At 44.1% G+C, this 72,089-nt stretch overlaps 1 pseudogene; it reads left to right on the top strand.

Annotated features, from left to right (window-relative positions):
- The first annotated feature begins 43,974 nt into the window (after positions 1-43,974).
- On the top strand, positions 43,975-47,318 carry LOC138820429 (transcriptional regulator protein Pur-beta-like; annotated as a pseudogene).
- Positions 47,319-72,089: the final 24,771 nt, after the last annotated feature.

Below are 72,089 nucleotides of genomic sequence, written 5' to 3' on the forward strand. Positions count from 1 at the left end.
GATGCTGTAAAAAGGAAGTCACATAAACAAGTGAATAATCTTAACATTACTGTTGCACTTTTGACTTTCTCTATTACTTCTTGGAGCTTTAGACCTTTATTTAAAGCAGAGCCTTATACTAAGAGGTGCTCTCCTGTAACATCTCTGTGTTCTGACTTTTATCACGTATAAACTACATCCTGATTTTACAAGACGGAGACCTCTGAGTAAAGAAGCTGAGGAGGAGCAGAAGCTGCTTTCTGTGGTGTCAAGGTGACTGGTCACTATTGTTCTTTGCATACATGGGATTCAGTACAGCTAGCCTGAGTCATGAGAGGGATAAAGTAATGGCTACTATTATGAGGACACGATAAGGAGTAGATGTAGAAGATTATGAAGACCGTAGCTAGATTCAAAAGTCCCTTCTCTGGAAGTGGCATTATAGCTCAATTGGTAGAGTGCTAGCCTTGAGTTGAAGAGCTGAGGGACAGTGCTCATGCCCAGAGTTCAAGATCCACGACCAACAAAATAAGAGTCCTTTCTTTGCACCCTTCTCCCTGCCCCATCCTACTTACTCTTGTACTACAGACCAGCAGACCCTCTATTCACAGGACTGGTCCTAGTTACAAGTTTGTACATTTTGTTATCTGTAGCCTATTGAACAAGCATCCCAACACTACTCACTTTTGGAAACTGCTATGTCCAGACCCCCTCTGTCAGATGTGTAGCAAGACAGTGGTGGAGGCCAGTCACTTGCTATCTCAAGCATCTGTGAAAGTCGCTGACTCTTCAGGGTCTCCATTAGTTTCCAAAACTCTTGTGAAAAAGTCATCTGCATCACTGAACACTCCTCTCTCAGAAAACCTAGCAGAAAATGTAATTCAAGCTACAACACCCGAGCCTTCTCTAACTCTACCCTCCACAGACCCTCCCAAGCAGGTGATCTTACCACCAGATCATGCTCTGTCACTAGAAACTATGTTTCCTTTGGAAACTAAGTTTCAAGCAGCTCCATTACCATCCCAACAACTCGCCTCAAATCTTCCTCCCCTAGAACATCATACTTGGGGAATAGGAGATGTTCTCCAACATGCTTCCACTTGTGGAATGACTGGCAAACCTTCTGACTTGCCCACTCATGACCCACTAACCAGAGAATTGTCCTGCAGAGAGCTGGGTGTGAAAAGCCCGCCCCCTTGTGAGTTAGTAGAATGCGAGGCCAAGCGGGAATCCCTTGCCCTCCATCCTTCCAAGGACTCTACTGAAGGTATTGCTGCATCCTAACACATCGAGCCTGATAACCACGCAATTGTCAGACTTGGCATTCTAGCATTCTTGGAGATCCAAATCAAGAAGAGAGGTGACTTCTTGATGTGGAAAGAAAGGGAAAGAAAAACTGATTCTTATGCCCAACAAGATAAGCTACGATGCCAATTGAATTCTGTAGGGAAAGTGTTAGTATCGGTTGCTGAGCAGCAGGAATTGGCAATTTCCCTTCCATTTGGGAGCTCCAACAGCAAGCAAGGGGAGCTGCACAATTAAATGCAGGCCTCATGTCCAAATCCCTATGAAGGCCATTCTCGGCAAAAGTCTATGCAACTCTTTTGGGATCTTCCATCTTTGTACAGTGAGCGTTAAGCTCCACTATCTATGGCTTAGGTGACTATTCTTTGAAATTTGTCTCCTTCAATATAATCTACAAAGTCTTCACAGACCACAAATCGCCAGTAATCCCTGACCCTAAACTTCTGCCATTGCCTGAGATCCAATCTCAAGTCTTGCCTGAGGCTTTGCACCAACATCTTCTAGGAACCCAGGCACAGGCCCAGCTTCACTCTCTGCTCCATGGCCTGCCATCTCCTGAACCTCAGGTTAGGGCTTCTGGAGTCTGTTTTCATGGACTGCAGAGTGAGGCACAGCTCCTTACACCATCTGAAATTTATCACCCAGAACATAATATATTGCAGAAAAAGCAAGAGAATGTGTAGGATTTACCCTCTGTGGTCCAGAGATCTCAGGAAGACTTTTGTTCTCCAGCTCCAAAACTTCCATTGGTCAGACAGTATTCTAAAGCTAAAGTTATGGTCTCCATCCTTCCTAGTAATTTCCCCCTCACCGGTGACCTGCGGCAAGAACTAGAGCATCAGAAAGAGGCTCATCCAGCAGCACTGGGGCCTGCCCCCAGGATCCAGGAGTCTCTGTTACTGGTAAGTCGTAGGATAGAAATTCCCCAAAGCTCTGAGTCTAACAGTAGTCAGAGTCTCTCATGGATTTCCTCCTTTAAACATCAGAAGTGCAAACATCCAAACTTTGAATCTAGCTAACTTTAAAGTTTTAATGAGAAGAGCATAGAGATACCTCTGGTAGATGAGGAAGTAGGGAAGGAACAAGGACACAGTGCAGAGACTGGTCCCTATCCAATGCCTCAGTGGGGGCTCCACATAATAGTTCACAGTGTCAGTCTGAGTCAAATTCTGAAAGTTTCACAGGGATTGTGTCAGGCAATGATTTTAGTACCCGACTGGTAATTCTGCATCAGAAACAATTCAAGGATGCCTGGAAGTACATTGGAACAAGAAATTTACAGAAATCAAAGAGTATCAGGTTCCTGGGACTGTGCATGGTTCATGTCATTCCAACAGCATGTACTTGCCCTTGTGTGAAAAATCCCCTAGCCAAAAGAAACAGAGAGATTTGGCACCACTCGTAGGGAAGGACAGAAGTCTGGCCACACCCCATGATATTTCTTTCCCTGATTCCAGCAAGTCAAATATCGTGGCAGACAGAATTACATTTTTTTTCATATGAAGACAATGCAATGTCTTCCCCAGAAGGCCCAGGAATCAATAGAAACCACTTATGTGAAAGAAGGTCCATCTTGGTTTGCTCCAACTCTAAACTTTCCTCCCCATCCACCTCTTTCTGGAGTATATTCTAAACTTGGGGTATCCCAGCCCCATGGACAAAAGTCTTTTGCTAATAGCCAAAGAAGATGGGAACAACAAATTCAGCCTCACCTGTGAGCAAGAAAGAACAGTGGTTTCAGAGACAATTACTCTCTGATACCAACAACGAGTACATTGAGAACCTACATAGAATGAAGGAGGGCAGATGGCCTTTTCTGCACCCAACACATGGTGTCCTAGAAAAAGCCAGTGTGACACAATCCATAGCAGACAATATATGCAGTCCAAATGTGTTCCTGAGGACAGCAGTGGCTGCACCTGATGCAGATGATAAGAAACAAATTTTTAGACAAAGCATTCAAAAGACTGATGAAAAAGGGATATGTTCAAAGAAAATTTCCCTATATAATATCTCTAAGGAGATATTCAAGACAAAGGAATTCTGTAATCTTCCATTAGAAGCTAAAAGCAACATCACCAATGAGAGCAAAGCTTCCGTAGTGATACCTATCAATCAAAGCAAAGAACAGGGTATCCTGACCACTAAAAAGACCCCAATAGATACATTGGTTTCCCAAGGTCTGAGTTATCAGACTTTAAAAAATGGACTTTTCAATGAATTAAAACTGAAACTGGAGAGCAGAAAGATAGGAAAGGCCCAGAGTCTTCAGGATGACCAGCCTCTGGAGTCAGATAACTTGAAAAATGGGACTTTACTTACTTTAAACTCTAGTGTCACCAGTGTGGACATGGCAGCTTCCCATGAACTGCATGAACAACTGGACAAGACAACGATCAGCAGAGGGCAGGGCCAGAAGCGTTGCACCATAGTGACCTCCACAAGGGCCAAGGTAAAAATTTTCCACAAAGTAACAATGACACGAGTCCTCCAACACTAAAATCAGACAAGTCTGGTGGAGGAGATACGTGGCTTGGGACATCACAACTCAGAAGAGGAGCTGCCATCCTCAAAATAAAACATTAAAGGAGACACCTGCGGGGACATCCTATATTCTGTTACAGAAGGGACAGCCTTCTCCTGAAAACCATTTCAGAAACCACATGAAACATTTTTGTCAGTGGCTTAGTACAGGTAAAAATGGCAAATGACAAGAAAGCTATCTTGGAAAGGGCAGTTCTCCATGATCATCCGCTCAGGCCAGAAGCCTAGGTAAAGGGAAAGCTTCTTTATCTGGGAACACTGAAAATCAGAAAGTCACCAGAGACACTGCTAAAGTCCCAGTGGCAAAATAAAGGCAGAGGCATGGAGTAGGTGTCACATGCCCCCAGGAATCCCTTGTATCTCCCATGAAGTCTGGGAAATCTCAACCAAAGGCAGAACTTCAGACACAGACAGAATGTAGCCAGGGCAAGCACCCCACAAAGCTTCCTGCTCTAAAGTGGCATGTGTCAAGTCCTACACACAAGAAGCTGCTAGTCTTAGACAGAGAGTTACCTTGAGAAGAACAGTCAGGGCACAGGCTGGCACAAAGAGCCAACAAAGAGTGTGCTAACTCCTGAGCGAAGGCATCTCACAGCCATGGAATACAGGGAACCAGGGCTCCACAGCAGACCCACCTGCAGACAGCAAGTGCTTCAAGTGCCTCTGGCTACCCCTACCATTCCTAATGGCAGTGTGTTGGGAGTGGTTCCCTTTTGAAAGGGAAACTTTTCCTCCATCATTTGCAGGGACAAGAGTTTCCTCCCTCAAAATAATTCCTAACTTCCCCCTAATAAACCTCCAATACATTACCTTGTTCTCATCTCCAATAAATGCCCTTATAGCAGTTCCGTCTTTTACATACTGTTTTGTTGGTATGGGTTTAGGGTTATCTGTGGCTAGTGTTTAGGAGAAAATAAAATGAGGTTAGCTTTTCCTGACTGCCCCTATTGTCTCTATAAGGAATAGATGACCCTACTCTTGAATCCTCTTTCTCTTCCAGTAAAGGTGGAGAAGATGGATCCTACCTTAGCATATTGCCAACTGCATGACAGGCTATGCTGCAATTCTTCCATCGATTAATTGTTCCTGTCCTAGAAGTGGTAGAGAAATCTTTCTCTGTACTGAGGACCAAAGGTTGATAAGTTTTGTGAACTCACTGGTTTACTCCTTTCTTTTTTGTTCTGTTTCCCTTTCATTATATTTTAATGTGAAAATACCATACATAGGGGTTACAATTACATGATCAAGGTAATAAGTAAACTTCTTAAAAAGCATTGTTGCCTCCTCCTTTGTTTCCCCTTACCATTCCTTCCCTTATTCCCCCCACACACACACCGCCCAGTGCCAAAGTTGTAAAGTTTGATTTTTGACATAACGTCTTGTACAATGGGTCCATCTGTATCTCTATTTAAACAATTTGTTTTTTTCCTTTCCCTACCCAAATTATACCAACATCAAATACAATGAAAACAGGAGTTATACCATGGGCAAGGGACATACAAAGCAACAAAGAAATCATCTTATAAATATGTTAGAAAAAATAGCAAGAAAGAAAAACCATTTCTTAACACAACTGGGCAGTAACAGGTAATGACTCTGTCGGGGAGTGTTTGATGGCGTTGCTGCAGGTGGTAGGTAGAGTCAAAAAGAGGAGGTGGTACTCCTAAGGGATCATTTGTTTTAGGAGCATTTTTCGATCTTGCCGCGGATATCTCCCTACTGCTAGCAACCCAAGAGATGTGTCCCCCCCCCCCTGGATATTTCTTCACTATGCTTAGACCAAATAACATTGTTTAGAAAATGAAAAGAAAATTCAGAATGACACACAAGGTAAGATAAAGGTGACTGTGTGAAAGATGTCTCAGAGTGACAAAGAAAATCATGAAGTAAGGAAAACAACCCTGTAACAAAAATCTTCGTACCATGCCTTTCTTCAAAGTTGATGAGAGTGCTAGAGGGCTTAATGATCTCATAGTGGCTGAACTGTACTATATATGAGACTCTCTGAGCACTGAACAACTACAGGGAAATCATCAGGCAAGAAATTCCTGTCTTTAGGGAAAGTCTTCCATCCATACTTGAGGACGATGTATCTAGTGTGTACAAGTTCACCTGTCAGGATGAAGTTGTCATCCTTGATCTAAGCTTGGTAGAGCTAGAGTGGATCACTTTTAGGTCATCCGCATGATCCAAAAATGAGTCCTCATATACACATCCCACTAAAGTTACAGATTTTAGAGAACTTACTAGGGTCTTGTACAGAATGTTTTCACTGTTAAAATCTGTGCATATACACATGCTAAAAGAAGTTGGATACATAGAATGTAACCTCTTATACTGGGATAGACTGAAAACTAAGAGTTTCCTACAGTGCACTTAAACATTTTCTAGAAAAAAAAACATTGTGCCTTCTTAGCATCAAAATGAATCTGAACATGGGGCCGAGAAGGTGGCTTAGTGGTAGAGTACTTGCCTAGCATGCATGAAGCCCTAGGGTTCCATTTCTCAGCATTAAATAAACAGAAAATACCAGAAGTGGCTCTGTAGCTCAAGTGGACAGTACTCAGGCCTTGAGTTCATGCCCCAAGACTGGAAAAACAAAATAAATAAATCTTGCCCTGCACTGGTGGCTCACACCTGTAATCCTAGCTACCCAGGAGGCTGAGATCTGAGGATCAAAGTTCAAAGCCAGCCCGGGCAGGAAAGGCCATGAAAATTTTAACTCCAATAAACCACCAGAAAACAGGAAGTGGTGCTGTGGCTCAAGTGGTAGAGAGCTACCCTTGAGCTGAAGAGGTGAGGGACAGCACTCAGGCCTAGGTTCAAGCCATATGACTAACCAAAAAGTAAATAAAAATAAATACATTCATAAGCAAATAAATCTGAACAGAAGACAGTTATGACGACCTTTACTACATGTTTCCATCTCTTTGTCCCAGGTTTTGCCTTAGAGACTATGGTGTTTCCATCTTAGAGATGCAGAAAGAATGCAGACTGTGGGGAGCTTCTGGGGAAGAACAGTGGAAATTCAGTGTACAATTCTGATTATGCATGGATGTATGATGAACATTTTCATCTCTTCATACTATGTTAGGATCCTTTACCATTATTCCTGTTTACTTGCCATTCTCTAGTACTTATCAGCAGAAATGTTCATCCAAATGACATAAAGCAAAGTTACACTTACTCTATCATTCCAGCACATGCCCAAATTGCCAATTTTTCATGTTGACATTGATCAAAGTCCCATTTTTTTACCTTTGTGTGATTTGGCATTTTTCCATTCCCTAGTCTAGCCACTAACCTATGTCCTTCACCTTCAAAATGCAGTACCCATCATTTTAAAACTTAAAAATAATTTGAACACTTAAAAGTCTCCAATCAGGCATGCTGATGCATATCTATAACCCCAGCTTATCAAGAGACAGAGATTGGAAATACAGAAGTTTGATGACAGCCAAGAAAAAGTGACACTCCATCGTAAACAAGTTCAGCCTGCTGATCCATACTTGTAAACCCAGTGGCATGGAAGGTGTAGGTAAAAATACTGTAAGACAAAGCTAAACCTAGGCAAAAATGAAAAAGCCTATCTGAAAAATCAAAAAAGTGAAAAAAAGCTGGAGACATGTTAGAGAAAATGCCTAACATGTGTGAGGCCTGGGTTTTATATCGAGAAATAAACATTAAAAACACTAATGTTCTACAACTAAACACTGACCATTGTAGGGGAGAGCAGTTTAAAGACAAGATTTTTGTTTTGTTTTGCCTTGTTTTTGTTTGTGTGTTTTGCTGTTGGTTGCAGGGCTTTTGTTGGATGTTGGAGCCAACATTTTCATAACCAGATAAGAAAGCATACCTATTCATAAACAGATGAAAAATCATATCTAGATCTGCATTTTGGAGAAATGATTGATTTACCAAGAGAAGCTGATGACCATTCATAAGGGTAGCATACAACTAAACCGCAGCACCACACACTTGATTCACCTCAATTCACAGCTCAATTCTGTGTTTATGGGCCTAGGTTTTTCCACAAAACACAGGAAATGAAGCTTCTTAGTCATGGTCTCTAGATTTTCTTTTCCTCATGTTATCTCATTTCCTCATAAGGTCTCTTCTAGTCTAAGACAGAAGCCGATGGGATTGGGGAGGCATTCCCCCCATAGAATTCCTAACAATCACATGCCTAAGACCAGATAAGCCACATGAACATCCCTGAAACAAAATCCATAATCCAGAAATTGCCCCACATTCATCTAGAACAAGGTAAATTCCTTCAGAGTCTACAAGGGTGTAACATTCTTAATAATATCAAAATCAAATGATATTCACAGTCATTTATTTAAAACAGCCTATTTTCATATAGCCTATATACATACTCATGTGCTTTAAATGATCTGTAGGTTACTTGTACCTAATATAATGTAAGCATTATGTTAAATGCCTTATACAGTATTATTTAAAGGGATCATGCAAGAAAAAAGGTTTAAAAATGTCAGCAAAGTTGCAAGTATCTTTTCTGAATAATTTTGAACTACATTTTTTGAACCCAGAGATATGGAAGCCACTAAGACAAAAGAAAAATTGTATGAAAATGAAAGTAATTTGAAGGGATAATTCAGCCTAATAATAAATTTAAGTTAGGGCTGGGGAAGTAGTTCAATGATAGGCCACTAGCTAGCATATATGAGGTCCTGGGTTTGAGATTGAACATAAGAAAGAAAAAGGCAAGACAAAGGCAAGGGAAGGGAAAAGGAAAAGGTGGGAGCAGTGCCAAGAATAAAAGCAAACTCAAAAGGAAATTCAAAGCATAGGCAAGGCAAAGGACAAAGAGGCTAGGACTAGGAAAGAGAAAAGGAAAAGAAAAGGAAAAGAAGGGAAGAGAAGGGAAAAGGGAGAGGTGTAGTAGGAAGGGGAAAAGCAAAAGGGGAAAGAGGAAAGAGAAAGGGGAAGTGGAAGGGAAGGGGAAAAGGAGGTGTCATAAGATTGATAAGATGAAAGCTTCCGAGCTAATAAAAAGATCCACCATGCAGCCATGTTCTGACAGATAATGATACTAGTAAATGCAATTGAACCATAGGGTGCCCTTTACTTGGTTGAACATTATATCTGGCTGCATCTGGCCAGATGATAACAAATGAGATGATCATCAAAATGAGTGGACTCAATTAAGAAGATGGCCATTCCTAATGTGAATGAATATCATCTAGTTCCTACACAACAGAATTTTTTAAAGAAGATTGAGTAAAGGAGAAATTCCTTTTATTCTGCCTGTGTACTGGAGCTCTGACATCAATCTACTTCTGCTCTCACATCAAAACTTGCACTACATGCATCTCACTTTTCAGATCAGCTTTCTTGAAACTTGATTTCTCAAAGCTTTTCTGCCATCCTGCTACATAATTTGTGGTTCTCAATCTTCTGCTTCTCTTTAACAATTCAGAATAGTATCTCTTTTGTAACCTGACTCTTCTGATTATCAGAGTCAACAGGATGGACTTTACCAATCAGTCTTTAAGCTTTCTTTTAATTTCAACTGGATTTCTGTAGAAGCCCACATTGAGAACTTTGCTTGACTCCCATTTTCAGATTGTCTTAAATGCCTACAATTTACCATTAATTTTTCATGGGAACATGAAGATTAACCATTTACCTCTCCAAACACTGAAGTCTGTATTGATTGTGTGCCTGTGTATCCACTGTATAAAAAGCTTCTGGTTCCAAATACAAAATCTTTCCTATCACATCCTACCTAAGGTTTAACCCTAGTTGCTGTTTTAAAACATTTGTAAGTGTCAGTCTCTTTCTCTATGAAATAAAGATAGCTGATATCCCTATCAGAGACTAATGGTAAAGATTACTTAAAAGAAACAGTACCAATGATCTAAAACTAGATTGGAGTAATCTTGTCTTGTCAAAAAAAATCACTCCAATCCCTCCCAAGAAGACAGCACAAATCTAATTTACAACATTCAAAATTACAAGTGTCCAAAAACACCTATCACCTTATCTTACCAAGTCTTCTGGAGTGCTGACTGGTACTCCAGGTTTGTGGTTTTCCATAGCATGGTCTGCCCAAAGGTGGTACTGCAAGAGGACTGTTAGAAAAAAGATTTTATCAAAATAAATGAGAAAAATGCACATGATAACTTTAATCTGATACATACATTAATATGCTAGATTCTAAACAAGTCTCAATAGACAGGTGCATGAAACAAGTATTATGTGCACTTATTTGAAAGTGTGTCACCTTCTTGTGCAAAAGTTTTATACTCTCAAGACACATACACTGGTATCTTCATTTGGTCCTAATCATCTCAGCCCCCTCCCCTCTCTTTCATAATAGTCAATAATTTGGGAATTTGATTGAGAAGTGCATTCAAGGCTATCAAAGATTAGACTGACCTTGCTTATGATATGCCACACAGGCTAAACAGAGAAGTCAGCTCTATGAACAGGTTATCAGAATAAGGCTTGGTTAATGCACTAAATTATTGAAGATTATATATCCTGCCTTTCCAGTGAACACAGCTTCTCCTAATCTAAGGACCCTGGGAAAAAGGACAGGACCGGATTTCAGGGTCAGGGAGAAAGCCCATGAGTAGAGAAGGATCCTACATAAACTCCACGTTGCCTCAAAATTGGGCAGGTAAGACTCATGATTGTGTGCCAGAGTACACTCCTGTACGCTGAAGGGTGAAGGTGGGAGAAGAGTCTGATCACTCCTGTTCTTTACAACTCTGCAGACTCATGGCGAAGGTAACAAGAAGATATTGTTTTAATTGGCTTTATCATTGTTTGAAAATACCAAAGATAGCTAAGTGTAGTAGCACAAGCTGTAATCTCAGCTACTTGGCAGGCAGAGATCAGGAGCATTACACTTCAAGGCCAGCCAGAGTAAAATGGTCGTGAGTCTTCATTTCTCACAGTAAAAGCTTAGAAGGGAGGTCCATGTCTGTCATGCAGATATGTAGGGATCATAAAGAAGACTGTAGGCCAGGCCAGCCTCCACAAAAGCACAAGATCTTATCTCAAAACAAACTGAAGCAACATTAGACCCAAGACTAAAGTACCTGACTCAGAAAATGCCTACCAACACAGTGCTCTGAATTCAAATCACAGAGCAACAAAGCAACCACACAACAAACCAAACCTAAAAATTGAAAAACAAAAACCAGAAATACTTCAAAGATCTTCATATATTCTGACTTGCTCCTAGATGGACGATAGCTTTGCCCCAGCCTTGATTCAGTGATTAAACTTCAGTGGACACAGGGACAGTAGACCACACCTGTAATCCTTCCTATTCAGAAGGTGGAGATCAAGAGGACAGTAATTCAAGGCCAGTCAAAAATTCACAAGCCCTCACCTCAAGAAAAACTGGTGTGGTGGCACATGCCTGTTGTTCCAGTTATGGAGGATGTATAAACAAGAGTACAGAGGTCCAAGAATAACCCCAAAATCCTATTCAGAAAATAAAGCAAAAGGGCTGGGAGGCCCTACCTCCATAAGTAGGGCACCTAATTACCTACCTAGTGCAAGACACTAGGTTCAACCCCCCAGAATTGCCCCTGCCCTGCAAAATAAAAAAAGAAAAGAAAACAGCTTAAAATGGACTTACTCTGCTTCATGGAAACCAATCTCAAAAGGTAGGGAGGATTAAACCTTCTAAGGATGCCTATAGAACTTAGTGCACTTTGTGGGTCTGCTCTACAGTGGAGGAAATAAACTTAGCACCCTTTTACTAGTCACACCTAAAACTGCTACTACTGGAGCAAGCAGTTGGTATCATATGCATAACTTCCTAGGTTTGATTCCTAGCACAAAGGGAAGAAAAGGACACAGAGGGCAGAAATGGAGACAAGAGGGCAGAGAAGTGTAGAAGAGGGGAAGGAAGAAGGGAGGCAAACTTTTATGTAGTATTTGAAACTATGAAATCTACAATATAAAGTGGAAAAACAGACTGCAAATAAAGTGCTTTTGATTTGTATAAAACAGGAAAGTGCTGGAATGTGACTTAGTGGTATAGGCTTGCCAAGCAAGTACCATATAAAAGGCCAGAAGTGGCACTGTGACTCAAGTGATAGAGCACCAGCCTTGAGCAAAAAGGCTCAGGGATAGTGCCCAGGCCCTGATTTTAAGCCCCAGGACTGGCAAACAAAACAAAATAACACACACCACACACACACCACACACACACACACACACACACACACACACAAACACACACTATAGAAAAGGGAAAAACAGTGACTTAGCTCAAGACAGTGGCTCCAGGACCAAATATTCGTAGTAGCAATAAGGCAGGAGTAAAGGCTTTCCTGATCTCTGAGGCTTACCCCTGAAGATAAAATATAAAAAGGACCTCACATCAAAAGCCTTCAGAAGTTGCAAAATAGATGAGTGAACAGCAGTGACATGGCAAGTTAGATCCCTGAACAGGAATGAACAACTCAAGAAGCTGTTCTAACACAAAGTCTGGGAAATGAGGCAACCTCTATGATGTACAGGATATAGTATCAGCCTGGATCAATTATTCAACAGCTGTCCAGTGGCATTGAACAGGCAGAACATAGAGGTCTGATGATACCTTTCTTGGGAGCAGACTCTGATTTTATTGTAAATAAATCTATTCAGGTAATCTAATACATTTCAGTTTATTTTTTGTAGGGAAAGCATGAGTACTCCACAAAAGACATCCTCCTTCCCTCCCAGAGAACAACACCTACAACAGAACCTTCCCTCTAACCAAGAAGAATGCATGGTTGAAAGCAGTTAAATCCAAAATGCAAGCAGATATGACCAAGTAAACAGGTCTCAAGAAACAAAGGATCTCCACTCAATTCGTCTTATCATTTCTAAATGACTCAATGTACTTGACATTATATATATATATATATATATATATATATGCATATATATATATATGCAAATCTGAGGGAAGCTAGAAGGAAGACACAGAATCAGAGTGAAACAGGAAAATATACAACAGAGGGGCCCATCAGCTGCAATGGACATTGATGAAAATAAACTAAGCAACTCAAGGGCAGCCATGGGAGGGAGCGAAGGAGAAAGAAAGAGGGAACAGCTTACACTAAGCAAAAGGAAAGAAATGTACATATCACCCAATGTGAAAGAAATAGTTGTATTGTCAAAACTCATAGAATTCAAACATTATAGACCATGATAACGACCATTTGCCTTGTGAAGGTTAAAGTGTGTTTGTGACTTTAATTATCACTATTTCACAATACTGTGAAATTTGTGAAATATATGAAATCACTTAATCACAATAAAGGCATTTCCAACATCTAATGAGTATCACTGCTGAATTAGTTCACCCTTTCTGTCATCGTTTCTGTAGTTCCCCTTCCCCTCCACAAATTAGATAAACTTTCATACAAGACAAAATGTACAGATATCAAAAACAGAGGCAAAAGGTTTGGGGGGAACCAGAAAAATACAAGAATTGCAAAAAGTAAAATAAAGAGCTTCTTGTTTCTACTTCTTGGAGTTCACTTCGGTAAGCTGTTTATTTCATCTCAAGTAAAATGTCTGATATGACTTAAAAATAAGAATAAAAAAGCCAGGAGTGGTGGCACAAGCCTATAACCTCAGCAAATAGGAGCACTATGAATTAAAAGCAAACCTGGGCAATACACTGGATGGTAATGCCTTATCTCAAAAATTCAAGAACAAGCTTGAAAACCCCATGCCAAGTGAAAGAGCCATACTGCTATATGTTTTACCCATTTAAGATGGAGTAGCAAGTCACAGAGACAGAAAGCAGAGCAGTGGCTACAAGGGGCCGAGGGGAAAAGGAATGATGAATGCCTTTCCTGGTTAACCTGCCTAACCTGGTTAACAACAGTCCCTGTGTACAATCTTCTGGATACACTAAATGCTGCTAAAGCATACATATTGAAACTATTCATTTCATAGAAGATAAATTACATTTCAATAGTAACACTCAAGAAAATGAAAAGGCAAACCACAGACTGGCTGGCACTGTTGCCATTAGAAATTTCTTAATGAAAGACTTGTCTCTGAAAGGAAGATAGTGGAAAAATCAACACCAATAAAGATAACAACTCAATAAAAGTATGCAGAGCACTGAGAACAGACAATTCATTTAAGAAATGAGACAAATAAAATTCCTTTTTGCAGGAGAAACTTACACACTGTCCAGGAAGCATGCCCTCCAATGACAATCCAGCTGTGCTAGTCCCCTGCAGAAGGGTCCTCTGGATGTCCCAGTGGGACAGACGCCTTAGAGGCAGAGTTGCAACTCTGACCACTTCAGGAGAACCTTAGCAAAATGGAGTGTGGAAACAGCGTAGATGATCCTAGTACCTAGACAAGTCCAGGCAAGGGACCAAGGGCCTGCAAGATCCTCAGAGAAGCACAAAGCCAGAAGCTGTGTGCCAGAACAGGTCTACCTATGACGTCCTGAGAGCAAGACAATCCATAGAGGCACAGTGAAAGTTGAACAAAGAAGTTAGTTTACACTATTTACACCAGAAAGGGGTCCTGAGTCTACCTTGTCCTCGGCTAGATACCCAGAACCAAGAGCCGCCTCAACCACCAAACCTCCAAGCCTCCAGTGGGCAGCCCCAACCCTCCCACCTTTATTAGTTGCTCTGCAAACCACCAATTAGTAGGTCTGCAAACCTCCAAACCTCAGACCTCCAAAGCTCCAAAGCTCTGAACCTCCAAAGGGGAAGGCTTTTCCCGTCCTCCTCCACTGCAGGCCTCTCCATTCTCCACAGGCCTGCCCTGCTCTGCTCTAGGAGGTGCCTCTCCACAAGCCTCTCTAGAGTGAGGTCCCACATGGCCTCCAGAAAAGGCACTAAATGACCTTCAGAGGAGGCCCCGAATGAGCTCCAGAGGAGGTCCCAAATGACCTCCAGAGGAGGCCCCAAATGGCCTCCACAGGCCCACCCTGCTGTGTTGCAACAAGCTTTCCCCTACTCCCTCCTCTACTCCCTTCAAAACTCAGGGTTTTCCTTTACACTCCTCCCCTCAGGACTCCAGGTCTGCTCCAGACTCCTCCCCTTGGGACTCCCAATCTGCTCCGGACTGCTCTCCTCAGTACTCCTGATATCCTCAAGTCTCTGTCTGCACTGGACTCCCCTCCCCCAGAACTCCTGGTCTCCTCCCTATGGACTGTTTACCCCCTAAGTTCCCATGACCTCAGAGCACTCAGCCTATATATACCCAAATAGGCTGCTGCCTTCCCCCAATAATGGTTTCAAGCCACCATTCATGCTTATCCCTCAAGCTGCCCCCTGTCCAATCCCAATATGCAGCTCTCCATGTGAGCCTCCACACCCTCTTTTGGTGGCCTGACATGCACCTTTCAGCTGCAAGTCCCTCCTGCAGCACCAGGTGGGGCAGTGATGTCAGAACCTCAATGTCCAGCACTGTCCAGTGGCCAGGTGTGCCGAGCGCGGGTGTGCGAAGATCAGTCTGTGAGGCCCCAGTCTGTAGATCAGTGATGCTTGCCTCTTGATGCCTGCCCCCTCCAGCAGGCTTGACCAGGGGTTGCGCTAACTATCAGGCCCCTGCTGACTATCAGGGCCTATGGGTTATGACAGTCTCAGGGTCCACCAGGCAGAGGGGTCGGGCCATCTGTGGCTGGGTCCCAGGGCAGTGCAGGACCAGGGTCTGTGGCCTGAATGGCCAGTGTAAAGACCTAGACAAGGCTCAGATGAGGCCTCGGGACAAGCAGGACAGCCTGACCCCTTTCTGAATGGCCTTGGGGCCCAGGGTGAAGGCATCCAGGACAGACTAGCTCTGTGCTGAGGCTAGGCTACATCCAGGATTCAGGGGCACAGAGGCCAGCGGGCTTCCAAGTTCTGAGGGTGTGGAGGCCAAAAGAGGCAGCAGTAAAGGTGCCCATCCCTGCACGGCAGTCCCAGTCCTCCCCGAAATACTCCAGGGGTCTCCAGGATGCTCCAGGGGTGCTCCAGGGATCCCAGGATGCTCGAGGGCTCCTCCCCAATGGCCCGGCTGTTGGAGGGTGGGACCAGGCTCAGGCCGCTCCCCTCCAACCTCTGCTGCTGCCACGCAGTAGCCATGACACCTCCCGCCTCTCATGAAGCTCCAGAAAATCTCCAGTGGCACTGTGGATCAAAAGGTAGAGTGCTCACCTGGAGCAGAAAAGCTCAGGGACAGTTCCCAGGCCCTGGGTTTAAGCCCCACAGCTAGCAGGAAACAAGGCGGGCGGCGGGGGGCGGGGGGGGGGGGGGTGAGGGGTAAAAACAGGCAGTGTGACTATTGTCAAACATAAAAATGGACACTTGAAGGCACGTGCCACGATGGAGTATGGTACACTCATCTGTGTCATCTCATTTGGCAGGCATTTTCCTGATCATTTGTAGTGTATGGCAACACCCAAACAGGAATGAGGTAAAGGGTATGGGTACAGTATAAAGAACTTCAAAGCATTTTTCGTCCATTCTCATGCATAATCAGAAAGTACACCGAATGTCCACCGCTCTCCCCAGGACCTTCCCACAGTGTCCCTTCTGTCTGCAGCCCTAAGACTGAAGCACCACGCAGCCAAATGCAAGGCTCTTGACAAAGAGCTGAAACACGGAATGAGAGAGCCCAAGAGTTGTCTGTTCAGGTTTTATTTTGATATTGAGAAAGTACAAATTTTTCTACAGAAAGGACCACAAGCTCCGAGTAGGAATCACTTTCTAGTTGTGAGTCTCTGTGTAAGAGTTACATTCCATGCAGCCAAATTCTTTCAGGATGAGTATGTACACAGATTTGAACAATGACATCATTCTGTACAAGTCCATAGTGAGCCCCCCCAATCTGTGATCCTTGGTCATCACTTACAGATGACCTGAAAGAGATTTCCCCTAGCTCTAGCAAACGCATGCAGATCAAGGATGACAACTTCATTCTGATAGATTATCTTCAAGTGTGGGTGGAATCCATCAATGTCACCTTCCCTAAAGACAGAATTTTATGCCTGATGACTTCCCTGTTGATATTCAGTATTACAAGTGTGTCATATATAGTCCAGTTTAGCTACTATGAGATCAGTAAGCCCTCTTGTGCCCTCACCAACTTTGAAGAAGGATTGACAGGATCACACTGGTCTAGGAAACAATGGGGTGATAAGATCGGAACTTTTGTTACACTTTTTTCTCCTCTTCAGGATTTTGTCACTCTAAGACACCTTTTATACATTCACCCTTTATTTGCCCTGTGTGGCATTCTGACACCTAACAGCTTGTATTTTCTTTTTCTCTAAGCAATGGTATGAGTCCAAGCATACTGAAGAAAACCACATCTCTTGCATGTTTGGAAATAGATCTTCATGCAAGATCAAATAATGCTCCTAAGAGTCAACACCACTCACAGACAGAGTTGTCACCCCTGGAAAAGCAGCTCATTAATAACATGGGTGCCTTGATGCCACTGCTTTGTCCTCTCATTGAGCAGGCAGAAAACTATCTCCTGGAGAGGTAATTTCAGCCACTTTGTTCCAAAATCCAGTATTGAAGGGTCATTCTAGAAACCAGTGAAAGACACCAAGGCTATGAAAACTGGGTAATGGGTTGGAGCAGGAGATGAGTCAGTCAGAAATCATGTTTTCAGCATGGCAAAGGACATAGCTAGCAAGATCAATAGAAAGCCCACGGATTGGGAGAAGATCTTCACTAGCCATACAACAGACAAGGGTCTCATATTTAAAATATACCTGGAACTCAAAAAATTAAATCCGCCAACAACAAATCTTCAAAGAAACAACTGCCCAATAAATAAGTGGGCTAAAGACTTAAAGAGAAACTTCTCTGAAGAGGAAAGAAGGATGGCCAATAGACACATGAAGAAATGGTCAATCTCTCTAGCCATAAAAGTAATGCAAATCAAAACAACATTGAGATACCAGCTCACCCTAGTTAGAACGGCTATAATCAAGAACTCTAATAACAACAGATGTTGGAGGGGATGTGGACAGAAGTGGTTGGTGGGAGTGTGAACTTGTTCAACCACTTTGGAAAGCAGGATGGAGGTTCCTCAAAAGACTCCACATATAGCTCCCCTATGACCCAGCAATCCCACTTTTGGGCATTTACCCAAATGTTCACAAACATGACCACACTAAAGCTACATGGACGACTTGGTTTATTGCAGCATTATTTACCATAGCTAAGATATGAAACCAATCCAGATGCCCATCAGTAGATGAATGGATCAAGAAAATATGGTATATATATACACAATGTAATTCTATGCCTCCATCAGAAAGAATGGCATTGCCCCATTTTTTAGGAAATGGAAAGGTTTGGAAAAATTATATTAAGTGAAGTAAGCCAGGACAAAAGAAACATAGGTCCCATGGTTTCCCTTATTTGCAATAACTAGTATATGTCTGAGTCAAATAGAAAAGTTCAGATAAGTTGATGTTAGGGAAATGAACCCTAAGATATGTATCCAAATGTTTTTACTTTCATGCGATTGTTTCTAACACATTTATAAGATTATTTCTTTGTTGCTTTGTATGTTCCTCTCAAACGGTATAACCCATGCTTTCACTGTACTTGATGATGTTATAATTTGTGGCGGGGAATGGAAAAAACAAATCGTTTAAATGGGGATACAGGTGGACCCATTGCAACAATGAGACATACAAGTCGTTTTGTTGAAAACGAACTTTACAACTTTGCTGGGGCAGGAGGGTTGGTTGCAGGGAGAGGATGGGATGGGAAGGGGAAACAAAGGAGGAGGCTACAATGCTTGATAAGAAATGTAGTTATTATCTTGTCCATGTAATTGTAACCCCTCTGTACAATATTTTCACAAAAAAAGAAAAAAAAGAAATCATCTTTTCAATAAATAAGCTGTTTGCATCTTGAAATCTGTGAAATATTGGTAGTTCTATCATTTCCCTATCAAGAGTGTTTATTAACAAAATATTTTTAGAATTGCAGTTGGCAAAAGCAATGGTTTTTATAACTACAGTTTACAATGTGTAAACTACTAGTTCTGGGTAGCTAAATAAGTTCACATCCCTCAAGATTAAAATCCACTTGCTTAGTCACACTAGCCAGATTTTCTGTGCCCAGTAGGCCAAGTGTGGCTGAGGATGGCCATCCTTGAATCTGAACCTGAAAACACTTCCATCATTGCAGGAAGTCCTAATGGAAGGTAATCGATTCAAAATATGATCACAACAAGCACATCAGGGTCTCTACATTGCTCACTCCTTTTTTGGCCTCCATGTTTACTCAGCCTCTTCTTTGCTTTTTCATAGGTATTTTCCTGTGATTCTATCACAAATACAAAGTGTGCCCTTTAACTAAAACCCTCTTAATTTTCTAAAAGGGCTGTTTGTTTGAATTTGAGGTCTTACTATGCAGCTCAGGCTAGCCTTAAACTTTCATTTCTCCTACCTTAATTGCTATAGTGCTGGGTCATACAGATATATGGCGCTACATCAGGTATCACATTTTGTTTTATTTTTTAAATTTTAATTGTTATTTTTTTTGTGAACATACTGTACAGAGGGGTTACAATTACATGGGCAAGACAATGAGTACATTTCTTATCAAGCATTGTAGTCTCCTCCTTTATTTACCCTTCACATGCCTTCCCAGGTTCCCCCTCGCCCCCCTCCCAATCCCTCTCCCCCCCCCCCCGCACCAAACTTGTAAAGTTTGTTTTTGACATGACAACTTGTACTTCTGATAGTTGCATCAGGTCCACCCCATCTCCTTCACAAATTATAGCAACATCAATTATAGTGAAAGCAGGGGTTATAATGTTGGGGAGGGACATACAAAGCTACAAAGAAATAATCTTATAAATGAGTTAGAAACAAATGCATGAAAGAAAAAAAAACATTTAAATACATATCTAAGGGTTCATTTTCCTAATATCACATTATCTGACTTTTCCTGCTTGACTCATACATATAGTAGATATTGCAAATAAGGGAAACCATGGGACCTATGTTCCTTTAGGCTTGGCTTACTTCACTTAATATAATTTTTTCCAAGTTTTTCCATTTCCTAACAAATGGGGCAATGTCATTCTTTCTGATGGAGGCATAGAATTCCATGGTGTATATATATCACATTTTCTTGATCCATTCATCTACTGATGGGCATCTGGGTTGGTTCCCTGTCTTAGCTATGGTAAATAATGGTGCAATAAACATAGTTGTGCTGGAAGCTTTAGTGTGGTCTTGTTTGTAAACGTTTGGGTAAATTCCCAAAAGTGGGATTGCTGGGTCATAGGGGAGCTCTATGTGAAGTCTTTTCAGGGACCTCCATCCTGCTTTCCAAAGTGGTTGACCAAGTTTACACTCCCACCAACAATGAAGTAAGGATCCCTTCTGTCTACATCCCCTCCAATATCTGTTGTTGTTAGAATTCTTAATTATAGACATTCTAACTTGGGTGAGGTGGTATCCCAATGTTGTTTTGATTTGCATTTCTTTTATGGCTAGGGAGGTTTAGCATTTCTTCATGTGTCTATTGGCCATCCTTATTTCTTCTTCAGAGAAGTTCTCTTCAAGACTTTAGCCCACTTATTTATTGGGCAGTTGTTTCTTTGAGAATTTGTTGTTGGGGGATTTAATTTTTTGAGTTCCAACTATATTGTTGATATGAGACCCTTGTCCATTGTATGGCTAGTGAAGATCTTCTCCCAATCTGTGGGCTTTCTATTGATCTTGCTAGCTATGTCCTTTGCCATGCAGAAGCTCTGCAACTTCATGCAATCCCATTTGTCCAAACTTTCTTTGATTTGTTGTGTTTCCGGGTCTCTATTAAGAAAATTTCAGTTTGAGCCAAGGAGACCTAGGGTTTCTCCTATTCCGTCCTGTAATATTTTCAGAGTGTCTGCTTTGACTCCGAGGTCTTTGAACCATTTGGAGTTGATTCTGGTGCAGGGTGATATATAAGGATCTAGTTTTAGTTTTCTACAAGTAGTTAACCAATTTTTCCAGCACCATTTACTGAAGAGGCTGTCTTTCTTCCATTCTATTATTTTAGCTCCCTTATCGAAGATTACTTGGCTATAGGTCTGTAGGTTCATTTCAGGGTTTTCAATTCTATTCCATTGGTCCTGAGGTCTGTTCTTATGCCAGTACAAAGCTCTTTTGATTACTATGGCTTTATAGTAGAGTTTGAAATTTGGTATTGATATTCCACCAGCAGTGTTCTTTCCATTGAGGAGCATTTTTGCTACTCGGGGTCTTTTAATGTTCCATATGAATTTTTGGGTTGCATCTTCTATTTCCTTGAAGAATGAGGTTGGAACTTTGATAGGTATCACATTGAATTTGTAGATAGCCTTGGGAAGTATTGCCATTTTCACGATGTTAATCTTGCCAATCCATGAGCATGGGAGGTTTTGCCATTTTCTAAGTTCTGTTTTGATTTCCTTTTTCAAGATTTTAAAGTTTTCAGCATAGAGGTCCTTCACTTCTTTGGTTAAATTAATTCCTAGGTATTTTATTTTTTGAGGGGCTATTACAAATGGAATTACTTCCTAATTTCAGCCATACTTTTCTCATTGTTGGCATACAGAAAAGCCATTGATTTTGGGGGAGTTAATTTTATATCCTGCTACTTTGCCAAAGTTTTGAATAAGCTTGAGTAATTTGGGAGTCGAGTCTATGGGATTGTTTAAATACAAGATCATGTCATCTGCAAAGAGGGAAAAGTTTATTTCTTCTTTCCCTATTTGGTTCCCCTTTATGTTTGCATCTTGTCTTATTGCTGTAGCTAGGCATTCTAATACTAGATTGAAGAGAAGTGGAGAGAGTGGACAGCCTTGTCTTGTTCCTGAGTTAAGAGGAAATGGCTTTAGTTTTTCACCATTAAGTATAATGCTGGCTGTAGGTTTGTCATATTCAGCCTTTATTGTATTGAGCAATGTTCCAAGGATTCCTAATTTTTGCAAAACCTTCATTATAAACGGGTGTTGGATCTTGTCGAATGCTTTTTCTGCATCTATTGTGATAACCATGTGGTTCTTATCCTTGCTCCTGTTGATGTGATGAATAATATTAATTGATTTGCGTATATTGAACCAGCTTTGCATCCCTGAAATGAATCCTGTTTGATCGTGGTGTATGATTTTTTTGGATGAATTGTTGAAGGCGATTGGCCAAAATTTTGTTGAGAAGTTTTGCATCAATGTTCATCAAAGAAATGGGTCTATAGTTCTTTTTCTTTAATGAGTCCCTGCCTGGTTTTGGGATGAGGGTTATGATGGCTTCATAGAATGTGTTTGGTAATGAACTTTCTCTTTTAATATCATTGAAGAGTTGGAGGAGTATTAGTGTGAGCTCTGCTTTGAAGGCCTTGTAGAATTCCTCTGTAAAACCATCTCGTCCTCGACTTTTCTTAGCTTGGAGGTCTCTCCTTGCTGTTTCTATTTCAGTGCTTGATATGGGCCTGCTAAGCTGGTTTAACTCATCTTGGTTTAGTTTTGGCATGTCAATATTTGCTAGGAAAAGGTCCATTTCTGTCAAGTTCTCAAATTTATTAGCATAAAGTTTTGAGAAATATTCCCTTATAATGTTCTGAATCTTGGTTGTTTCCATGGGGATGTTTCCATTTTCATCTCTGAGTTTATTTATTTGGGTATGTTCTCTTCTTTTTCTGATAAGATTTGCTAAGGGTCTGTCAATTTTGTTAATTTTTTTGAAGAACCAACTCTGTGTTTTGTTGATTCTTTCTATAGTTTTTTTGGATTCTAATTAATTCTGATTTAATTTTAATTATTTCTTTCCGTCTACTGGATTGTGGTTTATGTTGCTGCTCTTTTTCAAGGAGGTTCAGCTGTCTCATTAAATTGTTGGTTTCAGATCTCTCCAATTTGTTGATGTAGGAGCTCAGAGCTATAAACTTGCCTCTGAGTACTGCCTAGGTATCACATTTTAAAGATAATGTTATATATGCTTATGAGCTTTATCTTTCTTTTGGTATCTTACTTATGTGTGGAAAAAGTCGTCACTACATTTACTTGGACCTATGATGCATCAAACCCTATACTCTTAAGAAAATGCATTTTTTGGCTTTGACTGATCACTGATAATCTGGATACTAGGAAGATTCAAAAAGAAAGTATTTCCTGTCCCTTAAAGATCATCTCCAGTTCAGTTTCGAGTTTAGAAATGTCTCTCCAGAAGAAAACTTTTGGTACAAGTTAGGACTCATCTTGGAGTACTGTCTTCAGAGGTAGCAGAAGCCAGTCACACCAAAGTGCAAAGAATTTTAGCAAATCTTTTCCTGAAGGGATGCTTTGGTGCTCAGCAGAGAAAAACACACCCAGGTGCCAGAAATTTCCTGTGTAAAGGAAAAGTGTACAAAACATGGAGCATGGAGGTCAGAAGATACTAAGAAATGTTTTATCTAGCTCTTCCTACCCATTATGCATACATCTCTTCTGAAATACATGATGGTCCATTTAGTTTCCATCTGAGGCCCAGATGACACACAGAGGACTGGGCAGTGGATCCCTATGAAGCTGAAAATGGAGGCAAGGCTGATGTGTATATTTTCCCACCATTCTTATCTCCATTCACTTCCCCTCCAATTAACAACCACATCCTCTATTCAAGACAAATTTCAGTTTCCAGATACTCACTTTTATTCAACTGTTAGCTTTTTGATGGGGTTATGCCATGGAATCTCAATATACTCATACCTATCCCAACTGGGATAGGTGGAGGAAGGGAAATGATTGTACAAGATGTGCTGTGCACATAAATGGACTTGTTAAGTCAAAACTCTTCTCTAAAACTATTTGAAAGTAACAATAACTAACATGATAAAAATTGGGCAAAATGCTTCTGACAGGTCACAAAAGGCCCTGTGGATATCATGAGAGGTACAGGGAGAAGATGCCCAATACCAGTAATTAGGGAACTGTGGATCAAAATCACTAGTTATTAAAGTGACAAAAACAAACAGGGCTGATTGTGCTAGGTTCTAAGAAGTGATGTGCTTAGCATGTCCCTAAAGTTTGCAGAGTGGCAGTGTGGGGAGATGGTGTGCACCGCTAGATCCCAGTGCATGCCAACAGGTGAAGGCAGGGGTAGACACACCCATGTCGGTAGAACATTGTCCACCACAGTCAAAGAAACCGGAAGCGGCCTAATGGCCCCTTGGCGGGTGACTGTTCACATCCTTCAAACCCTCCAACCTGCTCTGGTCCCCAGGACCCCAGGTGGCTCCTACCTCCTACCAGCCCCGGGCCCTGGCCGCCCTCTGCCCATCCTTTCTCCTTGCCTCCCCAGAGCATCTGGTGGGAGCACCCAAGGCAGGGCCTCAGGGCCCAGGGTTTGTCTTAGGTTCATGGGCCCACCCTGGCAGACCTCGTTCATCTGGTGGCTGGAGAGGCTTTGCCATACTACTGTAGAATAGAGAATCCATCTTTTCTGGCCATTTGTTTGAATCTGGGGCACAAGAGTGAATCCTGAGACCCGTGCATGGGGCCCCGGGGTATCCGCATGTACTGAGGTGAGCCCAGCCAGAATCCTGGAGCCCAGAGTGGCTGCTGAGGTGAGCACTGCCCAGAGCTGGGAGCCGGGATCCCGGCCAGGGATTGGCCTCTGAGGTGAGGGCTGCAGGGAGCCATGAGTATGAGGGCCCCCAGCTGGGAGCAGCCACGGAGGTGAGCTCTTTCCAGAGGTGCCAAGCCAGGAGTGGCCTCAGAGGTGAGCTTTGACAGGAGGGGCGGTGCCCAGAGAGGCCAGGGAGGGAGGCGTCAGCCCTGGAGCAGCCATGGTGAGCCCTGCCAGGAGGTGCCAGGGCCAGCCCAAGGACCACCCCAGGCGGTCCCTGGCCTGATCCGGGTCTGGATCCCAGCCCTTGGTCCTAGGCTGCTCTGAGATCCCGGACAGACTCAGCCTCTAGTCCGACTTTGGCCCTGGTTCCGACTTGTTTCTGGAACCAGTCTGCTTCTAACACTCTAACACTTCGAGTCCCGTCTAGGGGCACCCCAGGGTCTCTGGATCAAGCCAGGGTGGCCAGCACCGGGTGCTTCCTTCTGTTCAAGTCCTGCTGCCTCCAGACCTCAGCTGGCCAGCAAGCTGGCAGCAAGGCCAGAGATCCACGGCGACCTTTGATGGAGCAGGGTGGATGGGACAGCCAAGGGAGGAAGGGTCAGGGGTTGCCGGGGAGGGGGATGAAGGAAGGGGAGGGGAGCAGGTGGGACGCTAGGGGGACTGTAGGGGGACAGGAGGGGATGAGGAGGGGACAGGAGGGGGACAGGAGGGGAGACGAGGGGGAGTGTACGGGGAAAGGTAGGGAGGCAGAGGGGAATGGGGGGACAGGAAGGGGACAAGTGGGGGATGGGGAGATGGGAAGTGAAGAGGACGAGGACATGAGGGGTCGTGGAGGATAGCAGGGGGCTGGAGGGGGACAGGTAGGCCAGAGAGAGAGGGCAGAGGGGTGGGGAAAATGGTAGAGGGCAGGCGGGGGAGAGGAGGACTCAATGATATCAAAGTGCACTGGGCTGGCCTAAGGTCAGCCCAACTGAATCCTTGCCCTGGGCTGCCCAGAAACCCGGTCTGCATCATAGCCACTTGGCCCGGGATTCTGTGAGAATTGGCCAGCTGGCCTTCAGCCACTCATTTTCCCTAGGGATTGGATTATGGGGTGCCCCGATCACTTATTTTAAATTTATTTTTTGGCAGTACTGGGGTTTGAACCCAGGGCATTACTCTTGGTATATAGGCACTCCAAACTCTGAGTCTTGTTCTTGTCCTTGCCCTTGTCCTTGTCCTTGCCCTTGCCCTTGTCTTTGTCCTTGTCCCTGTCCTTGTCTTTGCCCTTGTCCTTGTCCCTGTCCCTGTCCTTGTCGCTGTCCATGTCCTTGCCCTTGTTTTCCCTTGTGCTTGCCCTAGTCCTCGCCCATGCTTGCCCTTATCCTTGTCCTTGCCCTTGTCCTTGTCCTTGCCCTTATACTTGTCCTTGTCCCTGTCCTTGTCCTTGCCCTCGTCCTTCTCCTTGTCCCTGTACTTGTCCTTGTTCTTGTCTTTGTCCTTGCCCTTGTCCTTGCCCTTGCCCTTGTCTTTGTCCTTGTCCCTGTCCTTGTATTTGCCCTTGTCCTTGTCCCTATCCTTGTCGCTGTCCATATCCTTGCCCTTGTTTCCCCTTGTGCTTGCCCTAGTCCTCGCCCATGCTTGCCTTTATCCTTGTCCTTGCCCTTGTCCTTGTCCTTGCCCTTGTCCTTGCCCTTATACTTGTCCTTGTCCCTGTCCTTGTCCTTGCCCTTGTCCTTCTCCTTGTCCCTGTCCTTGTCCTTGTTCTTGTCTTTGTCCTTGTCCTTGTCCTTGCCCTTGCCCTTGTCCTTGTCCTTGTCCTGGCCCTTGTCCTTGTCCCTGTCCTTGTTCTTGCCCTTGCCCTTGCCTTGCCCTTGCCCTTATCCTTGCCCGTGCCCTTGTCCTTGCTCTTGTCCTTACCTTGTCCTTGTATTTGCCTTGGCATTGACCTTGCCCTTGTCCTTGCCCATGCCCTTGCCCTTGTCTGGCCTTGCCTTCCTTTTTTCTTATGTTCCTTCTTGAATCCAGGGCTTCATATGCTAGCTAGGGCCTATTATTTCATTATAATCCTAGACCTGACTTATTACTTATTACTGGGCTGAATTAACACCATCAAATTATAAATGGAACTTTTAATTTCATACGATTGTTCTTTTGTCTTATTAAGTTCTGTATCTCTGGGTCCAAAGAATGCAATTCAGAGTTATTCCAAAAAGTTGCTTGGAACTGTGCTGATATGTACAGACCTTTTTTTGTGGTTGTTGTTATGATCCCTTACAAAATAATGTTTGGTATATGTAAACTACAGATGTTTTAAAGCATATAGGAGAATATATGTGGTCTATATGAAAGCAATAGTTCATTTTATGTCAATGTTTGGCATATTGGAATTGAGTATAATTAAGAATGGTGGTCCCCTGTAGACTTAGAAGGAATTTACCCTGTTGGAGTCGGATGTGGAGAAGGTCTGGGTTATGGATCACAACTGTTGCAGGGATGTTCATGGGACCTAACTGGTCCCTGGCATATGATTTTTATGCATACTGGGGATAGGGAGGACTTTCTATTTTCCCGGTGGCTTTTATCTTGGACCAGAAGAGACATGATGTCAGAAGGAGAACAAAACAAGCGTCTGTTTGGACAGGAAGGGTGCCACCAGTTGAAGAGTACCTGATTAGAAAGTATGATTTCTAACCTTATTACGGCAAAAAGAGAAACAACTATTTTTGAGGTTGCAAGTGTATTTTCTTTCTGAAGCTTCGTAATTTTACTTCTTATGTACAGATTTATGATCCATCATACCTGTTTCATGAGGGTAGGATGAAGGGCCATCTTGTCCCCCTAAATTTGTTGTGTTAGTATTCTTGAAAAGTTCAATCCTTTGAATAGCTTAAATATGTTTGTCACTTTTGTCAAACAAATCTGCTGTATACATATTGGTCTGTTTCTTTTTCTGTTTTTAAATATCTAGCTTTGAGCTAGTCTTCCATATTCTTTTGGTGCTAACTGGTAGAGATGCAATTGTGTGTTTGTGTGTGTGTGTGTGTGTGTGTGTGTGTGTGTGTGTGTGTGTGTGTGTGTGTGTGTGTGTAACTGGGGTTTTAACTTATCCCCGTCCTGTTAGGCAAGCATATTACCACTTGAGACACATCCCCTAACACTACATTGACTTTAAAAATGGTAGTAGTGACAGTGTCCTAAATATGTTTTTAAGATTGTCCTGCTGTTAAAGATTCCTTTGCTTTTTAAAATATATTTTAGAAATAGGTCATTGATATCTACAAAATGCCTTGTGATGTTTACTGGAATTATATTCAATTTATAGGTCAGTTTGGGGATAATTGTCATTTTAACCATAAACCTTCCAGTTCCTGACAATGCACTCTCTACCATCATTTCATTATTTTTCAGGAATCCTTCGTAATTTTCAATGGGCTGGCTTTGCAAGTTGTGTTTCCTTGGTCAGAGCTGCCAAGTGTTATTTTTTATTGTGAGAATACCATACAGAGGGGTTACAATTACATGGGCAAGATAATGAGTACATTTCTTATCAAGCATTGTTGCTTCCTCCTTTGTGTTCCCTTCCCATCCCTTTCTTTCTCCTCCCACCGGCCCCTCTCCACACCATCACCACCACCACCACCACCACCAACCCCAGTCAAAGTTGTAAAGTTTGTTTTTCGACATAACATCTTGTACATCTCATTGTTGTAATGGATCCCCCTGTATCCATATTAAAAATTTTTGTTCTTTTCCTTCCCCTCCACAAATTATAACAACATCAAATACAGTGAAGGCAGGGGTTATACCATGGGGGAGGGACATAGAAAGCAACAACAAATAAGGATGGCCAATAGACACATGAAGAAATGCTCAACCTCACTAGCCATAAAAGAAATTCAAATCAACACAACATTGAGATACCATCTCACCCCAGTTAGAAGCTAGAAGCAAGATGCTGGAGGGGATGTAGACAGAAGGGAACCTTACTCCATTGTTGGTGAGAGTGTAAACTTGTTCAACCACTTTGGAAAGTAGTATGGAGGTTCCTCAAAAGACTCCACATAGAGCTCCCCTATAACCCAGCAATCCCACTCTTGGGCATTTACCAAAATGATCAAAAGCAAGACCATACTAAAGCTACCAGCACAACTATGTTTATTGCAGAATTATTTACCATCGCTAAGATATACCAAGTCTCATTAATTGGTGAGAATTAATCATTGTGGTCTCATAGCTGGCCCAGAGGAGAATTTAAAGTATAGTGTGTTCATAATAAGATAGGGGACCCTGACATAAATTTTCAAGTAGGTTCTACCCTGGGAAGCTGCAGTGCCCTGACGTCTATGTGAAGCTGCATTCCATAAGACAAATTTCTGAAGTAGGAGTCATTTCTCTTAGTCTCACTTTCTTTCAACTCCTCATATTGTGAATAGCTTGGTGATGATGAATTTTAGCAGTCCTCAGTATAAGGTAGATGCGATACCAATCATTTGCCCTTCCTCATAATGATATGTGTTTGTGTTTGTTTTTTGTCATTTGTGTTTGTGCTCAAGGGTTTTGAAGCCCAACTACTTCTATTTTGTACTTGTGAAGTGCTGGTTTCAAGGTGGACACTGCTAATATTTGTAGTCTGTAATGGCACTTGGTATTACTCTGTCTAAACCCTGCAGTGTCCTGGGTAAGCATCTCTGAGTAGCTTTACCCACACTCAGGTCAGTAGGCATTGAGAAAGTAAACCTTCTTCTTCCCTTTTGGAGGAATGCTGGACCCAGGTCTGTGGTTTGCATTGTGGTTTGGGTTATGATTGTGTATTCATCTTCCAGGATTATCAGCAACTAAGGAATCCCCTGTTCTCCAGCAGAGCTCAGTGTTTAGGATGGACCACTGAAAGCTGAGTGTTGTGCTCTCTTTGACAGAGCTGAACCTAATTTATGACTACCAGGGCTTCTTGAACTTTACCCCCTATTCCTTTTCTATATGTCCTTTTCCTTGTGTTCTGCTGTCCAGATTTGTGTTGGCCTGAGAAGTGTGTGGTGAGTGCATTAACTTTCCAAAGCGCACATTACCTTCCTGGCCTCACACCTACCCTACTCACCTCAAAAACCCTCCTACAGAGTTAGTGCTTCCGCATAGGAATTAGAAGAGGCCAGAGTGGCTCCACAGCAGCATGAATCTGACAGTGGGTTGGGGTGGCTCCTTTGTATCAGTGCTGGCAAGGGCCCTGCCCATGGGAACCTAGAGCTCCTTAGAAAAATGAATGGTCTTTCAGTTGTATGCTAGTACTGCCTACCTGAGATCATCCTGGGGTGCTTGCTGTCATCCTAAAGACATCAGCAGAGTCCACATGCAGGTAGGAGGATTAGGAGGATGGTCTCAGTGCAGTCCTATAATGTGATTTAGGACTCTCCTTGCAGAGTGACAAGTGCGAAGCTTGCTTCCACCCAGTCAGTGCTGCCATGGGTGCCTTAACAGGGACAGGGCTGAGGCTGTGGGCAGCTCACACTACATAGCTCTGCATGCACATTCCTTTTGTGTGCCCTGTGCTCACTGCTTTGACAGGTGATGACGAGCAGAATTCATCCTCAGCCTCAAACTTGTGTGCCACCCACCAGTACCATGCCACAAGCCCACAGGTGTGTCTGGGACGCTCGCACCACTCTTCAATGTATGATGCTCTGGGTACATGTCTTCCTGCAGCAGTAGTCAGAAGGTGAGGTCTGCACTGAGTGTGCTTACATTCATGGATGGAGGGGATGTTACATCACCAAACATATCTTGAAGCCCCAGTTTCCTCATAGCCGGATGGAAATAATGAGGAAGATGTGAGTGGTTTTCATGGAGCAGCTCATTCACAGGCTTCTTTGTACTATTCCTCCCTGTGCTATTGCACAGAATGTTTTGTTAAATCTAGGAAGGAGCTAAGTTCTGCCCAGTACTGCCTCATGACTGGTATGTTTTGGGGCAAGTGACACTATTTGCTATGTGCTGTCTCTTGGTTTTCCAGGTGGATAAACTGACTTCATGAAAGTAACCTTGTGTAGTTGAGGAACTGGGTTGGAACCAGTGTGTAGCTTGTGGAGGCTGTGTTTTGACCCTACTGGTGTAAAAGCTCGATGTGTGACTTGTCCTGGTCTCTTGAGTAGTCAGTGGCTGGTATGATTTTTGCCCTGTATCTTGGGTGCAGGATTAAGTCCATTTCCAGGGGTACATGGGACTGTGTTCAGTCTTCTTCCTCTCTCAGGACTCCAGAAGACCTTTGTGGATTTGTGGTGGAGCTTCAACTATGGGAGCTGTCACTGAGGGAGCACACGGGCACTGTGATATCACTACCAGGTAGATGTTCACTCAGGGCATCCATGGGGACTCATTGGGCCATTGAGAGGAAACTGTGTAACCCTCAGGATCTCTTAGTATCTCATTAACAGGATAAGGTATTAGAAGCTGGGTACTTCTTAAAGAAGAGGTTGCTTTAGCTAACAGTTCTGGAGATAAAAAGAGCCTGTTGCTGAAATCACCTTAGCTATGGTTGGGACTTCCTGGGGTTGGAAAGAGCCTCATGTGGGCAGAGATATCACCCCCCTCACAGGAAGCTGGAGGAGGAAAAAGGCCGGTCATCTATATTAGCTCTTGCAAGAACTAATGAAAGGGTCTGAGATCCAACTCAGTCCTTTGGAAATATTACTCTTTTGGAACTTAGGGCCTATCTAGTCTCACCTCCGTATGCGTGTGTACCGTGATAACACTTGCAAGTCTTGGGGGATGGCTGTGCTTCACTGGCTCTGGTCTGAGCCAGTGGTTGGGGGCTGGAGTCTGGTGGAAATGACCAATGTTTCTATCACAAGTGGTAAGTGGCACTTGAGGGCTCCGGAGAGTTTCATCTCTAGTACCTGCTTGTTGGCTTCCTGGTTCTTGTGTCCCTGCTTGCTCTGAGCATTCAGCCTCTTTTTTTTCTGGACAGCAAGTGCTTTGCCAATACTGCGTTTTAACCTTTGACACTCATGGGGTGCCTCACATTTATTCCTGACTCCTTGGAGGACCTGGTGTGGAGGATCACTCTGTATGATCAGGCTCCTTCAGAGCCATAGAGTAAATGCTGCCTGACCATGGTGAGGAGGAGAGCCCTGCACAGACCGACCTGTGGACAGGCAGGTCTGTGAAGAGAGCTCAGACCCACCCTTCTTGCCATTGCTTGTCAGGGCACGGGCTCTTTCTCATGTGGAGATAGTGGTTTAATAATTTATTTTATTATTATTTGTTGTTGTTATGACAAAGGTGATACACAGAGAGGTTACTGTTTCCTAAGTCAAGTAATGAGTACATTTCTTGGTTTTAAGTATTAAAGACTTTTAAAAATTGAGCCGCATTACAGTGGCTATGCCTGTCATCCTAGCTGCTCAGCAGGCTGAGAGTGAATTATGTTTCAAAGCCGTCTCAGGTAAGAAAGTCTGTGAGACTCTTATCTTCAACTAACCACCAGCAAACTGGAAGGGGCACAGTGGTTCAAAGTTGTAGAGCCACTTGCATTCAGGAACAAAGCTCCTGGACAGTGGTCAGGCCCTGATTTCAAGCCCCATGAATAAAATTTAAAAAAAAAGTATATAAAGGTGATGTTCAGAGGGTTTATACTTACAGAAATCAGGGAATCATTTCTTTTTGGACAGTGTTACCCTTTCCTTTGCTCTCTTATATCACTTGGCTCTTAGAATTAGCTGGTTATGAGGAAATGTTCATCATCCCTGGCTGTAAAGGAAATGCAAATAAAAACAACACTGAGACACCGCCTTACCCCAGTCAGAATGGTCCACATCCTAAAGTCAGCCAACGACAAATGCTGGAGGGGATGTGGAAGAAAAAGGAACCCTACTGCATTGCTGGTTGGAATGTATACTAATACAATCACTTTGGAAAATAGTCTGGAGGTACCTCAGAAAGCTAAATATAGACCTCCCCTATAACCCAGCTATACCACTCCTAGGCATCTACCCTGAGCAACAGGAACCAGTATACAAAGACACATGCACCTCCATGTTTATTGCAGCACTGTTCACAATAGCCAAGATTTGGAAACAACTCAGATTCCCCATTACTGATAAGTGCACCCAAAAATTGTGGTACTTATATACAATGGAATATTATTCAGTCATTAGAAAGGACAAAATAATGACATTTGCAGGGAAATGGATGGAACTAGAGCAGATTATTTTGAGCAAAATAAGCCAAGAACAAAGAGAGAAATGGTACATGGTCTCCCTGATATGTTGATGATAAAGCCAAATGCAAGAAGATATGGCAAAGTAACAGGACTCAAGAAACAAAGGACAGCCAACCATTTTGTCATGTCATTGCTAAATGACTCCATTTTCTTGACTATATATATGATAGATATACACACACACAGAGGGAAGCCAGGAAGAGGAACAGAATAAGTGGAAACATCCTACAATAAGCAAAAAGAAAGAAATGTAAACATCACCAGATGTGGAAAAAATAACTTGTATTGTCAAAGCTCATAGAATTCACAAACTATATAAACCATGATAATGACAATTTGCCTTGTGAAAGTTAAAATGTGATCATGACTCTAAGTATCACTATTTCACAATACTGTAAATATGTGAAATTTATGTAATCACCTAATCTCAATTAAATAAAAAAAGTGAGAGAAGGGATGGGTTAAGAGAGTGACAATGTTGTCAGACACTTTGTACTCATATACTATTTTGTAGAATGGGAACTTCTTTGTACAACTACTTAAAGATAATTATAAAAAATAAACTAAATAATTAGCTGGGGCTGGGAAGGTGGCTCAGTGGTAGAGCTCTTGCCTTGCATGCCTGAGGCCCTGGGTTCGATTTCTCAGCTCCACTTAAGCAGAAAGAAAAAAGCTGGAAATGGCGCTGTGGCTCAAGTGGTAGAGCGCTAGCCTTGAGCTGAAGAGCTGAGGGACAGCGCCCAGGCCCAGAGTTCAGTCCCCACGACTGGACCCCTCCCCAAAAAAAGAATTAGCTGGTTATGTTGGACATAATAACATCAGTTTGCTTTAAAAAATGATAAAGATTGCTTTTTTCACTTTCAACATACTGTTGGATGGAATGGCATGAGAAGTGATTTGGTAGGAGAGCCTGGCGTTGCTCTTCATTTTACTGTATGAAACAGAATGCACTACCAAGAGAAAGGAAAAGTGTGTGCTTAAAGTGAGGTACTTTCTGTACTAACTGCTGTGACAAGTAACAGATCGCTGTCTGACCAGAGATCCCCGTGGACCAGAGATCTGCATGATATGCATGGTTGTATAGCCTCTGCGGAGTCACAAGTGTAGATTCAATAGCTCATGCTTTTTCTTTAGGGAGAAGTTGGGGAGTGAAGGCTCCAGCAGCAGGCTTGTCCCTGTCACTCCTTTTCTCTGCCCTGTCTCAGGACTCCTGGGCACCCAGATTTGATGCAACCACCCTGGGAGAAAACGTGAGCTCAGTGTGTCCTGTGGACATACCCAATGTTTTACTCTCTGTGGGCAAGCAGTCACCATGAGCTCTATTCACTGGCATCTCTGGTGTCTAAAATGAGGTCCCCAGAACCTCCCCTGCCTGATTCTGTGTGTTTTTCCAAGGTGGGTTTTATTTTATACTCTGTGTGCTGGTCATTTAAGTTCTGACTTCACATGGCTGTGGCTCATTGCTCTGTGTGGCTCCTGGTGCACATGGACTCTGTGACAAGTAGGGTGACCAATGAGCATGAGGTACCCAGCAGCTGTCAGACACTGAAGTGGAACTAGCCAGGCATCCAGGATGAGGATCCTTGCTCTTAGTAGTTGGATTCATTACATTGCTCTTGGCCTTAGTGTCCTGGGTTGGCTGTGCTGGTCTTGGGTGGCAGGTCAGTATCCCATTCATGGGGCTAGGAGACCTGGTAAGGCCAAAGAGCTATGTTCCTAGGGATCTTATTTATTTATTTATATACTTATTTATTTATTTACTTATTATTGTAGGTCATGGGGCTTGAACTCTGGTCCTATGCCTGTCCCTGTAATCTTCAGCTCAAGGCGAGTGATCTATCTTTTGAGCCACTGTGCCACTTCTAGTTTTCTAGTAGCTAATTGGAGATAGGTGTCTCACGGACTTTCCTGCCCAGGCTGGCTTTGAACTGTGATCCTCAGATCTTACCCTCCTAAGTAGCTAGGATTACAGGTGTGAGCCACCAGCACCCAGCCCTAGGGATCTTATAAGGGCATCTGAGCAGAAATTTGGGTGAAATGGATTAGAGGCTGAAGGGTAGAATGCACAGTATGGTGTCAGGCTGGCTGGCAGGCAGTGCTGGCAGCTGCAAAGGGTTTTCCTGTGGGAGCAGATTATGGTTCTATGGCAGTGTGGGCCAGCTGCCTGACTCCTGCCAATTGGGTGTCTTTTTCTCCTGCTCCTGATAAGCTGTTGATTTTGCCTTCTCATTTCATTGTTTGTTCATGTCATTGTAAATAGGCCTCTGCTATTCTTTCTTGGCTCCCCTGTAGTTCACATGCCACCTGCTGGCTGTTCCTCTTCTTCCTCTTCAGTATTTTTCAGTTTTAATCAGGGCTACAAGAAGATTTGCAGCACAATCTTAGCACAGTGATCCCTCAACATAGAGGGGAGGGGTGCAGACAGTATCCTGCAGATTTTAGGAAGTTGATGTTTGGAAGGCAAATGTTGCCCACTGCCCATTGTACTCTGGTCCCATAGAATATCAGTGGTCTTGGGGCACACTCTTTCAGATGTTACCATTTTCCTTCTTTGTGACCCAGTTTGCTGAATGCCTGCTGCTTGCTGGGCTTGCTGACTCAGTGACTTGGTGTCTGTCCCAGATGCAGTGGGTGTGGGTCTTGAAAGGTCTCTTCCTTAGAATTTGTATGGTGCCTGTGTAATCTGGGCTCCCAGCTGTCTTTGTGTAGTCACTGCACTACACACACTGAGCTGTGGGTGAACAAGGGAGGGGAAGTACACCATGCATCCTGTATCAAGCATTGATGGAGCCTCATCCAAAGGCCATTAAGTCTTTTGTAAGAGCAGTTCTTTTACCAGAGCATTACCAACAGCCATAAGTGGATGTTGTTGAGTTTTCTGCCATTGTGATCTCTATGGCTTGACCTGTGTTACCGATGAAACACATCCTGAAGTAGTGTTGACTGAATTGACTGTCTTGCATAATGTTCTTGGTTCTGTGGAGCTAGAGGTTGGACCTGCTGATGAAGCTTGTGCTGCTTCTGCTTGGGCTGGTGTCCTAGAAACAGCAAACTTCCTGAGTCATTCTCAATAGCAGGAGAGGGGATGGGCCATATTAATATTCAATTAAATGTCCTTATCTCAGAACAAACAGAATGTTTTCTTTATGGCTGTTTGTAAGATTGTGGATCTGGTTTTTGACAGCCCTTGATCAGGATCATGTGTCACAATATAGTGGTGGTGTTTCTGTGTGTGAAAAATGCTGGGGCTTGGACCCAGTGCCTTCTGCACTCTAAGCACTCTACGACTGAGCCTTAGTGGATGGATAAGAAGGTCTTTGGCTGGCTAGGCAGCAAGGTAACTTTTTCCATGATAAGCAAAGTGATTGCAGAGTGTCAGTAGGAAGTTATTCAGAAGGAGCATGTATTTGCATGCATTTCCCTTATAGGGTTATCAGGGAAAGCTGTTACTCCTTATCTTCCCCATCTTTTGATTCTTTTAAGGTTTTATAGAGGCAGGTTACCATCTATCAGTATTTGTAGATGAATGTGTCTCCCTCCGGTTCACTTCTGAGTGGAATTTTATTATAGTGTTCAGAAACTTTGTTCTTTTGCAACTCTGAGCCTGTGTGTTTTGGCTGAGTCTGATAACAGTCCCCCTGGTTCTGTGGCTGAAGATAAGGCAGTTGTTCAGCTGCTGTTCTGCATGGGGCTCAGGAGGCCTGACCACAGGATTTCTGCTCTTAGTTCTCACTAATGTTTGGAGGCCCAGGCACTAGGCACCCTGTGCATACCCCGAATGCTGCCTTTACCTCTGGCATTGGCTGAGCCTTCAGCCACACTCAGTCAACATAGTGACCATGAGGGATGGGCACTACGCTTATAGAGATTGTGAAGAACCAGGATTAAGAAGTTTGTGCTGGAATTCCAGAGACTCTGCAATTTGTGGTTCCTCTGCTTTGCTGGAAATACAGGTCTCACTTTGCCAAGTTGGTGAAGGGATTAGGGCCTCTTATGACCAGTCTGTTTTCTGGGGTTCAGCATTGTCACCTGTGTCCAGATTGGCAATGAGTGAATGAGAGCTATCTGTGTCTGTGGACATGTGCTTCCTTTACCACTGAGCTTGGAGTATAACAAGCAACATGTGACTTCTCCCTAACAGACAAGGATATTATCACAGCTTTGTACCAGAAGAACTTGAGCTCTGGCTTAATCTGCTCCAATGTGTTAGAAATAGGACTTGAACACAGGCCTGTATGTCTTCAGAGTTTTTGTGCTTCACCCAATGGGAGAGTCCAGGTTACTGAGGAGCTGAGCCTGTTCTGCTCATTTCTGTTCCTCAGCAATAACCTTTGTTCAGTGTATCCTGAGCACTTGGCTATGCAGCCTTCCTCTGTGCACTGTCAGGTAGTCTGTAGAACCACCTAGTGATAAGCTACTGAGTGATGTGGGCACAGGTACTGTGGCGTGTCAATCTGCTTGGCCACTTTATTTAACCCTGCAGGGTTCTTCAGAAGACCCATCAAGTCAGCCTCCAATTCCTACTACCCAAGCCACAAAGTAAACTCACTCTGACCTCCTAGTGGTGGCAGTTGGTTGGCAAATCTATTGTTGCCACTGAGTCACTTGAAACCTGGTTTTCTTTGGATGCTTACAGAACCTCCTTAGGTCCATACTGGGCCATTCTTCTGGGGATGCTTTTAGGGAGGAGATGCATTCTTGTCTAGCAAAGGGGCCTTAGGATGTGGATAGGAGGTGGTAGCTCATGACCTTTCACATTTCAGAGATTGTTCACTTGCTTCCCCTGCTGCCTCCCAAAAAGTGATACAGTCACAATTTAGTGCTCCTTGTCCAAAGTATTGAATCCAGAGTATAAAATACCTTGTAGCATAATGAAACCTTGTCACTTTTATTAGCCCATTAGTGTGTGAGTTAAAGTATTCCTTAGCTGTCCTCAGATCAGCTAGACCAGTCACAGGTACCCATAATTAATAATGCTAGGAGGTACCTGTGCCTCTGAATGGCTGTCCATCTGTGCCCACAGTGATGATTGTGGTGAGCAACTGCTCACGATGGTGTCTAAGCACGCACTGCCCATGTTTGAATCTTAGCTTTGTCCTTGAAAAATTTAGACTCTGAGCAACCTTCACCTTTTTCTGATTTTGTCACCTCGCGCAGTCCGGTAAAATGTTCTGGAACATGGCTCACAACTCCATGGTCAGAACACAGAAATACAACCTAACTGAAATGTGAGCAAAAGACTTGTACGGTCAGCTTTGACCACCATCAAATATAGATGACAAACACATGGCAGGGTTTTGGATGCCATTACCTATTTGAAGCACACTGGAGGTGTAACCTCAGACCTCACAAAAATTTGCACTAACAATGTTTGTTATAGTGATATTAGTTAAGATCAGAGAGATTCAGACATTTCATCCAATGGCAGCAGAGTGCAAATGGTACACCCACTCTAGAAAAATAGCCTATAAGTGCAGCTTCTCTTTGGCCCAGTGGTTGTTTTCCTACCCCTTGCTGGGGTAGTACTAGGAAAAACGAAGGAACAAGATACAGTGAAATCAGCAGTCCCTGCAGTGCTGTCCCTCACAGTCATGCACAGTGTGATTGCATGTGTATGGCAGTATTGAATGGGTGACATTATGAAAAGTAAGTGCACGTTGGCATGAGTTAAAGCAGTAGGAAGGGGAGGTTTTCCTTTCAGCAGCATGGCTTCTCTGCGTCATGACTGTCTGGTTCAGCATGAGATGATGATTGTGCCAAAACTTTGTCTGATGCTAACAAGCTGGTAAAGGCTTCGTATGGTCTCCAATGTTTTCCACAGGGGCATGCAGGGCTGTAATTCTTTCAGACTGAAGTTGCCACCAGCAACCACAGAATGGAAACCAACATAGTAATGGGACTGCTAAACTTAGAGCAAGGATCACCTGGCCACAAAGATAAGAAAAGTAGGACTCCACCAAAAAATATTTTCAGAGATATTAACTATCCCAATCACCTGATTTGAGTGGACATCTTATCCAATGGCCACAAATCTGTCATATCTCTGTAGAATTATTACTATTATTATTTCAGTGCCAGTTGTAGAGCTTAAACTCAAGGCCAGGAAACTGTCACGGAGGTTTTGTCCTGAAGGGTGACACTGACTACCTCTTGAGCCATGTCATTTCTTCTGGGTTTTTTATGTTTAATTGGAGGTAATACTCTGAAGGACTTTCCTTCCTGGGACGCCTCTGTCACATTGCATGTGACAGAATTAGATGTTGTGATAAAACTCATTATGGGAGTGGAGCATATATAGGTGTGGAACAGACATTTATGGCTCCTTACTAAAGCCACTCTTAATATCCCCCTGTTCTTATTCCTGTGAAATTCTTTCTTTTTTCTAATTAAAGACCTTGTCTTTGCTTCAGTGCCCTGAAGGAAGCCACCTGTCTTTCACTGAGAATGCAGAGGGTAGACATGGCATGTGATGAACCTTCCTCTAGGAAAGCAGGCCCATGAGGAGCACATTGCAGGATGGCATCCATTGGTGAGCAAAACAATGGCTGGCAGAATTCATGCCACAGGAGAACCAGTCAGGTTAGTCAGGTTCAGTCAGGGAGGTCAAGAGGTTTATGTCTGGTGGTGCCAGAGGTTCCTTGCTCTGTTTCTGCTCACACGTGAATGTCTAAGCCAGATGCAGTGCTTTCCACAATGAAATATCCATACCTGTTTTGTTGAGTAAAAGGAAGGTTTTGCTAGGGTTCTTGCAGTCTCTCTGACAGAGATTGGGACTGTCCAACCGCTTCCCCCTCACCTCCCTTCCAAAATCTAATGTTCCCCTCCCTCACACACTATTTCCTGCTAGCCATGGACTGGAAATATCCATTGGTGCTGCCTGCAAGGACATTCTAGAGCCTTCTAACCCCTTGGACTTCCCAGTGCTGTTAGGAGTAAGTAGTCTTGCCAAAATATCCTGATGAATTGTGCAAAAGTCCCTGTGGCAGGAAACCCCAGCATTGGCGCTGTTATTAATTCAAGTGACCTATTTCTTCAGAGCTTGGATGGGTTCTCCAAGCTAGCACAGATTCATCTAGGGAGAGTTCTCCCAGTGGTCCGTCTACAACATTCTACATTCTCTTCAATGCTAGCCAGCAGCTTCTTCCAACCTACCTGCCAGGATGCTGGCCAGAAATGCTATCTGAAGACTGTGTGCATTGGTTTGCACACATGCTAGTTGTTTTGTAGGGGCTTGTGTGTGTGTTAGTTCCAACTGTTCATGTGAGGTCATCAGCAGAAAATAAGACATGGGCTGGCCATATCTTTAGACAAACAGGCTCTCCCTTCCTCTTTCCCCGTCATAAATCCCTGTGTGACAGAACTGCTGATAGAACTTTATGTGAACTTTGGGCCCCAGGATGTCTCCCCAACATGTACCCTCCAGAGTAGTTCTCCTTGCATTGGACTGGGCAACAACTGGAGTAGGCACTTCCCTCCGTGTTTTCCTTTGCACTCCTGTCCTCCAAAATTCCCTGCCACCTTAGGAAGATGCCCTGTGAATTCGGTTCTGAGTTCCATTTACTGTTGGGACACAGAGGCCTGTGACCTAAATCAGAGGTATTACTCCTACAATTATGGGCAGATAACAGGCTACCAGCAAAAAGGTAAGGAATCCAGAATAAGGAAGGTGGATAGCTTCTTGACTGCCAAAAACAAGGAGGCAAAGAGTGGGGACGTCCTCTGAAGGGTAACTGTTCAAGGATTGTGTTTCCTAGTAGACAGTGCCAGGGGCTGCACCAACTCAAACATGATTTCGGGCCACGGATTGGAACTTTTTTCCACCAGAGAGAAGTCATTGTGTACCAGTTTTTTCTTGAAATTAACAGTAAGAACAGTAGAAAGAAAGGAAACAGTAGGTCATATGGGAAAGAAGGCAGAGAATTAATGAGTAAGAGGGCAGTCAGGTGTGTGGCAGGGGCTGGTGCAAGGTGGGGCTTAGTTCTGGAGCTGTCTGAAGAGCCCTTAGGCAAGATTCCCTGCATGCAGAAGCTTGTGATCAGTGCATTTGTGGTGATTGCTGTTGCTCTGGTGTCAGTGGAGCTGGAAGATGGTGCAAGCCAGTGCTAACAGCAGTGCCGGCAGAGCTCAGGAGATCAGTCCCCAAAGGATCCACATCAGGCCTTCCACGATGCTGCCTCCCTCCACACACACACATTCTCCTTCTGGTGTCTCTGCCATACACAACAGACAGTATTCTGCCCTTGAATGGCTTTCACCTGTGTGTGTGTGTGTGTGTGTGTGTGTGTGTGTGTGTGTGTGTGTGTGTGTACCTAAGGCTGGCTATCACTTCTTTGGAAGGAACAGCACCAAGCCAGTCGCCTTCACCTGCAGCCTCACCTCCAGATGTTTCCACTGATATGGGAGGACAGAGACTACGAACTCCATGGGAGAGCCTCATACAGGAAGATGCAGCCAGCCCTTCCTTGCGTGTTTATATAACTGCTAGGTCTGAAAAGACAGGGAGTGGCATAAGGCCAGAAAGAAGCATTGGTTGGGAGGGGATGGAAAATGCTGTGTGGTAACTATTGAGGCTACTTGTGGTTACATGGTAGTTTGTGGGCCTGGCACCTTCCCAGGCAGCTTCAAGTCCCACAGACTTGCAGGGTTGATGGCTGGAAGTTGAGTGAGTGGGTGCACCTGGGGGCTTGTAAGAGGAGAGATGACAGAGAGGCCAGTGAAGGAGTGAAGAGGAGTGAAAGCTGGTTCTGCAAAGACCTACATGTCCACTTGGGTGAGACCTGGATGTGTTCCAGCTGACCAAATCAGTGAGAGCCTTGCAGGACAAGGATCACCTGGTCACTCACAGGGCCTGTTTGCTGGAGCACCGTGCCTCCATGGGGCCAAAAGGGTTGTGGATACCCCCTGGGCATCTGCAACAAGTACCCTTTGTTACTGTCCATATGGCGTACATGTCCTCCATAATCATGAGAACCATCATCCCATTTTCTCTCCAGGTATGGGCAGAATCTCTTGGCAAAGTAAGACCCATTTCCCTGGAGGCTTGCTGGCAGGAGCTCAGAAAAACTCTACCACTTTTAGAAAGGGGAACTGAGGAGGATCATGGGATAAACACACACACACACACACACACACACACACACACACACACACACACACACACACACGTGTGAAAGCCTACAAAAGGTGAGGAAGGTGTTCGGCCCCTGGCAACAGAGCTGAGAGGCAGTATTGGGCCTGGGACTGGCTAGGAGGGGAAATGTCAGAATTCAGCCAAAGCATGCCAAGTGAAATGCAGATGGGTAGAGGCAGCTCTTGTGATACCTCATTTCACATGTGGGCATCAAGCTTCTTTCTCCTGTGATGAGTGTCTAAACTGGGGGAGTGTTGGATAGTGGGCATGGAGACAGGGCCAGGATTACATTGGCACAGGGCCCTTTTCAGTGATCTCATTTTCAAGGATGTCTGGGGAAGGAAGGAGCCTAGGGCATTGTGGTAATTGCAGAGAAAGCTCTGTGTGACTGTGTCTAAGCCCGACCCAGTGTTAGGGTGTTGTGTGGGAACAAGTGTGCACACACACTCACCCAAGTGAGTGACCAACGCAGGTGCCTAGTGGTCACACTGAGGCAGGTGGAGGGTCAGCAGATGTTTGCCAGCTGAGGGTCATCTCCTGTGCACAAGTCTGAAAAGACCGGGGCGGCATGTGGGCAGTAAGGAGAATGAGGGTGGGAGGGAGGGGAATGGGGTGGCTGCTGTTGGGGCTGTTTGTGTCCCCATGGATGCAGATGGGCCTGGCACCTTCCCTGACAACAACAGAGCCCATAGACTTGTATTGTTGATGGTAGGTTGGCATGGCATGCTTGTGGGCATGTGGGATGAGAGATGACAGTGAGGCCAGTGCCTCCCAGTGTCAAGTGACAAGCTAATCCAAGTGAAGGCTCTGAGACAGCAAGGACCCTGTCTTTTGCTGTCTGTCCCTATGAGGCCTCCCACCTGTCCCAGAGGGGGAAGGATGATGGGCCTGTATGGGACTCACAATACTGGGCTGGCCAGTACAAACTTCCATGGAGCTGAGCGATGGGAGCAGTAACTCACCAGCTAATGCCTCCTATATTGTGTCTAAAATGAAACCTTGATTCTTGTCGATAAAGATTACTGCCCAGCTTAACTCAATTTCACACTCTCAAAAGCTACCACTGAGAGATCATATCCTATGTACCTTGACAGCAGTGCCTTGTCCTGCTGTGTCTGATACCTCAGGCTTTGGAAAAGGAGGATAAGGATAGTGCAGATTTTCCATGGACCAAGCTTCCAGTTGTGCTTCTGCCACTCTGCTGGTCCTCAGAGCTGACCTATGGGCAAAGGATGTCTATATTCCTGTCTAGTGACCTGGGCCAATTCAACCTGACCACACACAATGGGACCACAGATCTCTACACAGATCAAATGCCTGAATGTATGTAGGTGCAACCTGGAAAAGGCTCATCTTCTGTGTGTCTGCTTCCCAAGGGTGTAGGCATCACTCAGAGACTACGAGCACATCTGGTTCAGTGGCCCAATACAAGGGCCTAGCCCCAGACTCCAGTGAGCCCTCAGACGTCCTTTCCCTGTACCTTCCCTCTTCACTCATGCCATGTGCACAGGCCAGAATGCCACCACTCCCTCATGTCCCAACCCTCATGCTCCTGCATCCACAACCCCATACAGCCAAGCCCAATCCTACCTCTGCTACCTCAACCTCAGGGCCCTCACGATTCTCAAAACCCCTTTCAGTCTTAGCCTTGAACACTAATCTCTCTGCCTTTGGTCTCGCCCACTGAGCTCACTTAAACCTCAACCTACTCAAGGCTCCTTGTAAACTGTTTACAGCCTCCTGTTCCTCATTCTGCAGTGCAGCTTTCACCACTCGCTACCAGCTATCTTGCTTGTACCCTGCTTATGCAATCTGTCCTCCAAACTCCCTTCCCACTAATGACAAAATGCTATTTCCTAGTGGAAAGAATGCCCTTCAGCACTTGGTAGGGGTAGGTGAAGTTGCCCACCCCCACTCAAGAGTCTGACCCTGGAGAGCATTTCCATGGCAAACCCACCTGGCGTTTACTACACCATATCTTCCCATGACATAAGTGTTCTGCCTGCAGGGCAGGTCTTGATGGCATTGGACTAGAATAATTGCATGTCTGAGGTCCAGAATGCCTGACAGCCTACACCTTGGGCTACCTTTTGCCACTAGTGACAAGCAAGTTTGTCAGGACTTACTTTGTCATTTCTCTGCTTCTGGACTCTGAGCTCCTCCAGGACCAGAGACATTTAAGCTTATAAGACAAAAATGCAATGCCCAGAGGTAGGGACAAACCACATCTCCTCCTTGGGCTGCCAGAAGGAAAGGACCTTCCTCACCTGCACCATGGCCTCCACACCCACTAAGCCAAAAGAGCCAGAGCTGGGTAGCAGCTACCAGGCCATCAGACAGGGCCAAGTCGTCCCTCCAGATAACTCAGGGCTCTGTTTAGAGAAGGTCTCTGATCTGTCAGCTCACAACCTAACCACCTCAAGTCCAGCTGTAACCATGGGCAGGATCACAGGTAAGCAGGAAGTCCTCAAGAGGGATTTGGCAGCACTCCCTATGAACTGCCCTCGCCTGTGCCAACACACATCACATCATGAAAGCCCCCCCCCCCAACTCCAGAGTACATTCTTCAGCAATCCTTACCAACTCCCAATGGCTATGCTTTGGCATAGATCAGAATCCACAGATGCACAGTGTGATCCCCTATTGCTAGCGATCTCCAGTATCAGAGCAGCAGAGGACATGGCTGGGTGTAATCCAGAGATAAGTGCAAATGGGGAAGGAGCCTTGCGACCCTGGCCCCATCTCTGTCCTCAGCTGTGGCTTTGTCAGTCCCTACACATCCACATCGACGGAGGCAGTTCCTCCACTAGGTGTCCTCCGTCGTCCCGACAGAGCTGGTCCTCGGCACACATTTGAACAGCAGATTCCTTGAGGTCCACGGCCTGACTAACAGGTCCAAGGAACTGCCAAAAATACTCTGGTTCTACCTGAGAAGCATGGCTTGTGTTCCTTCTGAGAAGGAACAGACAGGGAAGGGTCCCCTGGCATAGTGGTGGGGAAACAGAAGTCATGACTTGGTCCATATCAGTGGACAGACAGATTAAGAAGGCTCAATGGCAGTGCAAGACTGAGGTACTATTGGTGTCTTTCTCATTGTAAAGCACCTTGATCAAGTGGCTAGGTCCTTTACCTCTGAAAGGAGGTCAGGAAACAGAGCTTGTGTCTATGCTGTCCTCAGAATGCTGGGAATTGAACTCAGACACTTTCACACAGTAGAAAACTGCTTTAACCACTGGTCTACCTCCTCAGTCTTTGGCTTTCTTTTGAGACAATCTCACTATGAAGTTAAACCCTGGCCTCCAGCTGCTCTCTACCTGTCTCTTCCACCTAAGTACTAGAATTATAGATGTGGCCCAGCCCATCTACTCTTGTTTTCCCCTTGAGATCTGCTTAGAGCCAGGTCATCTTCTAAGTAAGAATTCATCAAGGCAACTTGGATGCAGAAGCATTTCCCTGTCCATCCATGGCTGGCTCAGTCATCTAAGTCTCTACATGAAAGTCAGGCACACATCCATGCTGCGCATCTCCTGGATCTGCCTAAGATGCCACTTCTGTGAATAAAGCAAGGCCTGGTCATTCCCAGAGAGGAAGAAGCCCCAGAGAGTACACTATTGATCCCCTAGTGAGGACGTGGCTAGTAACACAAGCCCTGAACATGTAGACTTTGCACCAAGACCTCAGGTGAGCTTCTTTTATCCTGAAGTGTGAAGTGGTGGCCTGATTATCTAGCACTTATACCAGTGGGTTGCGATCCCAGGATGTGGCAGATAGAAGTGCTCATGTACAGCAACAAAGTCCCATTAGGGACTGGCCTAGCCACCCACTCCTTGGTCTAGCACATATAGGTTTTTTGACAGTGTGACAAAAAGGAAGAGGGAACAGAGCCAGCATTCCAAAAGAGGTTTTCTAAGTCTCTAAGGCTCAGCTGTGCTCTCTGCTGGGCAGTGGCCCTCAGGATGTTGGCATAGATGCATTAGAGTCTCTGGTGTGCATGGTACATGAAACACTTTCAGCTTTTGCTGGCTGCAGAGCAGGCCAACCTGCAAGCAGGCAGCAGGCAGCAGGCACAGCCTGGCACTCAACCAAAGACCCTGATGTAGGCTACCCAAGGTAGAAGGTGAAAGGTAAGAGTGGGTTTTACAGACACACACTGAGTCAGAGATCCTGAGGGAGGAACCCCACCAGCTGTTGCTCCAACCAGCCCTGCAGTGGATGGTGCTCAATTCTGAGACTCAATTTAAAGTCGCATGAGCAGAGTACAAATCCATACATTCCAGCCGTGTGACCTTCAACCAATTCCAGTCTTCGCACTTAAGAATAGTAATTCCTCTCTATAAAATGGGCTTATTCACCACTGGCAGCAAGTATGGCAGCCTTTCGGTCATCACGGTCAGCAAAGGCAGCCTGGAAGGTGGTCACCCAATGGTGGTGGTGCCCTATGATGACAGGCCACAGTCTCCTTGTCACCATTGGCGAGCACCTGGAAGCCCACTTGGGTACAGTACCCCAGCTCAGTAACAGCCACTGGCCCAGCACACAAGAATTCTCCTTGGGGGATGGGGGATGGCGGCGGCGGCCTGCGATGAGCAGCAGGAGCGCGTGAGGAGCCAGCAGGCAAGGCTGGGGGGCCCGGGAGCGCGAGCGCAGGGCGGAGGGTGGGGGCGCGAGCACAGTGGGCGGGGCAAGGCAGTAGCCAAGAAGATGGTGGACAGCAACAGCGGCAGCTAGCACGGCGGGCGGTGGTGGCGGCAGCGGTGGCGGTGGCGGCGGCCGTGGCGGGAAGGGAGGCTTCCAGCCCACACCCCGCGGTGGCGGCCAGCAGGAGAAGCAGGAGCTGGCCTCGAAGCGGCTGGACATCCAGAACAAGCGCTTCTACCTGGATGTGAAGCAGAACGCCAAGGGCGGTTTCCTGAAGATCGCAGAGGTGGGCACGGGCAGCTCCAAGAGCCGCCTCACGCTGTCCATTGTGGTGGCGGCCAATTTCCGTGACTCGCTGGGCCACTTCATCGATCACTATGCACAGCTGGGCCCCAGCAGCCCCGAGCAGCTGGCAGCGGGCGCTGAGGAGGGCGGCAGGCCGGCGCACCTCAAGAGCGAGTTCCTGGTGCGTGAGTACTGCAAGTACTACCTGGATCTCAAGGAGAACCAGCGCGGCCCCTTCCTGCACATCCGCCAGACCGTCAACCGCGGCGGCGGCTTTGGCGCAGGCCCAGGGCCTGGCGGCCTCCAGAGCGGCCAGACCATCGTGCTGCCTGCGCAAGGTCTCATCGAATTCCGACACGCTCGCCAAGCTCCTCGATGACTACGGAGGCGAAGACCACGAGCTGGCCGGGGAACTCCCGGAGGGCACCTCTATTACAGTGGACTCCAAACGTTTCTTCTTCAATGTGGGCTGCAACAAGTACGGAGTTTTTCTACTGTGTGAGTGAGGTGAAGCCGTCCTACCGCAATGCCATCACCGTGCCCTTCAAGGCCTGGGGCAAGTTTGGTGGCGCCTTCTGCCGGTATGCGGATGAGATGAAAGAAATCCAGGAGCGGCAGAGGGATAAGCTTTACAAGCGTCATGCTGGGGGGGGGGGGGTGAGGAGTCCTAAGGCGAGGAGGTGGATGAGGATTGAAATGGCAGCTTTCCCCCCTGGCCTCCCCCACCCTGTTACCCGCGCCCCCACCCCCCATCCCCCTGGCTAGTTCCCATTCTTGCTCATTCCCCTGTGAGCTAGTGGAGAAGGAGCCCGGGAGGCCACCAAGGGAGAAAAAAAAACCAACAAAATTAAAAAAAATAATATAGTTAAGAGAAATAACCATAAGACAACAGTCTTGAACAGTGAGTAAAGCAGTAAAGTTCCAGAAATTGACAGCAACCTGCAGAGAACAACACCATCTCCTCACCTGCAAATGTCTCAGCTTCTATTTCCCACCCGAGGTTCCTAAGCTCATCTAGATAATCCTGAAGGGGATAGATTTCGAGTCTGTGCCCCTAAACACATCTGATTTACCCAGATCCATCTGTGTATAACAGTTGAATTTGTGTTGTACCTGGGTAAATCTAAAGTATCTCTCCAGGCCGAGCCGCCGTTGCAGTGTCTATCCTTCACCTTTATTCTAATCAGCCTTTTGGATCAAGATCTTCACTGAAATTCTTGAGACAGAGAGACCTTGGCAGTTACCCAGTCCTGAGAGTCCAGGTTTATGAAAAGGAATGCAACTTTACACAATCATGGACAAGGCAAAAAAGAATTCAAGAAGCCATCAGTGAATCAAAACAAATTGGATTTTTTTTTAATGATTTTGCATGGAACCTGGCCCCATGTCTTTTCTTTGCAGAATTGTTTTCCGGGATGCAAAAATTCAAAAGCCAATGCTTGAACTAGAGAATTCATTACTAAAATAGTTTAAAAGTTGGGCAAAAGGAATTTTTTTTTCAAAAAATAAAAGCAGTTTTACATTGGGGGTTGCTGAGGTAGGCACAATACGTCAGGCATAAAGCACAAGGCAAACTCGTTGAGTCGATGGGTTGCTGCTCACTAAAGTTCTTCCCTTGATCTCTAAAGGTGGAGGTCATTACCAAGAAGTGGCATTGGTGTGAATGAGAGCCAGATCCCATGGCTCTAGCATATGAGCAAGTGAATTATGGCTAATTTGGCTGTTACAGCCACTGATTGGCTGCATTTTTAACTGTAAAACTTGATGATTTTCTGCAAAAGGGACAGTATGGCTACAAGCCTGAGCTTTAATGGAATATGCATCCTCACAGAGAAGTTGGAAATAACTAAAACTGAAGTCTTAATTCACCTTCAGTTTAATCTGTGGATTTGTTCAAATACTAAAGATCCTCAGGTTCAGAATTCCAGCATCATTTATTCTTTAAAACAAATTTTTAAGAAATTGATCCATCTTATTAGTACCTCACAATCAAAGTTGGCAAATGATGGATGAATGATTAAAGCAGTGCACCCGGTGGAAGCTGAAATCCATCTGTGAATGGAATTGATGTGAACGTGAATATGCTGACTATATCCTGGAAACATTTTTATACCATCTTGAAATTGCAACATACTGGCATTGGCCAGTTTATCCAGCTGTCTTTCAAGAATAAAAGTTGGGGTTTTCATGGATCACCTCTTCTATATTTTAAGTGGATTTTCAGTAGAAATGATTTTTATTAATCAAGTTAATCCCACCCCATCAAAAGGTATTTCTAGAAATGTCACAGGCCTAGGAAACTTTGAATTGAATGGGAGCTAAGGTTCTTTCCAAAGTTTTCAGGTATTCTTTGTGTGACACCTTCTCAACCAGGAGGCAAGTAACCCCATCTCCACAATCTTAGTATTTTTTAACTGCATGCCTGCCCTTTATTTGAGCTGCCTTTTTAATTTATTGCATATCCTTTTTATTATCTTATTTTAAACATTTTTATAGCTTTTCTTTTCAAATTTTCTCCTTTGCCAAGAATGTTTACTAAATTGTATGGGAGCAATAGTATTTTTGATGTTTTAATGACATCCGTATACTTGTACTGTATTTTGTACCACAAGGCAGCTGTTTTCAATAATGTCTTGCTGTATTTACCTATGTGTTTTGAGTGTTTTGTTTCTTTGCTGCGAAGAACAAATTCCTAGTTTTAGTAAAGGAGATGAGAAGCTAGCATTAGGCTTGCAGAAACTGTTTAAGTTTCAACTCTGAGGCAGCAATGGAAATTAAGGTTGCAGCTATTAGTTGATCGCTATAACTTTTGCATTTTCAAATCATGTACAATTCCTGTATAGACCAACTTATTTTCTTGCTTCAGTGGTGATTCTGTTGCTCAGCTGCAGTGAGCCAGTTCAATTTTGCAAAGGTGCAGTACCTCTCCTTTTCAAGGGAGTGGTTTATTAATCTTTTTTCTTTTCTTTTTATTTGGCTGAATTGCAGTAACTAGCCTTGCCTTTCTATTCTGTAGAAATGACAGGGTCTTCACAATCCTTTACCAGTGGCTACTAAGCTATAATTAGCTGAATAGAAAGAATGTAGAAGTGGTCTGAGGCGTATAGAGTATATGCCAAGAACACTACCATATATGGCATCAGCTTTGGTTACCAGAGAAATTTTCTTAGTCATAAGACCATATAACAGTTATATATCATATGTAAGTCTTTAGATATCAATTTGAGAATCCTCCAAAAAAAGGAGCAAAGAATGCGTAAGCTATGTGTTGGCAAAAGTAATTTATATTAAAATTTTGACCTGCCTGTGTAAGATTAAGTGGTGAATGTCCTAGTGGTGGGTTTTTTAGTCTTAAACCAACCTCTGAGGTTTATTTTTCCTGCAAGGGTGTTTCCTCGCCTCTCTTCCACTGTAGGAAGATTGCAGAAGGATGTGGATTAATTGTAGCATTTCACTGATCCTCATTCCTGTGACTAGGGACAATAGAAATCTGCAGAGCATGGAGATTCATTCATTAATACTAGCTTATTAAAGGAAATAGTCTTTGTTCCAGTTAGATAATGGCATTATACAAACTCTGGGAAGCAACTAACTTTTTTGTTTTGTTTTTAGCTGCTTACTACAAACCCTTTAGAAGTTGTTTTTAAAATTTGGCAAACATCCCAGCTAATGAAAATAGTTACATTCCTTAGAAATAGGGAACTAAAACTCCTTTTCAAAAAATTGAGTTTTATTTCAAACTAGCTACAGAGATAAGCCTTTTTTTTTCAAACAGTCAAAAGAGTCGGTCTCTGTGAAGAGATGTAACTCTAGGTTTCTATTGTCCCTTCTCATCATTTCAGCAAGTGAAATGGCAAATCTGGTGAGCAGATCTTTCAGTGCATATGCTGCACCAAACAAAATGTCAGTCTGTATAGCACCAAAAATCAATCTGAAAAGTAAACCCAAAACCCCCAAATACCCTATGGAACTGTTTGAGGCATATAGGTGGTACAACTGGCTGTAGCTGTGGTACACACATGGCTACTTGTAATGTCACTTTCCATAATTATTTACTGCAGAATGATTGAGAGACTTTTGGTGCAGGCAGCCATTAACCTCCTGCTTCCTTTGTTACCTCTGGGTCACGTTGCAGTAAATTGCAGGTCTTTGAAGAGTTTCAAGCTTAGGTTTTCTCAAAACAAAACAATTATCTTGTCTTATCTGAAAATGCAGGGTTGTGGGCAAAAGAGGCTGGTTACAATAATGCCCTCATATTGAGTGGTCTGTAAATGGCTGCACACTTCAGGCACTGTTGTTGATGAAGATGCTTAAATATGACCTTGACTGGCTTTACAGGGGTGTAGAATGTAATCTACACAAGGTGACTGTGCATCTACCTTGCTCTTGAGGTGGATAAAATTAAGAAGCTGGAGTGTGTAAACCATGCACATAAGTATTCTTCACTGTAAATTTTGTTTTCATTTTTAACCCAATTATGTAATTTTTCCAATGCACAACTGATCTCTCAGTAGATATTCATTTGAAAATCGTGTGGCCTTGATCAGTGAGAAGGGAGAGGAAAGAAGTGACTTTTTGCTTATATGAAAATGACTTGTTTCCTGAGAGTTGTTCTATAACACTCTAGGTATGTTTTTGATTGTATCCTTTTTGATTGGGGAAAGTTAATGTTTTGATCCTGGAGCTAATTCAATTGAGTTTTCTAAGTATCAGAATTTCTCTGATGAATAACAAAGTTGACAGCTTTGATGTCCAATCTCAGGTTTTTTTAAAAATATAGTGGAGTGAAATCCCCACTATTATGAATTCTTTAAATCAATATTAATTTAGGACACTTTAAAAGTCTTGTGCATAAGTAAGGCCTGTTCAGAGAGCAGACTTTTTTGCTCCTTATCCACAATTGTGAAAAAGTGTCAAGTGATTTTTGCATTGTATATTTCCATTTTATCCCTGACATATTTCTCAAAGATAAAGCACTTTTTGATCATGAAATGCATAGGATCTTTGTGTGATGTGGATCATGGTTTCTCAGGCTCCCCTAGATATTCTGTTTATGAATATTATTCTAACTTTATGCCAGGAGAGTAGAAATCTTTGCTAACGTTAGAAAGTTTGTATTGTTGATTTAGAATACATTTTGATAGTTTCCAATGGATGGGAGAGTAAAAAATGCTGCATTAACAATTTAATAAGTTACTTTCCCTTAAGCCTTAAGGTAACTTTTTCTTTTCTGTCAACAACAGCACTGAAGTTACAGTAAATGAATGAGATTATCAGTTTTCAGGGTTGTTTTAAGAGTACTGTAAATCAATTAGCTGTCTTCTGAAAGAGTTACAATTCCCATTCAGTATACTGGATAATGGGTGTAAGGGTGGGGGTAGGGCAGGGTGGGGGGAGATAGTTTGTAGAAAAGAAAAAAGAAAAAAAGAACCATGTTTACCTTAAAATACAGACAAGAAAAAAGTCCATATGTCCCATTTGAAATTCCATACTCAAGGTGGAAATGACAAATTACAGCCTCATTTCTTCTGCTTTTAATTTAGAAAAAAAGTATTCATTTTTAATATTAGTTTCAGAAGTTTCTTGAGATGACTGGACTCTTGAGTAGCAATTTCCATTGCCATATCTGACTTGACTGTGTAAGTCATCCTCAGACCTTATTCTTAAAACCTAGTTTCATTACTGGAACATGTGCAATCCACTTTTCAGTACTGAAAGTTAAATTCAGAAAATGGAAAAATAAAATTGCATCAGCATTGTAAAGATTTCTTGTCCTGGGGATTCCCAATTGCAATGTGTCCCCCTGAATCAAGCAAGGCCTTTGTGAATGCATTTTGTATTTCCTAATGCAGTATGGAATATACTGTCCACCTCTGTTCACAGTCTTACTCTCGTTTGAGAATCTAACTCATACTTTCTTGGAATTAGACATTCCAATTGGGACAGATAGAACCATGTTAAAGCAAGCAGATGCCATATTGTTAGCTTTACCACAGTAAACTAGTAAAAGGAAGAGCACAACTTTATTAGAAGCTAAACTAGCATGATAGTGAAATTTTTTAACTCAACTTTTCTAATTGATTTTTGCATCCGGGAGCAATTTTTATTTTCCCCATGCTATATCTGCTATCCACTGACAAATAAGAGAGGGCACTGTAGGGAGCCAGGGTAAACGCCATTACAAGATGGCGCCCACTCCCTTGCAGCTTTGAGGTAACCATTCCATTTCAGGCAGTGCTTGGCGGGACGGTGGGTCCTGGGCTTTGCACATGCGTGAGCCACGTAGAGTCCCCAGCCAATCCCGTGGCACCTGGTGAAGGTGAAAGGCAGATGACCAATGATAGAAAGACCCGTGTTCCTATTCCCTATATAAGCGGCCATGTTTTGGGTGCACGCTCTCTCGCGCTCAAGCTCTCCCATCAACTAAAAGGCTCTCCAATAAAGCGTGATCTGAGAAGACTCCTGGTGTGGTGGTCGTTTTTTCTTGCTGGCCGAGAAGGCGTTCGCCGCAAGTGGTGCCGAAACCCGGGACCTGCGCGAGAGGCCGAGCAGGAGCCAGAACTCAACATGCGGAGAGGGGACGTCATTAAATATTCCCCGGTATGCTGTTCACTGTAGATTTAGATATTTATTGGTTGCTTGCATTGCTTCTTCCTTTGTGGCTTGTCTTTTTGATGTTGCACACTTGCCTCGAGGAGGGAGGGTTTGATTTAATCCAGGAAGGATGCAAAGTACTAACACGGCATCAGGATAGTCTATCAGAGTCAGCATCCAGTAATGGGGAGGAAAATAGGCCTAAAAGAAAAAGGGAAAAAAGACAAAAGGATCCTAAAGAATTAAAGCAGGAGGGACTGCAGCCCTCACAAAAGGAGAAGGGTCTTAGGGAGGAGGGGGTCTCAAGGAGACCCCTATGCCCTTCTTTAAAAGCAAATCGGTTCTCAGCCCTACATGTGGAAGGGCAGGACCAAGAATGCAGTGATCTTGTGAGTGACTCAGAGGAAGAAATGTTAGAGGAGGAGGGAGAGCAGCTTGATCCAGATGATAGTGAAGACTTAGAAGACGCTGGGGCTGAGTATGAGGCAGACAGATATGGGGGGTGGTGCCCCCTAGGGGTGGGAGTACCGCAGCAGCCAGGAAGAGGAAACGGAGCTGGCCCTCACCTGTCGGCCCCCCCGCCCTGCCCGCCGGCGGGGCGGAGTCACTTTATAAAAGGAAGCACCTGGTCGCGGCTGGCGGCCGCTTTTCCAGTTTTTGAAAATCCAATTACTAATGAAAGAAATTTTGAGCCAGTTTCCTACTTCCAGCTTAAGGATTTAGTTGAGGCAGTCCGGACTTATGGAGTGACGGCTAATTATACCACTGCCCTGCTCCGAAGACTGACCGCCAATGCTATGACGCCCACGGACTGGTTTGAGGTAGCCCGTACCTGTCTCAATCATGGGCAGTTCCTTGATTTCCGGCCTATTGTTCAAGACAAGGCTCAAGCCCAATACAGACAAAATGTCCGTGAAGGGCACCCGGACTGGATCGTAGATATGCTTCTCGGGCAGGGACCCTACACGGTAGATAAGACAGGATATCCCTTTGAAGTATACCGCCAGGTAAACGAGATCTTTTACAAATCCTGGCAGGCCCTCCCAAACAAGGGAGAGATGGCTGGCAATCTAACAAAAATCATGCAGGCCCCTAATGAGCCATTTTCTGATTTTGTTGCCCGTATGCTAGAGACAGCCGAGCGGGTGTTAGGAAATCTGGAAACAGCCATGCCATTTGTACAGCAAATCATTTTTGAACAAAGCACCAAGGAATGTCAGAGGACAATTACCCCAGTAAGAACTCAAAGCCTAGAAGCTTGGTTAAAAGCCTGCAGAGAAGTAGGTGGCCCCCTGACCAATGCAGGGCTGGCGGCTGCTGTCTTGTCGGCTGCCGGGGCAGCAAAAGATAGTAAAGGAAAAGGGTGTTTCCGGTGTGGTCAGTTGGGACATTTTAGACAACAGTGCCCACAAAATGGTGGTCCTGCGCAAAACATAACCAGGCCGCCAAGGACTCCAGGAGTGTGTCCTCGTTGTAAAAAGGGAAAGCATTGGGTCAACGAGTGCAGGTCAGTTAGAGACATCAATGGACATTTTATCCCCCAAATTACTCCAAACGCTGATTCGGAACCAGAGCCAAAAAACAGGAAGGAGGGCCCTCGTCCCCAGGGCCCGAAAATTTACGGGACATTTCAGACTCTGGCTCCCGGACAGCACCCGCAACAACCCCCCAGCCAAAGAGAGCAACCTCAGGCTCCACAGGGTTGGACCTCTGTGCCACCTCCGGAAGGGTATTAACACAGCAGATGGGTGTCCAGATTGTGGAGACAGACATGACAGGACCCCTAGATGAAGGCACTGTAGGAATAGTTTTAGGACGCTCCTCCTCCACAATGAGAGGATTAATAATTTTCCCGGGAGTGATTGACCCTGACTATATGGGGACTATCAAGGTCCTCTGCCATGTCCCCCATGGAGTGGTGTCCATTTCTCCCGGGGATAGAATCGCACAGCTCCTGCTTTTGCCTTCTCTTCATGGCAACTTCCCTGCTAAGGAGATAGAGACAGGAGATAAAGGGCTAGGCTCCACTGGAGTCGACCTTACATGCCTGTCCATAACTTTAGACCAAAGACCCATGCTAACTCTCCAAGTGGAAGGGAGAAGATTTGAGGGACTGGTGGATACAGGGGCAGATCGAAGCATCATCCAAAGAGGGGAGTGGCCAAAGCAATGGCCAACTCAGAAATCCTCCCAGACCTTACAAGGGCTGGGCTATGCCGATGCCCCACAGTTAAGTGCAAAAGAATTGACTTGGAGAACAGACGAAGGCCAAGTTGGAAAAATGCAGCCATTTGTGGTAGACGTCCCTGTCAATCTTTGGGGAAGAGATGTGCAGCAACAGCTAAAGCTAACTTTAACCAATGATTATTCTGAGGCCAGTCAGAATATGATGAAACAGCAAGGATTTGTGCCAGCCTTGGGGCTTGGTCGGCATCTCCAAGGACGCAAGGAGCCGATAGAGCCACTTCCTAAACAGGACAGGAAGGGTTTGGGTTTTTCTTAGGGGCCTCTGAAAACAAAGCTTCCACTGAAGGTGCGGTACCCATACCTTGGTTAACACAAAAGGCAGTGTGGGTTCCTCAGTGGCCCCTCTCTCGAGAAAAATTGGAAGCGGCTCAAACTCTTGTCCAGTTACAGCTGCAGCTGGGGCATGTTGAGCTTTCAGTGTCATCTTGGAATACCCCAATTTTTGTGATTAGAAAGGCCTCCGGAAAATGGAGATTATTACATGACCTTAGAGCAGTAAATGCCCAGATGCAAATTATGGGACCCATCCAAAGGGGACTTCCATGGCTCTCTGCATTACCTCGAGAGTGGCCTATTTTAGCTTTAGATATTAAGGATTGCTTTTTTTCCATACCTCTTTATGAAAAGGATAGGGAGCGCTTTGCCTTTACTTTGCCCTCTGTTAATCATGAAACCCCAGATGCTCGCTATCAGTGGAAAGTTCTCCCCCAAGGGATGGCTAATAGCCCAACAATTTGTCAATTGTTCGTAGGGGCTGCATTAACCCCTGTCAGGAAAAAATTTCCAAAAGTACGGATTGTCCATTATATGGATGATATCTTGTTGGCTGCTCCCTCGGTAGAGACTCTTCATAAAGTGTTTGGGCAGGTAACGGAGACCTTAGCTGATAGGACTGATTATTGCCCCTGAAAAGGTTCAACAGACTACTGTTGTTCAATTTCTGGGAACCATAGTTTCTCCTACTGAGATTAAACCACAAGAACTTTCCATTCGAACTGGTCATCTCAAAACACTTAATGATTTTCAGCAATTGGCAGGAGATATTAATTGGATAAGGGGGTTTTTTAATCTCCCTCGGTCAGAGTTGTTAACTTTATTTGCCATTTGGAGGACCCTGAAGTCACCTCCTCTAGATCCCTAACACCTTTAGCACTAAATTCCCTACAAAAGGTTGAGGCAGCTTTGTCTAGGGCTCAACTTTCACGGGTTGATTTAAAATTACCTATCGATTTATGTATATTAAAAACAAAAAATTATCCCACGGGGGTTCTTTGGCAAAATGGCCCCTTATGGTGGCTCCACGGCAATTCTGTGGGAGCAAAAACTGTTCAATATTTTCCTGAATTAGTGGCTAAGCAGGCAATTTTGGGTATAAAGTATTGTTTGATGCACTTTGCAAAAATTCCAGATAAATTAATTATTCCATACACCCGTGAGCAAGTTGAAATTTTAGCAGCCACAGTGGATATGTGGGCAATTCTTGTTTGCTCATTTCCAAATGTAATTGATAACCATTATCCTAAGCATCCTCTGCTTGCCATAGTTAACAAAAATTTAGTGTATTTTCCTGTTGTCACTTCAAAGAGCCCTTGGTTGATGCTCTGACCATCTTTACGGATGGATCAAAATCTGGACAAGGTGCCCTTTTTGTTCAAGGACACAAACAGCCGGTAGTCTTTAATTTTCGGCCGAATGTCCCACAGGCTGTTGAATGTTTAATTGTGCTTGAAGTTTTTAAAAGATTTGATCAACCTTTTAATTTATTTTCTGATTCATTATATGTTGTAAATGCCGTTGCTTCTCTTGAAGTTGCTGCTTCAATTAAGCAGGCCAGTACAATTTCTAATGTTTTGTTACAGATTCAGTCCCTTATCTTAAACGGAAAACACTCTTTTTATATTGGACATATTCGCGCCCACTCTATGTTGCTGGGCCCGATGGCAAGGTGTAATGATTTGGTGGACCAGGCAACTCGGGCTGTGGCTCTGGTCGCTGCTGATCCTGTAGAATTGGCAAAAGACTTTCATAAATTGTATCATGTACCTGCTAATACCATTAGAAAAAGATATAATTTGTCCAGGCATGTGGCAAGAGATATTGTTAAAGCCTGTAAATCCTGTGTTACCTTTCTTCATCCTCCCCATGTGGTGGTAAACCCCAGGGGGTTGAGACCAAACGCCCTATGGCAAATGGATGTTACTCATCTGACAGAATTTGGTAAGTTAAAATATTTACATGTGTCTGTGGACACCTTTTCTGGTGTCATTCATGCCACACCTTTGGCAGGAGAAAAGGTGTCTCACGTCAAAATACACTGCTTAGAAGCTTGGGCAGCTTGGGGAAAGCCCCTTAGACTTAAGACGGATAATGGCCCTGCTTATACTTCCCATGGTTTTCGTGCCTTTTGCGCACAAATGCAGGTTGACCACACCACCGGACTGCCCTACAATCCTCAAGGACAAGGTATAGTGGAAAGAGCTAATAGAAGCATAAAAGAAATGCTTCAAAAACAAAAAGGGGGAATTGCTGAGTCAGCGTCCCCCAGGGAAACTTTCTCTTGCACTCTTTACCCTTAATTTTTTAATTCTAAATGACAACAATCAGTCTGCCGCAGATCGGCATATGACAAGAGACCCCATGGATACTAAAGACATGGTTATGTGGAAGGATGTTATTAATAATAAATGGTATGGACCGGATCCGGTAATAACGAGATCCAGGGGAGCTGTTTGTGTTTTTCCACAGAGTCAAGAAGTACCTCACTGGGTGCCAACGAGACTGACCAGGCCGGTAGAGACTGCAGCAGAACCCCCTCTTGAAGATGCCATCCACTCGTCTCCTGATGCAGCTGATCTTCCTGCTGTTAGCAACAGTGCTAATAGCAATCCCTGTGATAGCTAAACCAATGGCTGTGGGCTGTCACCAGGGCCTGGCCAGTTCCTATGCCCCTGCATGCAGCCTCCCTTTTTCTCCCCACCTTATTTTCCGCAGATTGTAGGATGGAAGACTGGATTGCCTCTGCGGTGTCCTTTTTCAAAGAGTGGGTGGGAGTCGGAATGTTTTTAGCCTGCTGCCTGGGAGGATGCGTGGTCTGCCTATGGTTGGTCTGTCGCCTTCGAGCCCAAACCAGAAGGGACAAGGTTGTTATCTTGCAAGCATTAGCCGCTTTGGAGAGTGGATCCTCACCCCAGATCTGGCTGTCGGCCCTGAGAGGCAATTAAGCCTTACAATCCTGCATAGCCTTAGCACCCCGAGGGATTAGGGGATCCCATTGCACCGGGACAGGTATGCAATTTGCAATTTGGGACAGGGTGCGAGGCAAGTGCACTGCACTTGAGGGTACCATCTCCTCAAGAAGAGCATGCTGGGTTGCAAGTGGGTTGATGCCCAAGATCCCACCTCTGCAAAAAAGGCATCGGAAGGGCCTGGTCATCACTGGGGAAGGCGTCCATCAGGTGAAGGCCAGTGCAAGGTCCTAATGTTTTAGACAGAGGCCCAACCTCTACTCTTACCTGTTGCCAAAAAACAAAAAAGGGGGAACTGTAGGGAGCCAGGGTAAATGCCATTACAAGATGGCGCCCACTCCCTTGCAGCTTTGAGGTAACCACTCCATTTCAGGCAGTGCTTGGTGGGACGGTGGGTCCTGGGCTTTGCGCATGCGCGAGCCACGTAGAGTCCCCAGCCAATCCCGTGGCACCTGGTGAAGGTGAAAGGCAGATGACCAATGATAGAAAGACCCGTGTTCCTATTCCCTATATAAGCGGCCATGTTTTGGGTGCACGCTCTCTCGCGCTCAAGCTCTCCCATCAACTAAAAGGCTCTCCAATAAAGCGTGATCTGAGAAGACTCCTGGTGTGGTGGTCGTTTTTTCTCACTGGCCGAGAAGGCGTTCGCCGCAGGCACACAGTGAAATGAAGGTCCAGAGTTGTGAAGAGAAAGTGATAGATACATTAAGTAGCCACTAGCATTTTGCAGAAGGCATGAGTTTGTTCTTTTTTCCTACCTTCAGCATCTCTTCAATGGCTAACTTTTTCAAGACTCACTGAGACCATCTCTTAAAGGCAAAATATTTTGTCCTGTGTTGCTGGATCAGGATGGTCAGAAAAATCTGTGCTTGGAAATAGAAGGGCAAGTGGATTGTTTCTTCCCTTTTAACATTTCTTCTTGGGAGAAAAAAGTACAAGAGACTCAAAGAAAATGAAAAAAACAGGATTTTATCACTAAACACATTTGGAGGTTTTGTTTTAAATTGATAATAAGCATAAATCCTTTTCTTCTACCATGTCACTCTTCTGTGTAAAAAGCTCTCTGGAGCTGGGCATGGTGGAATATGCCTGTATCCCAGGTATTTGTGAGATAGAGATAGGAGATCGTGGCCCAAGGCCAGCCCTGGGCTATAAACAAAAGACCCTATCTGAAAAATAAAGCAAAAAATAATACCAATAATAGGACTGGGCGTGTGGCTTAAGTGGTAGAGCATTTGCCAAGCAAACACAAGGCCTTGAGTTCAAAACCCAAAGTTCTACCTAGGGGAAAAAAACTTGGATTCTTAAAACCCTATAGATTGGACAAAAAGTCTAGAAACTGACTTTCAGTAAGTGTAGACACATTTTTTACAGTCTATTGTTTTGCACATTCCAATAGGAGGCAAGTAGTATTTGAGTTATTTTTCAGTGGCATCAGTATCAAGACTACATCAGTGTATCTGAACTTTTTTCTGAAGTCCTACAACATCTATATTATTAAGCATTTTGTTTTCCTTTTGGACTTTCATACAGATGTCTTTCTAAAATCATTTGTTAAGATCACCTGTTCTGATACAGTGCTACATAGCATGTTTTTCTTCTGTGGGAATCTTCAGAGACAGTTCCATCTATTGGTAGCTTTGTTAGACTTGGCTCTTCACTCCAAAGCGGGGGACTCATGTCCTTCCAGTAGAGAATCTACAAAGTTATTTCAATTAAAACCAAAACTTGATAGCAGGAGACAGCTTCCTGATCTAAATGTACAATTAGAGTTTAGGTTGGCAATTACTTTAAAAGGTTGTTTTATGTTATTTTTTTTTTGGAGAGGGTTGTCTTTGATCTCTGTAAATACCAACAAGCTTATACATTGTAAGCCAAGTGCGTATGCCTATGTATGAATTTGTAGAGCTGATTTCTGTTTCAAGTGAAGCTGCACCTTTCATTTTATAAAGTTCCCTCCACCCAGAATCCTATAAATGTTGTAAATAGACCATGGAAATTGCAGTAGTAGGATCAATTTGAGAATATCTGCTGAGAGACCAAAAAGTTCATTTTTTAAGTACCTTGGTTAATTAAAAAGTAAAAAGATTATTTCTCTTGCTTATTTTTGAAAAGAAGAATGCACTTTAACATAGAGCTGCATGGGCAATTCAAACAAATCCGTGAAGTGCAGTACCCATCCAGAAATCACACTTCCTGAAAACCGTTCAAAAAGCAGAGTCCAGATGGGCTGTTGATCTCACTGCCTGTAGGTTGAAGCTCAGATTCTGAACAATTTTGATACATGCAGGGCTGCTTCAAAAGAGCAATGTGAATACAGCCAGAAGCTTCGGACAGGCCTGTAAAACAGCAGGTCCCGAATTTACCACTAACTAGCAAAACTGACAGAAAACTCATAGAAAAAGTTAAGAAGCCTTCCTGCTGATGTGCACTCCTTACAATAGCAGACTTTTGCAAATGGAATTTTACAGTCTATATTTAAAGAACTGTATGTTTGTAATAAATAAAGTATGCGGAAAAGTGAAAAAAAAAAGAATTCTCCTTGGGGCAACAGCTCCCTATTAGGACTACCTTAGCCTGTCATGAGGAATTTCTGGTCAATAGGGACTGTCACCCAACTCTACTGCTAGCCCCTATATCCCATGCCCATCGAGGGCCCAACTACCCACCCTGCCTGCTTGAGCAGGTGACCTGGTTCCTACCTGCCAGAGGAGCCAAAGCCAAAGGAAGTAAGAAGGTCATGGCCACACAAAGGCCACCCATGCGTGTGAGCACATGGGCTGCAGCCAAACCTATCCAAGGAGCTCTCATCTCAAGGTGCATTTCTGAACCCATACAGGTGAGACACCTTACCTTACCACTGTGACTGGGATGGCTTTGGGTAGAAGTTTGCCCACTCTGATGAACTGACCAGGCAACACTAGTCGTGCTGCCATTCCTGTGCCACAAGTTCAACAGCCTTGTCCAGGTTGGTCTCCTGGCTTGACCCATAGAGAGAGTCTTATCCAGATAGGTCCCCTGGCCTGAAACATAGAGACTGCCTTGTCCAGGTGAGTCTCCTGGCTTGACTCACAGAGATGGCCTTGTCCAGGTGGGCTCACCTGGACTGACACATAGACGGCCTTGTCCAGGTGTCTCATCGCCTGGTGCATACAGATTGCCTTGTCTAGATGAGTCTCCTGTCCTGATGCATAGAGACAGCCTTGTCCAGGTGGGTCCCCTGGCCCGATGCATAGAGACACTGTTAAATCCCTGACTGTGGATACAGAGTCACATACTGCCAGTAGAAAATCCTTCATACTGTCTTCCCATGTGAGAGAGCTCATGTTGGCAAAGCACTACAACCATGGGAAAGTTTCCAATATTTCTTGGGAATGGATAATCAAGAGAAAGGAGGAATCCAAAGGCAAAATTAAAAAAACAAAATTGAACAGATGGGTCTGAGCTTGTATCAGCTATCATTCCAATTCTAAATCAACTTGAGTATTCCTGGATTTACAAGACACCACCATGGGATTACTGGAAGCTGTGGATAATAGGGTGCAAATTAGATCCATCAGTTGGGGTGGGGGGAGGGAGAGGGAAGACCAGAATTCCCTTGAATTTGTAATGATCTCAGAGGAGGGAAAATCCATGGCCAAAGGTGACAAAGGAGTTTTACTAGCTGGTCTATAACTGCCTTGTCCTGGGCTACCTCAGAACTAAGAGCAGCTGCAGCCTCCAGGTGGCAGGTTTCTCTCTTTTTCCAGCAGGCCTCTCTATACCACAGGGCTCTCCTCTCCACAGGCCTGGCCTCTGCTCTGCTCCAGGAGGCCTGCCTCTTGTGGCATTGTGGTGGTGTTAGTCTCACTCTACACCCCTCCCCCACTCTGCTTCTCACAGATTGTCTCAGATGCAATATAAATATAAAGAACACCTTGTATTCCCTTTGCCTTCTAAAAGCTATTATTTAGTTAGAAGAAGAGGAAGAGATTTCAGTACAGAATATGTGTTCTAATAGCCTAAATGATGGTGCTTGATGAGTCTTGGTTCTAAAGGTACAAAAGAGGAAGCCAAAGTTCTCAAACTGCTGTATGCTTTGACAAGGACTATATATATATATATATATATATATATATATATATATGTTTGGGGGGGGTCTGGTCATGGGGCCTGAACTCTGGGTCGGGGCACTGTCCCTCAGCTTTTCAGCTCAAGGCTTGCATTCTACCACTTGAGCCACAGTGCCACTTCCAGCTTTTTGCTTTTTGCTTATGTGGTGCTGAGGAATCGAACCCAGGGCCTCAGGCATGCAAGGCAAGCGCTCTACCACTGAGCCACCTTCCCAGCCCTGACAAGGACTATATATTTGTGTTCTGATCTATATGTATGACTAAGTTATACTTGGTTTACTTCTTTAACATTTTTTACGGAGACAGTCTGTTATGCAATGTGGTTTCAAAGGCACAATAATTTGTACAATCGTTTATTCCTAAGTATGCCTTAAGCAGAGCTAACATGTTACATAGTTCTTCACCTTAATAAATATGTAATATAAATTTAACCAAACTTCTATTTTGTATATTTGCAAAGTACAAAGTAAAAAAATTGAACATTTTTTTGGAATTTGTATTTTGCATACTCAGGATGAGAATTAAGTTTTAAACAAGCCTATAATATTTTATGTGAATAAAATAAAATGGGCTCATTTTACATTCGATCTCCCATGACTGTGGTGCCAATTGCCCATTCCCACGGGGGATATGGAGAATCTGCCTTCCCCCTGTAGGGCAGGATTAACAAATCACTCCAGGACCCTCCTGCTGACCTGACCACAAGGGTCTCTTGGTCCACTGGAGGCAAAAAAGTCTTCCATTTCACACTGAGGCTGCAGTCCAACTAAAAGCTCACATGTAGAAGCCACCTTGACTCCAGCGTTCATTCCAGTTCTCTTCTCTTCCAATTAACTCTGAACCCACTTCAATGTTTCTAGGTCTTCCAAGGTACTGTACCCTGCTTTATTAACTGCAATCTTTTCAAGTTCTTTACACAGGACACATCAGTTAGCAGCAATATTCATGAGCAAAAACTCCACTAGGAAGAGACAGTGCTATCTGAGCTGCATGAAATAGGAAGGTGTAGGTAGAAAGGTCTAGGTTTTGTGCCATGCCACCTCCTTCAGAGTTTGCGTGAGAGATCACGCCAGATAAAGCATAATCTTCAAGGAGCATGCCTGCAGGAAGGGGGTGTTGGTTCAAGGCTTCCCATACACTTGGCTGCACCTTTATAGCCTCTACTTTTATTCTTACTATATTCTTCTTGGCTGTACATTCATTGCCTTTATTCTCGTTTTGGCTATTTTTCTATTGATCCATGAATAGAGCATGTTGTTTCTTTCCAATCCAATGGAGACGGCTTCTCTGAATAATAAAGACAAAAGATTAAATGTGGGCAATGCCACAATCAATCTATCATTTGATGTGACACTGCCTCCAGGAACTCCTACAATTTCACAAGCAGTTTTGTGGCTCATTCATAGTAAATATAGAAATTTAAAATCTCTAGATATGTTACAACAGGCAGAATTAATGAATTAAACTAAGCCAGAAGGAGTTATCCCAAAAGCACAGAGAGTTCTAAAAAAAGGGACCCCTGATAATTAAAGGAAAAGAAAAATTCCCCAACAGTTATGACTACTTTTAGTCCATCTTACATTATAGGGAATAGATGGTTATTTCCCACAAAATATAAAGTTAGTGACATCACATTTCCTGAGCTGACCCATGAACCATTGCCTTATACAGGAGTTTACAAAGATGAAAATAGATGGATTAATGTAAAAGGAAAAAGGGTGTTTTGGAACTCATTAGATTTTATGTAAAGATTAAGTAGATCTGGACCACTATGGTGTTTATTATCAAAACAACAAGATAGTTTAAAATAATAATTAGAAATTTATGTGAACAAACATTGGGATTAAAATTATAGAAAACGGAGAATGCCTGATTCAACCTGAAAGTGGTTTTTAGGATGGTTTCAAAGGGGCTTGAAAATATATGAAAAAAATAAAAAGAGTACAATATAAGTACAGCCCTATCTTGGGTTTGTTCATTATTAAACATAAAAAGGCTGACTAGATGACGCATTGTTTCGCACCATTTAGCTTAAACAGTTGGTGGGATAGTCATCAATTTTTATGTAATCCATCAATGTTTTTCTTTTCCTAAAAATTGATTACTTGCTTAAATAACAAAAGAATCTATGTCACAATCACACACTGTATGAAAATGTTAATTCTCCTCCATAAAGATACACTCAGATGCAACTCTTTTGAGTCTGTGTCTGTCATTTCGCCTACTCCTTGCCCACCTATCCCCAGATCTCTGTCCCATTGGTCCCAGTGCTCCGGTGGAGCTGGTCCGTCGCAGTTTTGTAAGCTGAAGTCAGAAGTTTCCTATAACTACTGCAGTGTAGCTAGCAGCATTGTCAAGTTTTAATTAAATAAACTGAAATCAAATTGGGCCCATGTATAATATCAAGGTGCCACAAGCTCATATTTTAGTTCCTTCAGTAGGATTCAAGACATCTGCTACCAACTTCCACAGCCACTATATTAAATGGACTAAATAAAATCTGTGCATGATGGCTCAAACCTCACCAGGAACAGGCCAGGGAATTTCTCCCAGCCATGTCTCTAGTTTTTACTCCCCTTGCTCTGCTTTCCCACATTAGAGCTGATAGAGAAAGTTAAACAGGGAGAAGAGATGACACTGGGAGACAGCAGGAATTCCAATCAGCTGCAGCCTATACCTACCCAGCCATGAGGATGCTCTTCTTCCCCCTGCACACAAACTCTCAGGAGAATTCTGCCTACCTGAGAAGGGAAAGGAAAAGAACTTGAGGTTCAGGGTAGTGGAGAGAGGACAGAGGAAAGCAATCCAGAGACAAGAAGGGAAAACAGAGAGAAAGAAGACTAGAAATAACAAATAGCTTAATACAGGAAGTGGGGGGAGCAATCTACAATTCTGCAAACACCCCAAGTCCCACTGGCAAGCAGTGTTCATCCTTCCACTATTGCTCCAGAATCCTCCTTTGAGACCAGAATTGAAGGACACTCAGACAGTCATGTAAGGGCCACAAAAATCACTTGACATGTGACAGGTCAGCACACATGTTTTTCACTGGCTGCTCACAGCTGTCTGTTCAGCCCCAGAACAATGTCATAAAAATCCAGATGGCCCTTGGCTGAGAAAAAGGTTCTTGGCCCTTGTGTAGACCATAATAAAAGTGGAGAGGAGTATATGCTATTGATGACAGAGGCCAGTGCACTTTCACACCCTGCATGGTGGACCGTCTACCCAACTCCACTCACCTCACCACACTGGGCACCTCTGTTGCACAGCAGGAGCTGCTGGAACCTGGATGACGCTTCCATCATGGTCACAAGAAATGCTTCCCATGGATGGGAAGCACAAAAGGACCTTGAAAAATCCTGTGTGTTACTGTCTTAATAAAAGATAATCTGGCAAACATCATAAAGTAGCTTTTACAGATCTCCAAGTGTGCATAGTTAAGGGAACATCTGATCGGTGAAATATTACTCTTAAATAAGCATTAGAAAACCCATTGTGAAACCCTGTGGAGGCACACTCTTCTGCACCCCATGCTCCACCATGGCTGGATGCTGGCCTGCATGGAAGGCACTAGATCAGAGCCCTTGGAATGTTTCTCCCTGGAGAAGATCTCAACACCTAGCATCGAGACCCCAGCCAGAGCAGGGGTTCCTCACAAACTGCAGCAGACACACTGCTGGCTTTCTTCTCAGTCAGAAGTACACCCCACTAGATAAAGGGGGATCACAGCTGCAAAAAAGAAAGCAAGGCTTTGCTCTGGCTTAAACCACATGGGCAGCCCTGTACTCTACTGTTATGTTCTGGCCCTCGAACCAAACAGATTCATCTGTTTTGGAAAAACCCAAGGTGGTTTATTTCCAATAGTGGGGATGAAATCCAGATCCTCCCACATTCCAGATAGTATGCATCCCCAACCCACAGACACAACCCTTTCCACTCACTCCCACATGGTTATCCCACTGGCATAACCATGGTCCTGTTTTGCACCCAGCTGCCTGGTTTTAGGGTAGACAGTCTCCTCAGCTCCACTCTGCACTACTGTGACAGAAACTTGAAAGCACACACAGACTTGAAATGTTACTTCCTGGCCAGCCACAACCCTAAATGCACTCATGACAACATTGATATTCCAATGCTTGCTTACAAAAATGCAAAAAGAAACTGAACTGACTAAATGGATGAAACAAGCAAGACAAAGTACATTTCAAGTCTCAGCATCCAAAACACCAAGCTTCCATTACTTGTAGATGACTTAGTAGCAACTCCTACTGGAATATCTACAGAAATGCAGCTAGACTGCAGAAAATACAAATGTCCAAACTACAGAAACACAGCACAGTGAGTGACTCTCTTGTTTGTTTCTTTTTTTTTTTTTTTTGGTCGGTCGTGGGGCCTGAACTCTGGGCCTGGGCGCTGTCCCTCAGCTCTTCAGCTCAAGGCGAGCGCTCTACCACTTGAGCTACAGCGCCACTTCCGGTTTTCTGGTGGTTTATTGGAGATAGGAGTCTCACGGTCTTTCCTGCCTGGGCTGGCTTTGAACCGCGATCCTCAGATCTCAGCCTCCTGAGTAGCTAGGATTACAGGCGTGAGCCACCAGCGCCCGGCGTGAGTGACTCTCTTAACTTCAATTTTGAATAAGTCAAAAAATACATAAAATCTGATTTAAATGAAACTAATACTAAAATTAACATTACTAAACTTGTGTAGTCTAAAAGATGACTGGGGCATGATACTCCAAAATTGAACAGCTAGCAAGATGGAAAAAAAACTAAAAGCCAGAGGGAGCAAATGGGAATACAGAGAACTTTACATCTGAATGTCTTCCACAAAGACTCTTAAACAATTCCTGTCAGTTAAAAAGCAGATGAACAGCAGTGCACTGACAACCAAGGTGGTAGCCTCATCCTCCTCCCTCACTCTGGGAGGGCTATTTGGTACCCAGAACTGAAAAGGAGTTTGCACATGTCAAAAATTTATTGCTAATCTTCCTCAGCCATCTCCACAGTGAGACAGTATTGTGTTGCCACCTCAGGAGTTAAATGCTTCCTCTCCAAGCGATGACTGCCTCTTGCTCTACCTTGATGCCTCTGGTACCAAGGAGCAAACCCAGATGCAGGTCAGCTGACAGTGTTGGGCACATCTCAAAAGCCTAAGAGGTTCAGGTTCCTCAAGGCCTTTGACAACTCAAGGGATGAGCTCCTCCCCCAAGTATTCTGGCTTAACCCTATCTCTCCCTAAACCAATCCAAGTCACTGCAGTGGTCTTTCTGTTCTTTCTGGGTAACGTCTCTTTTGGAGGTATACTTCACCCTTGATAAAAACACTTTTCAATGAAGCCCGTTTTAAAGCTGTACCTCATGCCTCTACTGACAGCAGTACCAACAACCCAGAAGATTCCCAGCATGGACTCAAGGAACTTTGATTTCCTGTCACTCTAGGTTGGTGTGACCTTTTATAACACTTCAGGTTTATGGAATCACAACCCTTTTGAATTCAAGCTAGACCATTCAGCACAAGTTGCTTTTCACTGCTCTGTATGTTACCCCATAGTGTAGATGTACCATGCACTCATTTCCTGTCGCCTGCAGGCACACATCTGAGTATTCCATGCTTTGGCTGATTCTACAAATAAAGCTCCTATAAACATCTTCAAACAAGTCCTCATGAGGCCACACTGTAGTGTGGACAAATAGTTAGGAGCAAAATAGCTGTTACATTCTACATGCACAAAAAGCTGTCTATTTCCAGAGTGACTGTCTGTACCATTTTCTATTGCTCAACAGCAATCTACATGTTCTGTATTATTCTCTGCCAACAGAGAGATGATCACTCATTCATGGTGTCAGTCTGTGTCAGTTGGCACCTCTCCTCTGGGGCCTGTGACTACACATTACAACCTGGCAGAAGTGAGATGGCTCAATTCCCAGATGCTGCATGGTAAAGACAGAGAGGAGAGCCTCAGTATCCCCTACATGGGCACACCCCAATAGTGTAACATCCATTCACCAAGCCCTACATCTCAATGATCCCACCCCTTCCACTACCACCATGAGTCTCTGAGGGACACTCATCCCAGTTGAGCACCCTGTGATCTTAACACGTGACTTCTCTAATGAATACTGCTGTTATAGCTTTTTGTGTCCTCGTTTAACATTCATATACCACATCTCATATAGAAACTGTTTAAAAAAAGCTTTTGTCCTTTATTGGCAGTGCTAGGGCTCAAAATCCAGACCATGTACACTCTAGGCAGGTGCTCCACCTCTGAGCCCCATCTTCTGCCTTTTCTAATCTGGCCTCAGAAAGTGCTGAGGACTTGAGTTCAATCCTCAATACTAGGAAAAAGAAATTATTATATGGTTTTTGTATACTTCTTCAGGCAGATAAATATGTAGATATAGACACATTGATAACAGGTTCTCTATAGTCTGTCCTTTTGCTAGCTCTCTGAAAGCAAACTAAAGTCCAATGCATCTTATTTTTTCCGAAGTATAATTAATTCATGTTCTGTATGTCCTTCTTGTCAAACATTAGTTTTCAGAGTTCTGGCTTCCCTCCATAGTCTCACTTGCCACGTGGAGTTATATTTGGTGTAGAGGCCACAGTTCAGGCTCTTCTCCTCCCACACAAGTTGTGATTTGGATTAACCATCTCTCTCATCAAGACATTTTCATTTTTTAAAAAATCAATGAACATTATATTCTTCAATTACTTCTCAATTTTCCATTCTGTTCTATTCATTTACCTGTCTGTCAATGTCCCAAACTTTCATTGTCCTAAGCACTTTGTAACATTTTTTGAACTTGATCCTTTTCAAAATTATCCTGCCCATTCCAGATCCTATGCACATCTATAGAAACTTTAGAAATTGGTTTGTTCATTTCTATTCCAAAAAGCCAGCTAGGAAATAGTTTAATAAACTGCCACTCTGGCAGCTCTGAACATTCACTACATAAACATAGACTCTTATGATACGATAAGGCAGAGCCGTTCTGTGATCAGCTGCTACAACCCTTGAGATCCCAGTGATGACACTTGCTGTGTTTTGCTAAGCTGGCTGATGGTTGATAGTTCATGGAAGACTCAGATTGGGGCTGGTCCCCAGACAGCAAAAGGCAGCATCAAAAGGCTGGGGCTTTTCACCAGGAGAAACAGAGGCCAAGGCAGAGTTGATCATCAGTGGCTCACATCACTGCTCATGCCTACATGATGAAGCCACCATGAAAACCAAAAATCCGGGGTTCCGCCTGACTCTGAATTTAGCTAGCTAGAAATTCCTTATGGGAAAGAGATGAGACTGAGGAAGGCTTGTAAGAGGCAATCCCAGTCTTCCTAAGAAAGCTGAATTGGCCAGGAACTGGTGGCTGAAACCTGTAATCCTAACTAGCTACTCAGGAGACTGAGATCTGAGGATCAGGATTCAATGCCAGCCTGGGCCAGTAGTCTGTGAGACTCATGTCTCCAAATAACCACTCAAAACCTGAAGTGGTGTTTTAGTTAAAATGGTAGCTCTTGAGCAAAAGAGCTCAGGGACAGAGTTCAGGCCCCACAACCAACAGTAACAAAGCCAGATCACAAAGGCAGCAGGACCACCTATTGGTAGTAATACCTCAGAACCCACAATGCTGGGCAGACTACTCCAAATGAGGGAAAGACCTAAAAACACCTAATAAGAGGTGCTGTACTCAAAACGAATGGTGACCCTTGACAACTAAAAATAAAAAAAAAAAAAACATAAGTAGAATGAAAGAGAGCCAGGTGCCAGCAGCCCACGCCTGTAATCCTAACTACTCAGGAGACTAGATGTAAGAATCATGGCTCAAAGCCAGCCCAGGAAAGAAAGTCTGTAAGACTCCTATATACAATTTCCCACCACAAAAGCTAAAAGGGGAGCTGTGGCTCAAGTGATAGAGTGCTAACCTTGAGCAACAAATCTAAGGGAGATTGCCCAGGCCCAGAGTTCAAGACATAGTACTGGCACACATAAGCATGCACGCACGCGCGCGCGCGCGCACACACACACACACACACACACACACACAAAGACACACAAACACATCACAAGGCCACATTCCCAGGCCCCTCATGAAGTTTCTCTGAGGTAGCTTTAGGAGTGGGTACCTGAACTAGCAGTCACTCATACCTGTGCGTGACTTGCAAACCTGCTAATGTGTAAGCTTTCTTGCAGGGACACAAGCCAGAGCAGAGGGACCAACTTTTCCCTGCTTCTACTCCTTCCACCCAGTCCCAGAACCATGCTCAATCTCATTAGTACAGGTTTCTCCTTGCAAGAAGGTTCTATTAGGTGTCCTCAAACTGCCAACCTTCCACCTCCAAGGAAAGGAAGAAGAAAAATCTGCTCTTTCTCCAAACTCCAAGGGATTTGTTTGTTTGGGGAGTACCTAGGACGCAATACTGTATCACCCCAGCTGGCAGGGAAGAGATGGGCTCAGGCAGTCCTCCTGACTCAGCGTCCCAAGTAGCTGGTAAATTCAGGTACACTACCTAAAAGTGGAAATCTTTTTCATTTCCCTTCTTGGTGCTGTGAAAGAAGCACATAATTTGAACTCAGGGCCTCACACATGCTATGCACATGTCCTGGCTTCCCTCAAGCTCAAAGTGATTCTGGTGAGACTAAAATTAGTAGATCTGCCTCCACCATGAGAAGAGTATAACATGGGAGTGGAGCCCAATTCTACTGAGTTCAAGGCTGACCTATAACAAGTATGACATGGTGGGGTTACACAAGGAGATGAGCACACAGCACGGAAGCTTCCAAGATACTAGCTCCCCACAGTGAGCCGGAATGCTTCAGTACAACAGGTGAAGCACAGGAGAATCTTCCCTACATAGAATCCTCTCCCCAAGGAGCTTCCAGAGATAAGGACCACCTCAGATTTACTCCTTCTGCCTCCCTGAAAGACCAGTCAACCAGGAGAAACTTCCTTAGTACAGGGTGTAATCCTGCCAGGTCATCACAGCAGAATCAATACTGTGCTCTGGTGTTCATCCTGCCACTGAAGCAGGTAAGCCATCCAAGGAGGGGGTGTCTCATCTCATCTGAGGGAACCTGATTAAGTGGGAGAGGTCTCATCGCCCGGGGAGGGTCTTGACACCTGGGAGTCTCCATTTGAGGATGAAACCTTTGTCTTGTTTTTGATGCCAGTACCAAAAGATTTGATAGTTCATTGGAGACAGGGCTTCCCTGACTTTTCTGTCCTGATTGGCTTTAAAACACAATCATAAAAACATAAAAACATATCTCAGTC

The sequence above is a fragment of the Dipodomys merriami genome, unplaced genomic scaffold (assembly GCF_024711535.1).
Source record: "Dipodomys merriami isolate MVZ:Mamm:240054 unplaced genomic scaffold, mDipMer1.0.p SCAF_882, whole genome shotgun sequence".
Taxonomy (NCBI): Eukaryota; Metazoa; Chordata; class Mammalia; order Rodentia; family Heteromyidae; genus Dipodomys; species Dipodomys merriami.